The 60948-nt window shown below is 50.5% G+C and overlaps 2 protein-coding genes across 2 annotated transcripts; both read left to right on the top strand.

Annotated features, from left to right (window-relative positions):
• The first annotated feature begins 1533 nt into the window (after positions 1–1533).
• LOC141048849 (uncharacterized) lies at positions 1534–8371 on the top strand. The gene is made up of 4 exons (XM_073544923.1): positions 1534–2082; positions 2370–2502; positions 7189–7312; positions 7575–8371. The coding sequence occupies exons 1-4, from the start codon at positions 1938–1940 to the stop codon at positions 7827–7829; spliced, it is 657 nt and encodes a 218-aa protein (XP_073401024.1). The 5' UTR covers positions 1534–1937; the 3' UTR covers positions 7830–8371.
• On the top strand, positions 8186–51220 carry LOC141048877 (atrial natriuretic peptide receptor 1-like). The gene is made up of 18 exons (XM_073544966.1): positions 8186–8203; positions 8369–8471; positions 9914–10059; positions 10636–10922; positions 12413–12499; positions 12818–12958; positions 13038–13159; positions 13640–13778; positions 14260–14308; positions 15496–15597; positions 23065–23184; positions 43401–43494; positions 44746–44833; positions 45223–45362; positions 49083–49235; positions 49397–49495; positions 49634–49725; positions 50117–51220. Exons 1-18 carry the CDS (start codon positions 8186–8188, stop codon positions 50180–50182), a joined length of 2046 nt encoding a protein of 681 aa, XP_073401067.1. The 3' UTR covers positions 50183–51220.
• The last annotated feature ends 9728 nt before the right edge of the window (positions 51221–60948 follow it).

Raw genomic sequence — 60948 nt, 5'->3', positions numbered from 1 at the left:
CAAGACGCTCGTAGACAATATATTGGGGATAACGTCGGTCTGAAGGGCCTCAGCTGAAGGTACCTGTGGATCAGGTCCTTCTTGGCTTCTAGTATGATAGAAGGTTCCTCATCTCATGTGAAGGCTTCGTTTCTTCAAGAACTTGACCTGCAGCATTCATCATATGAGCTTTATTGACCTTGATCTTTTGGTTTAAGAATAAAAAGAAACCTGACATCAAGAGAAGATTCCATCTTGGGGATTGGGCACACGTTTTTCTTGAAGTTTCATTTACTGAACCTTAAAAACAAGTTTGTTCACCACCTGCAACACTGACTTGTCTTCAGGACACACTGCCACTGATTGTTTCGAGAATATTTCTTTGGCCCTCAGGCTGTTGAATAATAGACGTCTGATCCAAATGCAGATGTCTTTTTTGTTCAGCTCACACCTTCTTCTTTTCTTCCAGGTAAGTGAGGATGTCAATGGGCACAATGTGGAATGTACTTAAGCCTTGCAATCGATATTTAATTTCCCAGAGGAACATTGCAAGGCTTAAAACTTTCCTCACATTGGCATGTCAGGCTTGGCCTGTCACCCTCCACAAGGAGAGATATTACCAATTGGATCTTGTATAAAAGCCAATGACACATGGACGTACAAAAACAGACATGGATGAAATACAGGTGTGAAAAATTGACACCCAAATGACACAGTTTTTTTCTGTATGAAAAATAGATGATCCAACAGGGGATGTTCTCCAGAATTCGTACATAGACAAATAGTTCAAGGAAATCCTAAATTAAATGTGAACATATATTCCCTTTAAAAGACAATCTTTAATATTTCAATTCTTAAAAAAACACCAACCCAGTGAATTTGTTGGTAATATACCAGAAGACACAAAAATACCGTGGACTTGCCTGTCAAGACCCTACTATAGGCCTATTGTCCCCCCTACCTGGCTGTGGAGGTTGGCACCCTAAGAAACGATTTTTTGGCACCCCCACTAAACGAGGACTGTCCCTCACGCCCCTATAACAGCACTATGAAATATAGGTGGGAAAACAATATAGTAAAGGGCAGAGATGAAAAAAGATAGAGTCTTATCAAATTCTATAAAAGTTCCCTGCAGGGATCCTGCAGTGCAAGCAATAATAATATCAAATTTCATCCAACATCAAGCATATAATTTTCATAAAGTATAGCATGATTTCCTGCCCAATAGCAACTCGGCAAAAAATTCTTAAAAACTAGATATACATAGATAGAGAAGGTAACTTAGCCACGGTTCATCAGGGGGTAGTATGGATAGTCAAGATGCCGGATGCCATGATGACAGCTGACAAAATCGTCACTTATCTTCCGGTATACATTGGGTTGGTGTTTTTTTAAGAATTGATAGGATAAAAACATTAGGATAATGTGCACATATTAAAAAAGAAAAACGATAATTCTCACGTGTTTCTGGTAGAAAAACCCTTAATCATAGCTAATAAAGGGGTTTTCTACCCAAAATGCGCAAGCTTTATGGGATCCTTTTCTAATGTCTTTTTTGCACATTCCCCCAATTTCTTGTACCCTATACCTTTAAAGACTATGTTGTATCGACTTTCCTTTGATGCTGGAGAACATCTGTTGGACCATGGAGAGCTATTTGATTTTTCGTGTCCTCGTCAGATCTCAGTCTTTCTAGGGTAAATGTTCTATTTGTTGTCTCAGCCCTGTATCTAAGTACCATGGCCAAGGCAAAGTGTCTTGTTGCCGTCCAGGGCCACAGCACCTGAGTTGGGGTCTCTACCTGAACCATTCAATTGCCCATTTTGGTCAAAAGGTATTAGACAATTTCAGTCTGGAACTACTGGCTGCATAGCTGAGGGATGTCCGGTAAGATCAGGCCAATGTGGCCCCAAGTGTGAGTGTCCGCGGGCAGAGCGGTGGTGGGGAATGTCCTGTGGATGTACGATGGTCACTTGGGGGGCTGTGGGGCTGACATTTTCCATTTTCTACAGGTGGCTTCTGCGTGGCACGACCTGGATAATACGCAGTTCGACTGTTGGCCGAATGATCAGCCCAATGAGCAGAACATGATAGACTGTATGGGTAGGTACAGACGTCCTTCAAGGGCTGCTCCATCTATCCCACGTCACTATGACGGAGGGGCTCTGACCCCAGAGATCTCTGACCATCATCACCACTATGTGTCTGCGCAGTAGGAGGCTCGGAGTATCGCTGCGCAGGGGATAATGTAAAGGACGGCAGCACTTACTACATTTCTGAGCAATGCGCCATCACTACATATCATGGGAAGAGGCTGTAAGGAGCGTCCACTACAGGACAAGTGCGGTACTACATGGCCCCCAATCAGAGCTGTGCATCTTCTCCTGCAGGGCTGGAGATGGCCTGGATCGACAGACCCCCGGAGAAGGTGATTACCGGACAGGACTTCAATGTTAGCTACTCCGTGTCTGTACCCGACAGCTTTTATCATAAGGCAGTGGCACAGAGGGTTCTGAATTTCAGGTACCAGACATCACTTACTTGTTTAGATAATTAAATGATGAATTATTGATTTCTCATCTCAATTAGTGATTGCATTCACTTTATACAGTTGTGGCCAAAAGTATTGACACCCCTGCAATTCTGTCAGATAATACTCAGTTTCTTCCTGAAAATGATTGCAAACACAAATTCTTTGGTATTATTATCTTCATTTAATTTGTCTTAAATGAAAAAACACAAAAGAGAATGAAGCAAAAAGCAAAACATTGATCATTTCACACAAAACTCCTAAAATGGGCCAGACAAAAGTATTGGCACCCTCGGCCTAATGCTTGGTTGCACAACCTTTAGCCAAAATAACTGCGACCAACCGCTTCCGGTAACCATCAATGAGTTCCTTACAATGCTCTGCTGGAATTTTAGACCATTCTTCTTTGGCAAACTGCTCCAGGAACCTGATATTTGAAGGGTGCCTTCTCCAAACTGCCATTTTTAGATCTCTCCACAGGTGTTCTATGGGATTCAGGTCTGGACTCATTGCTGGCCACCTTAGAAGTCTCCAGTGCTTTCTCTCAAACCATTTTCTAGTGCTTTTTGAAGTGTATTTTGGGTCATTGTCCTGCTGGAAGACCCATGACCTCTGAGGGAGACCCAGCTTTCTCACACTGGGCCCTACATTATGCTGCAAAATTTGTTGGTAGTCTTCAGACTTCATAATGCCATGCACACGGTCAAGCAGTCCCGTGCCAGAGGCAGCAAAGCAACCCCAAAACATCAGGGAACCTCCGCCATGTTTGACTGTAGGGACCGTGTTCTTTTCTTTGAATGTCTCTTTTTTTTCTCCTGTAAACTCTATGTTGATGCCTTTGCCCAGAAAGCTCTACTTTTGTCTCATCTGACCAGAGAACATTCTTCCAAAACGTTTTAGGCTTTTTCAAGTAAGTTTTGGCAAACTCCAGCCTGGCTTTTTTAGGTCTCGGGGTAAGAAGTGGGGTCTTCCTGGGTCTCCTACCGTACAGTCCCTTTTCATTCAGACGCCGACGGATAGTACGGGTTGACACTGTTGTACCCTCGGACTGCAGGGCAGCTTGAACTTGTTTGGATGTTAGTGGAGGTTCTTTATCCAACATCCGCACAATCTTGCGTTAAAATCTCTTGTCAATTTTTCTTTTCCGTCCACATCTAGGGAGGTTAGCCACAGTGCCATGGGCTTTACACTTCTTGATGACACTGCGCACGGTAGACACAGGAACATTCAGGTCTTTGGAGATGGACTTGTAGCCTTGAGATTGCTCATGCTTCCTCACAATTTGGTTTCTCAAGTCCTCAGACAGTTCTTTGGTCTTCTTTCTTTTCTCCATGCTCAATGTGGTGCACACAAGGACACAGGACAGAGGTTGAGTCAACTTTAATCCATGTCAACTGGCTGCAAGTGTGATTTAGTTATTGCCAACACCTGTTAGGTGCCACAGGTAAGTTACAGGTGCTGTTAATTACACAAAGTAGAGAAGCATCACAGGATTTTTCGAACAGTGCCAATACTTTTGTCCACCCTCTTTTTTATGTTTGGTGTGGAATTATATCCAATTTGGCTTTAGGACAATTCTTTTTGTGTTTTTTCATTTAAGACAAATTAAATGAAGATAATAATACCAAAGAATTTGTGTTTGCAATCATTTTCAGGAAGAAACTGAGTATTATGTGACTGAATTGCAGGGGTGTCAATACTTTTGGCCTCAAGGCCCACCATTTACAGTTGTGGCCAAAAGTTGTGGCCAAAAGACCCCCGCCCAGTACCTTGTATGAAAGGGAGGAAGCGCTGAATAGAGTAATGTCCCCTTTTATTATCTACCTGCTCACTGGCGCCCCTTACCACCTGGTTGTGCATAGAACTACAGCACGGCCGCATGAAAGGAGCTAAACAGCCGATAGTGACTGGACGATTCTGAGCCAGAAGGGTAGACCCCTCACAAATATATCTCTAGGGTATGTCATTACTTTATAATTAAGTTGCATTAAATTGGGACTAATAGAAGTGAAGATATAAAGGATTACATCTCAAAATGGTGGTTATTAATGTAGGAAAGTAATATCGCTACGTGATATTGATGCAATCGATTGTAATAATTTAACCTCTTAGGGTGAGTTTCCACGGTCCGGATTACATCAGGATTAGCTGCGGATTGAACGCTGGTAAAGCCACATTGTCCAGATGTTACTTTATAGTGGAGGAGATTTTAAGAAATCCCGTCTCCACTATGTGTCCTAATACGCGGGTGAAACACCCACGAATCCAGACATGCGGCGTGTCTTTCTAGACCGCAGCATGTCTATTTATCTTGCGGAGATGCTCAGTCTCTGCACGATAAATAACACAGTCTATGGATATGATGCGGTGATTCCATATGTGTTCAATAAAAACTTGTGAAGGGGGCCGGCGCTTTGGGCGTAGCGTGCTTTCCGCTCCGTCCAAAGCGCCGGCAATCCGGACCATGGAAGCACACCCTTAGCGTTTGTCTGCAGCCACCACAAGGGGGAGCTCACTACATACAGATTATACAGCCACCACTAGGAGGAGCTCAGGATGTACAGATTATACAGCCATCACTAGAGGGAGCTCACTACATACAGATTATACAGCCACCACTAGAGGGAGCTCACTACATACAGATTTATACAGCCACCACTAGAGGGAGCTCACTGCATACAGATTTATACAGCCACCACTAGAGGGAGCTCACTACATACAGATTTATACAGTCACCACTAGAGAGAGCTCACTGCATACAGGTTATACAGCCACCACTAGAGGGAGCTCACTACATACAGATTTATACAGTCACCACTAGAGAGAGCTCACTGCATACAGAATATACAGCCACCACTAGAGGGAGGTCAATGCATACAGATTATACAGACATCACTAGAGGGAGCTCACTACATACAGATATATACAGCCATCACTAGAGGGAGGTCACTGCATACAGATTATACAGCCATCACTAGAGGGAGCTCACTACATACAGATATATACAGCCACCACTAGAGGGAGGTCACTGCATACAGATTATACAGCCATCATTAGAGGGAGCTCACTACCTACAGATATATACAGCCACCACTAGAGGGAGGTCATTGCATACAGATTTTACAGCCACCACTAAGGGGAGCTCACTACATACAGATTTATACAGCCACCACTAGGGGGAGCTCACTACATACAGATTTATACAGCCACCACTAGGGGGAGCTAACTACATACAGATTTATACAGCCACCACTAGAGAGAGCTCACTGCATACAGATTTATACAGCCACCACAAGAGGGAGCTCACTACATACAGATTTATACAGTCACCACTAGAGAGAGCTCACTGCATACAGATTATACAGCCACCACTAGAGGGAGCTCACTACATACAGATATATACAGCCACCACTAGAGAGAGCTCACTGCATACAGATTATACAGCCACCACTAGAGGGAGCTCACTACATACAGATATATACAGCCACTACTAGAGGGAGGTCACTGCATACAGATTATACAGACATCACTAGAGGGAGCTCACTACATACAGATATATACAGCCACCACTAGAGAGAGCTCACTGCATACAGATTATACAGCCACCACTAGAGGGAGCTCACTACATACAGATATATACAGCCAACACTAGAGGGAGCTCACTACATACAGATTATACAGCCACCACTAGAGAGAGCTCACTGCATACAGATTATACAGCCACCACTAGAGGGAGCTCACTACATACAGATATATACAGCCACCACTAGAGGGAGGTCACTGCATACAGATTATACAGCCATCACTAGAGGGAGCTCACTGCATACAGATATATACAGCCACCACTAGAGAGAGCTCACTGCATACAGATTTATACAGCCACCACTAGAGGGAGCTCACTACATACAGATTTATACAGCCACCACTAGCGGGAGCTCACTACATACAGATATATACAGCCACCACTAGATGGAGGTCACTGCATACAGATTATACAGCCATCACTAGATGGAGGTCACTGCATACAGATTATACAGCCACCACAAGAGGGAGCTCACTACATACAGATTATACAGCCACCACTAGAGAGAGCTCACTGCATACAGATTATACAGCCACCACTAGAGGGAGCTCACTACATACAGATATATACAACCAGCACTAGAGGGAGGTCACTGCATACAGATTATACAGCCATCACTAGAAGGAGCTCACTGCATACAGATATATACAGCCACCACTAGAGAGAGCTCACTGCATACAGATTTATACAGCCACCACTAGAGGGAGCTCACTACATACAGATTTATACAGCCACCACTAGCGGGAGCTCACTACATACAGATATATACAGCCACCACTAGATGGAGGTCACTGCATACAGATTATACAGCCATCACTAGGGGGAGCTCACTACATACAGATTTACATATCCACCACTAGGGGGAGCTACGTACTTTGCCTAGTGGCTGCACTGAGTCTGACTATACCATGAATGCTGCAGTGGCGGCCTCTGACCACAGACCTTCTTGCCCTTCTGCCTCTACATTTGCTCCTGGCCGCTGTATATGACATGGCTTTCCTCATTGTTTTGCATTTGGCCAGGTCCATGTTGCCCTGTGATATAACCTTGTAATCGCATATGATCCTGTGTGTGAATGTATTCAGTATTTTCTCAGGAACGCCAGTGAAGCTAAAAAGTTTTGTGAGGAAGTTGAATGTCCTGCAGACTGGAAATATGCGACTGCCGACAACTGCTGCATCTACCATGCGAATATCCACTCCTGCCCGCTGGCCTTCATGGTGAGAAGTTCTGGCGATGTCTTTATCATGTGTTGTTTGCGAGGGTTAACCAAGGGGGCGACTGCCCGGGGGCCACAGGCGACCAGCCCTACAGACTGGGAGCCCTGTACCAGTAATGCTCTGCAGGACATAGATTGGGGCAGTGGCTATCGCAGGATGCTGGGGGATCGGTCCTGATGGATATGATGGGGGCACTTCTGGCGATTCCTCGGTCTCCAGATCTGCGAGGCTGGGAATCATCCGTCTCTATTGTTTCGCACAGAAGCAGCGTGGGATCTGTGGACCTTGGATCCCGGATGATGGTAAAATAGTGACGCACACGGTGTCCCAGGCGGGGAAAATGACGCAACTGAACTGGACCAGTAAGGTAAGTGCATCCCCGGCCGCAGGACAGCTGCACAGCTCGGGGAGAGTGACACTCGTCTTATGTAGGAGACATATCCCGCACTCCACCGTCGGCCACGAGGGCGCATACATGACCATCGCGCAATCCAACTCCCCAACACTGCGGCCATGAAGGATTGGGGGCTTAGGACCACTTTTCGAGTGACTTTTGGCCCCCAGTGATGAGACATTTATCACCGATCCTGTAGGAATATCCCTTTAATACTCCATTATTTTACATCTTACCAAGGGCCTCAGGTAGTTGATGCCACTTTCCTGCCCGATGACTGGCAGGTGGTCGGCCGACCTCCACCAGAGCTGCCGGGATCAGAGTAAGCTCCGAGGACGGTGCCTCGTTCCTGGGGCTGTCGCTTCTGTGGTGTCGCCAGTCACCACCGCAGCATGTTGGTTTTTTAGGTCATTTATTTCTAGAGTCTATCGCAGCACGTTACACACCCATCAGGATGTTTCTGCCCTGTGTCGGGGTCCATGTCCAATCTCCTGTATGTGAGACCCCTCTACATCTGTCCTCCAGGCAGCATGTTGTGTCCTCTGCCTGATCTCATGCGAGTTCCCGGAGATAAGCAGCGCCTGATGTGTGGCCGCCGCTCGTCGCTCCTCGTCCTGTGTAGTGAAGGGTTGTGCGCTGCTCTGTGATTTGTGTAATTGCAGGTTGTTTTGGTCCACCTCGGCGTCACCTCACTGATCGCTCACATCAAAGTCGGCACCTTCCAGGCGGCACTAGAAGCGCAGTCCACCGTGCTCAGCGGCAAAGGTAATGGGGTCATTACTGGGGCGTCAGATCCAGGCTGGTCCGTACTCGCCCGCGCTCAGCCGTCACAGTCAGTATTTGGAGGGGTGCGGACACCGGCCTATGCGCACACATTCACACTGCAGCAATGTACGGCATTGGGCACCTCTGGGGGCTTGGGGGCAAAATCGCTGTAAGATGCAATCACATGAGGGCTCTGCTGCTCATCAGTTGTGGGATTTCTGCAGACGACGCCTCGTGCATCGTAAGGAATTCTACAAAAAGAAGCGGCATGAAATCCGCACCGAAGCTGAGGACAACCGGGGAAACTGGATAAGACACATGTAGGAATCAGCTGCAGACGAGCAACGGACGGAGGAGGGAGGCTCTCACAGATCAGGACGCGGCATTAGCAAAGAGGCGAAGAGGAGCCGTCAGTGGTCAGCGCAGATGTGCGGGGGCTGGCGCAATCCTCCATACGTGCACAGCGGCCATCGCACTAATCGCTCCCCGCAATACACCGACTATGACACCGGATCACTACATTAAACCTCTATCAATCGCTCCCTCGTCACGATTCACTGCGAGAGACGCAGAGTCTTCACGGGAAATGGGGTCTGTCAGTGGGGGAGCCCCCGCTACCAATGCAAGACTTTATAAATGGGTTTAGGAATCTGCAGCACCTCTTTATAGGGGATTGTGCAGGATGTAAAAGACTGGGCAGCATTATCTCCGCCGTGTGCTGTTCATATAGCGGACGGCTGCAGGATCTGCCGCTATGAAAATGCTCCGGTTTAGGCCGTAAATCGGACCAGACCATGGACAGCTGGGAGTTATTAAACTTGGACCTGAGTCCACGCTGAGGTTCACCCATGAGCACAGGATCACAGGCCGACGCTGCTCAATGCTCTGCCCGCAGACCAGACCACAAATAAGTCTGTGTAAACATGTACCTGATATCCGTGTGACCGCTGCAGCCAATCACTGGCCTTAGTCGTGACACTTGCATGTAGAGCACAAGACCTATAAGACCAGGGATCGGTTGCAGCTGTCACTTGACGGATGGGTGGACGCCATTGCTGCAGGACCTGCGGGGACCAGTGGAGCGGCGGGCAGCGATGCTTCTTTATTTTATAGCATTCCTTTTGCCCCATTTGAAAAATCCTGAAAACAAGCCAATATTCTGCCCAGGATCTTCCCAAAATTTGGGCAGGAACATGTTATTTAATGCAGATTAGCAGAACCCCTCAGGGACAGTCTTGTAACATGGGGGCTGTCGGTAGCACAGGTGGGTGCAGGTGGGAGTAATGTCGCCCGGTATTAATCCGCGGCTCGTGGGTGACATGCATGTTCCTCCGGACCCTCCGTCACACTGGCAGGTAATTGCTCCACCTGTTCTGCGCCGTCGCTGCCACCTGTCGCCGTTACACAGGGATCACGCTCAGATTTGCCGTTTCTCTCCGCAGTGTGCGGTGATGACGTCTGCAGCCAAGATGAGAGCTGCGCCCTGTGCCCGGCGGATTGTGGCCCGTGCCCGATGACAACCGCAGTGAAGATCGCCATTGCACTTCCGCTAACGCTGTTCTGCAGCGGCTTCATCCTCGCAGTGGTGGTATTTACTCTTATCTCCGTCCTCCTGGCATGGCGATTATACTGGGTTGTGCTGATCCTCTGATGTTCCACCTGGACGTGTAGGAATAAAATGACAACAAGGTTTTATCCGTCCCCTCATCAGTGGGCCACGTCCTGACTCTGACACCGTCCGGTCCATTCTCACAGGGTTATGGCAACACCCACTTGTCAGTTTAGCTATAAATTACCAGGAGGAATAACGGAGGAACGGCACAATGCAGAGCTCTGATAAAGGCACAGAGAATATGAGTACTTACTAAAATAGACAAGTGGGAGGGACAAATATAAGTGATAAATGTGGGCTGGCGGGTTAGAGAGTCCGGAACGTTTCGACACTAATTTCGCCATTTTTGGTAAATGTAACACTGATAATAATTGTGATCCAGAGATTACTACGACCAATCACCAGCGCGACGGACCGTACTCAGAAGAGACGGCTCCCAGCAGTAAGATAGAAGCCCTTCCCGCTGCTGTGGCGGACCCCCTGTGACTGCGCCCCCGAGGAGCCATCGCTGTGTCCGCCCCTCGGTGTAATGGCCGCCTCTTGTTTCCACAGTGGCTCCAGTATCAGAAGCAGAAGATGCTTTGGGATGAGAGTTGGATTCTGACGGTGAAGGACTTGCCTGGTACGTTGTGCGTCACGGCCCGTCATGGCGACGGCTGCGGCTCTGCAGAGCGTTCCTCTTGTGTCTCCGCAGGGGATGAGGTCTGGAACCAGCTGGGCAGCACCGTCAGCCTGAGACACAACAACAGCCTCCTTCCCGGGCAGCGGACGGAGCTGCTGGCGAACACGGTCTTCATCTGCGGCTGCTCCACCGAAAACTTCCTACAGACGGGGATCTAGTGAGTGACGCACGAGATGGTGGGTGGTATCGAGCGGCGGTGGATGCCGGCATCCAACTGCAAGACTCCACACTTCAGGCTAAGATTGGCGTACGACACAGTCTTAGCTATGTGCACACGTTGCGGATTCTGTTGCGGATCCGCAGCGTTTCTGGCCCTGCGGGTCTGCAGCAGTTTCTGCTGCGTTGTGCAGTACCATTGTTTTCAGTGGTAATACCAAAAACGCTGTGCACATGCTGCGGATTTTTCCGCGCGGATTTGCTGCAGGTTACAATCCGCAGCATGTCAATTCTTTGTGCGGATTCCGCTGCGGTTTCACACCTTCACCATTGTAGAGGTGTGACCGCAGGGCTAAACCGCAGGCTAATCCGCAGGTAAACTGCAGGTATTTTGACCTGCGGATTTTTCAAAATCTGGGCGGAAAAATCCGCTGGACTTCCAACTACGTGTGCACATAGCCTTAGGGGTGCGGACGCCCGTCGGTCATTTGGTTTTTATTTCAGTACATGTTTTTTGTAGATAAAAATCACTTTTGCATTTGGATTTAATCAAACATTTTCACCTAAGTCTTCTGCAGCCTCTATTGTTGGCTGCAGAATCAGTAGACTGAGTATCTGTCAGAGAGCTCTTCTCACAGAGCGCTTGTAACTCTTTTACCTGCCTTTTATTCAGCTCCTCTCAGTAGATTTATGATCAGATGAATTGATGTGATCTGTGGTCATAAATCAGCACAGAGGAGTTCACAGCAAAAGAATACAATTACGAACGAGCTCACTGGCAGATTGTCAGTTAATTCAATCTGCAGCCATCAGAAGCAGGGAAACAAAAAAGCCTGAAAAAGCCAAACGGTGCAGAAACTTTAATGAAACCCAGATGCTAATATCCATATCAGATCATCGAGATTTGACAGCCGTCACCCCCAGCCGCAGCTGATCAGTGGGGGTGGCGGTGGTCCGACAGTGATCCTCTCCTAAGCTTGGGCTATCCCTATAAACCACCATTTCATGCACCGGTCATAAGCCGGAGTCCCAGGAGTAAAGTGCAAGAAATCATCGGGCAAAAGTGACGCATTTCTAACCCACTAGCGCCCCCAAAAGCCAGATCTGCACCAGTGAGGGTGTACGCTCGCAATCTCTGGGGCCGCGGACGTTCCGGTCTCTGCCGCTAAGCTCCATCCGATTTTCTGCGCTGTGAGCGGCAAAATTGTGAATAAAGTCAGAAAGTTTCTGTGTTCAGCAGCCGCGCGCCACACTTGCAGCTTTGTGCTATCTGTACACTGGCTCATTGCTCACTTTTCTGGGCAATGTAAAACAATTTTCATATAAACTGAACTTAAAAAAGACACAAATAATTTTTGCAAGAAATATATCATCACTTTGTGTCCCGCCGACCACGGGCGGCCATATTGTCTTCATGGGAGGAAAGGCGCTAATCAGAGACGAGACCTGAGGCCGCTCCTGTAACACAAACTCTCTTCTGTTGCCTTCTAGCGATGGACGAATTGTTTCTGTCAAGAGGATTTATAAGAAAAATTTCACCATCACGAAAACCGTAAGGAAGGAGGTGCAGCTCGTCCGGTATGTGCCGCCCGCGAGGATCGGAGCTGCTTTCTGCTATGTGCGATGAAGATTTTCTTTTTTTGTCTGTCAAATTAACCTTTAATTCTGACATATGCGATATTAAATCATGAAAAGCTGAAACCCTGCCCCCTAATAATAATAATAATGAGATGACTCTGCGGATTCTGCCACAGTCTGCACAGTGAAGCTGACAAGTCAGCTGCGGAGGACAGGGAATGTCAGCCTACTCTCTGCACAAAGCGGAGCAGTATGACCAGTGACAGACGGGGAGGGGAATAGTGGATTGATCTTCACATCATGTGATTGAATCCGTAGGAAGCTGGATCACCAGAATATCTGCAAGTTCGTAGGGGGGACGGTGGAAGGAAACATCTTCATCGTCACAGAATACTGTCCAAAGGGAAGTCTGGCCGAGGTCCTGCTGAACGATGACGTTCCTCTCAACTGGGGGTTCAGGTGGGTGACGACAAGAAAAAAGAAGTAGCTAGAATCGTGAACTTCACACGCTGTAACTCTGCTTTCCCGCCATTTGCAGACTTTCCTTTGCCATGGACGTGGCGCGTGGAATGGCTTATCTGCACCACCATAAAATGTACCACGGGCGACTGACGTCACGTAACTGCGTCATAGACGATCGATGGGTCTGCAAGATCTCAGGTGACAAATATGGAGGAAACTGTGATGATCGTAAGGAGGAGTAAGGGTTACAAGGATTTAAAGCGGCTGCACAGAGAAATATGGCTGCTTCCAGAAACAGCGCCATCCCTGTCCACAGGTTGTGTCTAGTATTGCAGCTGTATAGTAAAGAGGCTGAGCTGTAATACCACTTACAACCTGTGCACAGTGGTGGCGCTGTTTTTGGAAGAAAGCATCCATGTTTTTCGACCTTGGCCAAAGGCCGCTAGGCGGCATTACACCTTTACCCTCCATAGAAAACTGCAGTGTATAACACTTCCCGATGTAGAAAGGCAAAGACCAAACGTGCGGCGCCCAATGCAGAAGTTACTGGCCAATGTATACAGCCAATAAGGAGTCTCAATACTCCGCAGGCAGGAATGAGGCCAAGTCATGGACTGAGACCACGGAGGACGGGTGTCCGGCAGGGAAATGTCTGAATATATGGATTGTTTCATGCAGATTACGGTCTGATGGTTTATAGACGGGATGAGTATAAAGAACTGATAGAGAAGAAGCCCCCACATATCTACTGTGCTCCCGAGGTGATCCACAGCCCCCACAATTGTGTCCTGCCGACCCCCGCCGCCGACGTGTACAGGTGACATACACTCACTGCTTCATATATATGTCAATGGCCCCTGATGGGCTCGATCATTGTGGTAGTAATGTTCTTCTTTACAGGCACCATGTGCTGGTACATACAGATGCATGTCTATATGACAGTACTTTATGGGTGTAAAAATGGAATAGTTGAGAGTTTTCTCCCAAAAACGTACCAACAAATAAAAAAAAACATTTTTTAATAATCACATTTTACACATATATGTCACAGGGACAGTAACACCTCGACGCGTTTAGTATCTGTAACAACTTGCACCGCGCCGGGAACATATTATTTATGGTGATAAGTAAATGGTGAGAACACAAATGGTGCAACTGTCCTTCCTGCACTTAAGTCACACAGTGCTGCCCTGCATCTTATGGACGGGGCCGTGGTCGGCAGTGTGAATGTAGGTGCACTATAGGGCACCCTATATGATGAGTTCACCCCGTCATTTCTTCTGTCGCTCTTTTCTCAGTTACGCCATGGTGTTAGTAGAAATCGCCAGCCGCTGTGACACCTTCCCGGTGAGTTTTATGTTTTTTGACACATTTGGTGCATGATTATATTTGTGACGTATATCGCACCGGCGCCGCGGGTTACTGTGCTGTAGTCACTGTGCGTGCAGATACAGATGTAGCAGAGCCGAGTCTGCCAGGAGTAGCAGTGTGATGAGTCCACCTTATTACAGCTAAGGTCTAATCTCCCACATCTGAAAGCATCTACATGACAGGAGATCATGTGATATGGGGGTCTGACAGCTGCGACCCCTATCAGTCACAGAAGTGGAGACCCCAGCCTTATGGGGTCAGGCTCCTATGTTCTCTGTCCCAATTACACATCCTGAAAATGGGCAAGTGAAAAGACGCCGCCATCAGCCTTGTCCTACGGCGCTGGCGCAGATGAGTCTTCGGTTGTGTTACTACCAATCTTTTCAGCGCTGTTCACACGGACATTTTCAGGATTTGTTAGTGGGTGCGTAAAGAAGAACAGGAATAAAGCGTTCATTTACAGGGATCATTCCTCTGAATGGGTTTTTAGGTTACCTACAAGGCATAGGTGCAAAAAAATGGAGTCTGCACAACTCAACTGTCCATCCAAACATAGGCCGTCAGAGCAGCGATACCTACGGGAGCGGATCATACGGGAGCGGATCATACGGGAGCGATGTCTGTCATGGCGTCATTTCATGGCAGAACACAGCGGTGACACAGACATCGCCGGGAAACGCGGAGCCGGAACAAACAGGGCTAGAAGCCGAGTGTCCGTCTCTCCGCAGATCTGTTGGATCGGTCCATTTGGCGTCATCTTGGTATCAGTTTGGTAGTTTTTTTCTTATGTGCCAACTGGAACCATTAAAAACAGCCATGTGAACAGGGACTTATCCCACCCGCCTCCCCTATCCGCCGCCAGCCCCCAGAAATATGAGAACCTCATAGACATTAATAAATCATCGCCGTGTACACTGGATTGTTAGAATGTGAGGAAGGTTTCGTCTCTGTCCATTGGTTACATCTGGTATTGGAGCTCGGCCCCATTTACAGCTGTAATCCTAAATATATCCTGCAGACTAGAGGGGCGCCGTTTCTGGAGTAGAACAAGCAGACCTATGTGTTAATCCCAGGTCGCTGTGTTTGTATATGAGGCGTTACAGATGTACATCAGTGATTTCAGGCTTGCCGTATCCCAGCCCTAACGCTGCGCTCTTCCCCAGGGGGGCGCTTACCTGAAAGACGTGACATGGAGACCGGAGATACCAGACCTGAGTGCGGGAAAAAGTGACCACGACTGCCCCAACCAGGCGGATTACTCCGAGGTCAGTTTAATGGGGGCTTTATTGTGGCTGCGGGGGGCCCCAACCAGGCGGATTACTCCGAGGTCAGTTTAATGGGGGCTTTATTGTGGCTGCGGGGGGCCCCAACCAGGCGGATTACTCCGGGGTCAGTCTAATGGGGGCTTTATTGTGGCTGCGGGGGGCCCCAACCAGGCGGATTACTCCGAGGTCAGTTTAATGGGGGCTTTATTGTGGCTGCGGGGGGCCCCAACCAGGCGGATTACTCCGAGGTCAGTTTAATGGGGGCTTTATTGTGGCTGCGGGGGGCCCCAACCAGGCGGATTACTCCGGGGTCAGTCTAATGGGGGCTTTATTGTGGCTGCGGGGGCCCCAACCAGGTGGATTACTCCGGGGCCAGTCTAATGGGGGCTTTATTGTGGCTGCGGGGGGCCCCAGCCAGGCAGATTACTCCGGGGTCAGTCTAATGGGGGCTTTATTGTGGCTGCGGGGGCCCCAGCCAGGCAGATTACTCCGAGGTCAGTCTAATGGGGGCTTTATTGTGGCGGCAGGGGGCCTCAACCAGGCAGATTACTCCGGGGTCAGTCTAATGGGGGCTTTATTGTGGCTGCGGGGGCGCCAACCAGGCGGATTACTCCGAGGTCAGTCTAATGGGGGCTTTATTGTGGCGGCGGGGGGCCCCAGCCAGGCGGATTACTCCGGGGTCAGTCTAATGGGGGCTTTATTGTGGCTGCGGGGGCCCCAACCAGGCGGATTACTCCGGGGTCAGTCTAATGGGGGCTTTATTGTGGCTGCGGGGGCTCCCGCCGCCACAAAAGTCCTGTGGTTTTGCCCTGCAGTTTCACACCTCATAATGGATAAGGTGTGAAACCGCAGCGGAATCCGCACAAAGAATTGACATACAGCGGATTGTAACCTGCAGCAAATCCGCGCGGAAAAATCTGCAGCATGTGCACAGCGTTTTTCAGTTTACTATTGAAAACAATTATACTGTACAACGCACCTAAATCTGCTGCGGATCCGCAGCAGAATCTGCACCATGTGCACATAACCTTAGGGGATTCACCAGGACTTAACCTTTAGTAGTGGCCAACAAAAACAGCACCCCCAAGGATCAACTGATTGAGGGGGCTGCAAAACTCTGGGGGCTCTGAATTCCCCCTCCATTGCTTACACTTGGCAGTGACTGTGCCTGCTATTACTGCTCAGTAAATTCATCTGAAAGACTCAGACATAGAACAATGTGCGGAGCTGGAAACAATGAGGGGGTGCAGATCATGACGGCACTGGGGTCCGGCGATCTGAACAACCTTATACCAATGTCAGAGGAATGACCCCATCATGTCCTCCCCTATGTGGCGGCACAACTGGCCTTAGGGTGGGTGGTGGCCAGTGCATTACCACCACCATACAGGGCCCAAATAACAGTGCCATATGGTGCCCACATAACACCGCACAAATAAAGTAGCCTGGTTTGGCCCCAAGTATGATCTCAGGGGACCCCAAGCTCTGGATGTGTGGTGCCACTTTGTGACCAAAGAACCTGCACATCCCTCCCTAAAGTGGCACTATATGGGGGGTGGCTTACACACCCATACGGCTGCCATGGACCCTTGGGGTCTTGCTCGTCCCATCACGTATGCTACTTGGAGGTGAAACGTGTCCATGGTCCAAAAACCAGAGTATTACTGTCAATGGAGGGGTGAAGAAAGGTGTGTTATGGGGCAGCCAGATCTCGGGCCCTTCCGTCCCGCGTGGCCCCATGTGGAGCCTCCTTGCATGTCACTGCTGTGACCGCAGCTCCTCGTTCTGACGTCCTCGCACGAGATGTTTATTTGCAGCAGCTTCATTCATTCCCCTGAAGTCATCGCCCGTCCTGAGTCACCGGCGCCGTGTTTACTGGAGATGAGCGCTGACATCACCGAACACGGGCGATTCCGATAACGGGCGACCTGCATGTCCCACTACAGATGAAGCAGTTTACCCAGGAGCCGGAAGAACAAACATCAGGACGGAGGAATCTCAGGATCTGCAGGAAGGGAATTTACCTCCAAAACTCCAGAATATTATCAGCTGCATCAGTCACGGCACAGAATACCCCAGATGGTCACACCGTGCAGATGAAACATGAAAAACTGCACTGTGTGAACCAAGCCTAATGCATAATGTAGGACTGTGTGCACAGAGCCGTATGGTGGACGTGGAGGCTCCACGATCCCATAATATGAAGCTGCAGAGGCTCCCGTATAACAGCTCGGTGCACCATTTCATCAAGAAAAGATTAAAGGGGATTTATAAATTATCCATAAATTATTATTTATCCACTGCAGCAATGATGATTATTGGATCTACCGCTGGGAGCCACCAATTGTCATAATGGAGGACTGTACGGGACCCTCTCCATAAGACCACCAGAGAGCTGGACGGAGCGGCTGATAGCTGGTGCCCTGCTCTGTCTAAGGCTATGGCCCTGATGCCGACTTACACAAGAGCCTTGGGACGCAGGAGCACGACTGGGAACAGAGCAGCAGGGCGCAGGTGCACGACTGAGAACACAGCAGCAGGGCACAGGAGCACGACTGGGAACAGAGCAGCAGGGCGCTGGAGCACGACTGGGAACAGAGCAGCAGGGCGCAGGAGCACGACTGGAAACAGAGCAGCAGGGCGCAGGAGCACGACTGGGAACAGAGCAGCAGGGCGCAGGAGCACGACTGGAAACAGAGCAGCAGGGCGCAGGAGCACGACTGAGAACAGAGCAGCGAAGTGCAGGTGCACGACTGAGAACAGAGCAGCAGGACGCAGGAGCATGAATGGGAACAGAGCAGCGAAGTGCAGGTGCACGACTGAGAACAGAGCAGCAGGGCACAGGAGCATGACTGGAAACAGAGCAGCGAAGTGCAGGTGCACGACTGAGAACAGAGCAGCAGGACGCAGGAGCACGAATGGCAACAGAGCAGCGAAGTGCAGGTGCACGACTGAGAACAGAGCAGCTGGGCGCAGGAGCACGACTGGGAACAGAGCAGCAGGGCGCAGGAGCACGACTGGAAACAGAGCAGCAAAGTGCAGGTGCACAACTGAGAACAGAGCAGCAGGAGCAGGACTGAGAACAGAGCAGCCGGGCGCAGGTGCACGACTGAGAACAGAGCAGCAGGCCGCAGGCGCACGACTGAGAACAGAGCAGCAGGACGCAGGTGCACGACTGAGAACTGAGCAGCAGGGCGCAGGTGCATGACTGAGAACAGAGCAGCAGGGCGCAGGAGCACGACTGAGAACAGAGCAGCAGGGTGCAGGAGCACGACTGAGAACAGAGCAGCAGGGTGCAGGTGCACGACTGAGAACAGAGCAGCAGGGCTCAGGTGCACGACTGAGAACAGAGCAGCAGGGCTCAGGTGCACGACTGAGAACAGAGCAGCAGGGCTCAGGTGCACAACTGAGAACAGAGCAGCAGGGCTCAGGTGCACGACTGAGAACAGAGCAGCAGGGTGCAGGTGCACGACTGAGAACAGAGCAGCAGGGCTCTGGTGCACAACTGAAAACAGCAGCAGGGTGCAGGTGCACGACTGAGAACAGAGCAGCAGGGCTCAGGTGCACAACTGAGAACAGAGCAGCAGGGCGCAGGTGCACGACTGAAAACAGAGCAGCAGGCCGCAGGTGCGCGACTGAGAACAGAGCAGCAGGGCGCAGGTGCACGACTGAGAACGGAGCAGCAGGGCGCAGGTGCACGACTGAGAACAGAGCAGCAGGGCGGAGGTGCACGACTGAGAACAGAGCAGCAGGACGCAGGTGCACGACTGAGAACAGAGCAGCAGGTGCACGACTGGGAACAGAGCAGCAGGACACAGGTGCATGACTGGGAACAGAGCAGCAGGACGCAGGTGCACGACTGGGAACAGAGCAGCCGGACGCAGGTGCACGACTGGGAACAGAGCAGCAGGGCACAGGTGCACGACTGAGAACAGAGCAGCAGGTGCACGACTGGGAACAGAGCAGCAGGACGCAGGTGCATGACTGAGAACAGAGCAGCAGGACGCAGGTGCACGACTGGGAAGAGCAGCCGGACGCAGGTGCACGACTGGGAACAGAGCAGCAGGGCACAGGTGCACGACTGGGAACAGAGCAGCAGGACGCAGGTGCACAACTGAGAACAGAGCAGCAGGACGCGGGTGCACGACTGAGAACAGAGCAGCAGGGCGCAGGTGCACGACTGAGAACAGAGCAGCAGGGCGCAGGTGCACGACTGAGAACAGAGCAGCAGGACGCAGGTGCACGACTGAGAACAGAGCAGCAGGTGCACGACTGGGAACAGAGCAGCAGGACACAGGTGCACTACTGGGAACAGAGCAGCAGGGCGCAGGTGCACGACTGGGAACAGAGCAGCAGGGCACAGGTGCACGACTGAGAACAGAGCAGCAGGACGCAGGTGCACAACTGAGAACAGAGCAGCAGGACGCAGGTGCACGACTGAGAACAGAGCAGCAGGGCGCAGGTGCACGACTGAGAAGAAGAGCAGCAGGGCGCAGGTGCACGACTGAGAACAGAGCAGCAGGACGCAGGTGCACGACTGGGAACAGAGCAGCAGGACGCAGGTGCACGACTGGGAACAGAGCAGCAGGACGCAGGTGCACGACTGGGAACAGAGCAGCAGGACGCAGGTGCACGACTGGGAACAGAGCAGCAGGGCGCAGGTGCACGACTGAGAACAGAGCAGCAGGGCGCAGATGCACGACTGAGAACAGAGCAGCAGGGCGCAGGTGCACGACTGAGAACAGAGCAGCAGGGCGCAGGTGCACGACTGAGAACAGAGCAGCAGGGCGCAGGTGCACGACTGAGAACAGAGCAGCAGGGCGCAGGTGCACGACTGAGAACAGAGCAGCGGGGCGCAGGTGCACAACTGAGAACAGAGCAGCGGGGTGCAGGTGCACGACTGAGAACAGAGCAGCAGGGTGCAGGTGCACGACTGAGAACAGAGCAGCAGGGCTCAGGTGCACAACTGAGAACAGAGCAGCAGGGCGCAGGTGCACGACTGGGAACAGAGCAGCAGGACGCAGGTGCACGACTGGGAACAGAGCAGCAGGGCGCAGGTGCACGACTGGGAACAGAGCAGCAGGGCGCAGGTGCACGACTGGGAACAGAGCAGCAGGGCGCAGGTGCACGACTGGGAACAGAGCAGCAGGGCGCAGGTGCACGACAGAACAGAGCAGCAGGGCGCAGGTGCACGACTGAGAACAGAGCAGCAGGACGCAGGTGCACGACTGGGAACAGAGCAGCAGGACGCAGGTGCACGACTGGGAACAGAGCAGCAGGGCGCAGGTGCACGACTGGGAACAGAGCAGCAGGGCGCAGGTGCACGACTGGGAACAGAGCAGCAGGACGCAGGTGCACGACTGAGAACAGAGCAGCAGGGCGCAGGTGCACGACTGAGAACAGAGCAGCAGGGCGCAGGTGCACGACTGGGAACAGAGCAGCAGGACGCAGGTGCACGACTGGGAACAGAGCAGCAGGGCGCAGGTGCACGACTGGGAACAGAGCAGCAGGGCGCAGGTGCACGACTGGGAACAGAGCAGCAGGACGCAGGTGCACGACTGAGAACAGAGCAGCAGGGCGCAGGTGCACGACTGAGAACAGAGCAGCAGGACGCAGGTGCACGACTGGGAACAGAGCAGCAGGACGCAGGTGCACGACTGGGAACAGAGCAGCAGGGCGCAGGTGCACGACTGGGAACAGAGCAGCAGGGCGCAGGTGCACGACTGAGAACAGAGCAGCAGGGCGCAGGTGCACGACTGGGAACAGAGCAGCAGGGCGCAGGTGCACGAATGGGAACAGAGCAGCAGGACGCAGGTGCACGACTGGGAACAGAGCAGCAGGACGCAGGTGCACGACTGGGAACAGAGCAGCAGGACGCAGGTGCACGACTGGGAACAGAGCAGCAGGACGCAGGTGCACGACTGGGAACAGAGCAGCAGGACGCAGGTGCACGACTGGGAACAGAGCAGCAGGGCGCAGGTGCACGACTGAGAACAGAGCAGCAGGGCGCAGATGCACGACTGAGAACAGAGCAGCAGGGCGCAGGTGCACGACTGAGAACAGAGCAGCAGGGCGCAGGTGCACGACTGAGAACAGAGCAGCAGGGCGCAGGTGCACGACTGAGAACAGAGCAGCAGGGCGCAGGTGCACGACTGAGAACAGAGCAGCGGGGCGCAGGTGCACGACTGAGAACAGAGCAGCGGGGCGCAGGTGCACGACTGAGAACAGAGCAGCAGGGCGCAGGTGCACGACTGAGAACAGAGCAGCAGGGCTCAGGTGCACAACTGAGAACAGAGCAGCAGGGCGCAGGTGCACGACTGGGAACAGAGCAGCAGGACGCAGGTGCACGACTGGGAACAGAGCAGCAGGGCGCAGGTGCACGACTGGGAACAGAGCAGCAGGGCGCAGGTGCACGACTGGGAACAGAGCAGCAGGGCGCAGGTGCACGACTGGGAACAGAGCAGCAGGGCGCAGGTGCACGACTGAGAACAGAGCAGCAGGGCACAGGTGCACGACTGAGAACAGAGCAGCAGGGCGCAGGTGCACGACTGGGAACAGAGCAGCAGGACGCAGGTGCACGACTGGGAACAGAGCAGCAGGGCGCAGGTGCACGACTGAGAACAGAGCAGCAGGACGCAGGTGCACGACTGGGAACAGAGCAGCAGGGCGCAGGTGCACGACTGAGAACAGAGCAGCAGGGCACAGGTGCACGACTGAGAACAGAGCAGCAGGACGCAGGTGCACGACTGGGAACAGAGCAGCAGGACGCAGGTGCACGACTGGGAACAGAGCAGCAGGACGCAGGTGCACGACTGGGAACAGAGCAGCAGGACGCAGGTGCACGACTGGGAACAGAGCAGCAGGGCGCAGGTGCACGACTGGGAACAGAGCAGCAGGACGCAGGTGCACGACTGAGAACAGAGCAGCAGGGCGCAGGTGCACGACTGAGAACAGCGCAGCAGGACGCCGGTGCACGACTGGGAACAGAGCAGCAGGACGCAGGTGCACGACTGGGAACAGAGCAGCAGGGCGCAGGTGCACGACTGGGAACAGAGCAGCAGGGCGCAGGTGCACGACTGAGAACAGAGCAGCAGGGCGCAGGTGCCACCAGCAGCAACATTCAGCAGTGGTCATACAAGAGAGATCTGTAGTAATGTAACATTTCCACACGCAAAGATATTGTCTGAGGCCACAGTACAATCATGTGGATGAAGTTTCCCAAAACTGTGGCCAGACGGAAACAGTTTATCAATAGTCTGGTGGATTGTTGAGACAATGTTGTAGAAATTGTCACAAAACTGTAAAGTGCTAAATGCTCTGGTGGTGAAGGATGGAGGGAACCTATCATCACCTGGCAGGAACCCGCAGGGTCTCCCATGGAAGGTACAGGGTGCAGCCTCGCATTTATCAGATCACACATGTGAGAAATGACGTCTTCACTCAATCAGTCTTCTCTCTTTTCTGCAGCTGATACAGAAGTGCTGGACTCACAATCCGATGCTGCGGCCGCCGTTCGAGCAGGTTAAGAAGAGTCTGGAGAAGATGAATCCAAACAGAGTCAGCCCGGTGGATATGATGATGAACCTGGTACGTGAGCTATCTCTCAGGCCTCATTACTGGATGTCGTGGGTGCAGGTTAAGGGATTAGGCTTTTGGTATATTCTGCGTATCTGCTTAAGCTCTTTATTTCTTTCTCGTCTATCTGACGTTGCTTATTTGCTCATAAACATAGATGGAAAAATGTCACCTTGTTTGTATTGATCCCATGTACCTGTCATGAGAAATCTGACATAGAAGCCACATGCAAATCAGGATGGAAGTGCACGTGGGCGTGTCAATGCACTAGTAGCCATTCTTCCAAGTTCACTGACACGCCCTCAGTGCACAGACTGATTTGCATATGGCTTCAATGTCAGATTTCTCAACAATGGCACATGGTATCTCTACAAAAGTAGTATAATTTTTTACATTTGTACAAGGTCCCATCCAATATTTCCATAAGTAAAAACATGTTCACTATAGAGTTACAGAGACTATACCATTTAATTATCAGCTCCTCGACACCCCCCATGAACAGCCAATATCCCCTGGTGAATCATTGTTCCCCCGGCCATGAACAGCCGATATCCCCTGGTGATGCGTAGTTCCCCTGGCCATGAACAGCTGATATCCCCTGGTGATGTGTAGTTCCCCTGGCCATGAACAGCCGATATCCTCTAGTGTAGTTCCCGTGGCCATGAACAGCCGATATCCCCTGGTGATGCGTAGTTCCCCTGGCCATGAACAGCTGATATCCCCTGGTGATGTGTAGTTCCCCTGGCCATGAACAGCCGATATCCTCTAGTGTAGTTCCCGTGGCCATGAACAGCCGATATCCCCTGGTGATGTCGGGGTCGTAAACGACAATAAATCCTCATCCACCAGTCATTCCAAATCATTGTGCGAGCGCAAAACATCTGGTACCAATTAAGAATGACTCAGACACGCAGCTGATTCAGTCTTAGCTAATGTCCCGCATCCACACCTGTCAGGAGCAGTACAACAACTGGCTTTATTTACAAATACACAATACTATATTGAGTGTTAGGGGAAGGCGTGCATTAGGCGGGGTTTATGCAGTATACATCTAGTGTCCAGTCTCTCTCTGATTCGTCAAAACGTCTCCCGATGGTTACTTCTTCTTCACATTCCTGAGTTATCTTTTTTTAGGAGAAATGAAACTTAACTTAACTCTTTAGACACTGAATTTAAGTGAAAGTGAACACTGGCAGCCATCTTTAATACAGTTACATTTGCATTAGCAAGCAATTAGGAAAAACTTATTGTTTCACAGTATAAAAGTATAAAAGTTATATAAGAAAATATATTTTCACCTTGACAATCCCCCCTAAACACCAAGTTTTTCCCTTAATGAAAGATCCTTCGAGACTGTCCATGCGATGGGAAAAGGGGAGGTGGATTTCTTCATCCAGACACCTCAGAAGCTCTCCCCTAGCGAGAGGCCTCCAGGCAGCTGAACCCTTCACTAACCTCACATGGAGTTCTCCCGCTGTCCCTAAACTGTCTCTTAACATCATCTGAGAATGGGGGGTTTTGTCTACTCTCTTGAGGGGAATATACTTAGGGATCTCCCCTAGATCAGTACCATCGTACTCTGGTGGGTCTACTTCTTGATTGAGGAAGGTGCCAGTCGGAGTTGCTTTGGCAATAACCTTTTTATACAAGGGAATAACACAACAAAGAGTTATCGATCCAATTACAAGGAGGGCAATCAGTACTATACAAGCTTGTTGAAGGAATCCCTTGAGTCCACCCAACCAGCCGGAAAAGAAAGATGTGTCTACTCCAGCATTAGTTTTCAATTCTGCTGCTAACCCAGTTATCTTTTTAAGGGCTATCATGGTTTTTCCATTCACTCCAGAGTTCTGAGGGATATAGGTACAACACTCCTCTCCCACCATCCCACAAACTCCTCCTTTCTCAGCTAATATCATATCAAGGGCTAGTCGATTTTGGACTGTCATTCTAGTGTTAGGGCCCAATTCTTCAACTATACCTTGGAAGGCATCTTGGCTGAAATTGACAAACCTTTGTTCACTGTAATATATGTAATTGATCCATTCAACATTTTTATTAATCTGCACCTGTGGGATTATAGAAGCAAAGCCAGCATAGATCTGGTTCTGGGCTTTAAATTGGTCAGGCACCCCCCTTGGCACTCCAATAGCATCAATATATTAGTGGATCTTCTTCATAACTCATATGGAGCTGATCGAGGCTTCTCCTTTTCCTGGTAGGTTCATCAGGTATCTTTGGATCCCAGGGTAGAATCTTGAACTGCATAGCTAGTTTAACAAGGGTGCATTGGCCTGTCCAGGCATTTGGCAACCTAGGGCGGAGCTTACCATCTCCACATAACCAATAAATGTCATACATATATTGTGTATGTTTGATTAACAAGTCAGTATCTAGAGAACTATTCTCTTTGCAGAAACCTGTCTCGAAGATCCCTACTGGTGTACCTGTGGTGTCGTGGGAATTATAGCAGGTGTAATTGTCAGCTAATACAGTTACTTCTCCTGGGACCTTTAGTTTGGGTTCCTTATGAATTAGTGGGACGTAATCTGGGCAATCAGTGGGCTTCAAACCTTTCAACAAATTCATGACACAGGCAGTGGTGTTGTCACCAGGGAAAAGCAATGCATGTGTGTATAGGTGTGTATTCGCAGCAGCACAAGCAATACATCCTACAGAGATATTCTGGACTTTTACATTGTACCTCACCCATTCTAACCACAAATTTTTCCTTGGGGCTGTTTGTGTTTCTATGGAGAAAACCTCTTGCCAACTGAGACCTGGAATGGGGATCACTTCATTAACTACATTTTGCAAACGCTCACCTGGGCCTATTTTAGGTGTACTGGTATCGGGGGCCTTGGTTGGTCTGAAGCTAATATCCTGAAGCCGTATATGGCCTAAATACGCATAAGGTCCAGCACCAAATACATAATTATAATGCCTTCCTAGTACGAACGTCTGCAGATCAGCAGATTGAGGGCTTTCAAGATTTAGGAGAAGGGGGTGACAGCTTCTACCCCATTTACAGCCCCTAAATGGTTGCAGAAGGGCTGTTAGATGCATTCTCTCACGAAGACTCCTACCCGTCCCATCCTTGGGGAACATGGCTTCGCTAGGTTTATATCCCCAATCATTCCCCGTACTCCAGGCAGCATCTGTCCAATAATGACAATTATTGTTGTCTTGTCTGGTAACACACATATAGAACTGGATGATCCCCTCTACCACCCGTTCAGTCTCAAGGCACTTGACTACATCACAGAAATCAAATCGCCAGATATTCACCGGGGCTGTCAGGTTTACCCAGAGAATAAAGGGACCAGAATTCTTATTTACAATAGGGGCCGAAGAGGTAGGGGCGAGGATGGCCCCCAGTCCCAAGGTCAAAAACAACAGCAACATTTCCCTTCAGTCACTACTGTGACTAAACACTGGTTCGGTCTCTTTTACAGTGTGAAGCATGAATCCAGGTGCTCTTTCCTTCAAGTTTTACTGCAGTGGGGGTGACCAGGATCACCGTGTGGGGTCCTTCAAATCTCGGCTGGAGACAATCTCTGCGCACAAACTTTTTCACATACACCAGGTCTCCTGGCACAAAGTCATGGACCACGTGACCTGTGGATTCTGGAAGAGAAGCAGAAACTGTAGAGTGGGTGTTAGACAGTTCCTTAGACAATGCAATCACAAATTGTACAACTTTATCATTTGTCTCAGACAACTCTTGTGGCCTAATGTCTCCTATTTTAGGTGGAGCACCAAAAAGAATCTCAAAGGGAGTCAGGCCGTGTTTTCCCTGTGGGGTGTGTCTGATATGGTATAGGACCACGGGGAGCAAATCTGGCCATGGGAGTGGGTGGTCCTGGCTCATTTTAAGCAACTGGGTCTTAATTGTGGAGTTCATTCTCTCAACTTTGGCTGAACTGGAGGGGTGAAAGGGGGTGTGCAGACCCAAATCTGTCCCTAACATGTGCCACAATTCCTCGTAGACATCGGCAGTGAAGGCTGGGCCTTGATCTGATTCAACAACTTCGGGAATTCCAAATCTGCACGAAATTTCAGTGATGAGCTTCTTAGCTGTAGTTTTGGCAGTCATGTTGGTCACTGAGTAGGCTTCGGGCCATCCTGAGAACATATCCATATGAGTAGGACGTACTCATACTTTCCTGACTTGGGCATCTGAATATGATCAACCTGGATTCTCTGCCAAGGGTAGTCTGGTTTGGCAAGATGCTGAAGTGGAACCTTGGCGGTGGCTGTTGGGTTACAGATGGCACAGACTGGGCAGGCTCTTGAGTAGGCTGTGACAGTGGTAGAGATTCCTGGGGCCCAGTAGAGCTTCTTGATACAGGCCAGAGCTTGGTTCTTTCCTCGATGAGTTGATCCATGAGCCCATGCTGCAACGGCTGGATACATTCTTTTGGGTAGACAGGGTTTCCCATCCACCTTATAGAGTCTAGGAAATTGGTATTGTCCGGCAGAACTACGATTCCCATGAATGGCTCCTGCAGCTTCCCACTGCTTCTTTTCTTCTTTAGAGGTCAACTTTTGTTCTTCCCACAATCTCTCTTCAGGTGGTCGGGCTGGCTTCCAGACAGATCCGGTGGCAGGGTATTCCATTTCCATGTCTTCTATCAACTCCCTCTTCTTTCTTCGGGCTTCGGACTTCTCAAAGTCTCGTTCTTCTTCGGCTTGGGTAGCTTCTTTGGTTGCCTGTTCTCTTGTTTGTGCTCTGGTAAGCACAGGCATCACAGGTGTATCAGTGCCCTCCCAACAGGGTTTTTCTGGTGCTGTTTCTTCTTCTTCCCACCTTGCTGAGACACTCTTTATGGCAGCAGCTTTGGCAGCTTGATCTGCTAAATGGTTTCCTCTAGTCTCCTTCGAATTGACTTTCCCGTGAGCTTTGACCTTGATTACCGCAATTTGTACAGGTAGCTCCAATGCCTTCATCAGGGCTTTAATCCTTAGTGCATGTTTAACAGGGGTTCCTGTAGCCGTAATGAACCCTCGGGACTTCCACAGGAATCCAAAATCGTGACAGATTCCATAGCTGTATCTTGAGTCAGTGTAGACATTGGCCGTCTTCCCTTCTGCTAGATAACATGCTTGTTGTAGGGCCACAAGTTCGGCTTCTTGAGCCGAAAGGTGAGGTGGCAAGGCTTCAGCCAGAAGGACTTCTGTTTCAATGGTGACCGCATATCCAGTGTGGAACTTGCCATAAGAGTCTGCAAATCGAGATCCATCAGTCCATAGTTGCAAATCAGGGTTGAGAAGTTCTTGAGTTACCACATTTTGTGGTGCAGAGGCTTCTTGTTCCAGTGCTTTTACACAGTCATGCGGGTCATCAGGTGACCTCCCGTCTGGTAAATCCTTATACCCGTCAGGGAACTCCCCCCTAGAATGTGGAAGCAAAGTGGCTGGGCTGATGGTAGTACATTTCTGGAAGGTGATGTTGGAGGGCAGAAGTAGAGAGCACTGAAGTCTGAGATGTCTTTGGCTCGTTAGATGCTTAGGAGATGTTTGTTGGAGGACAGCAGAGAGACCATGTCCAGCTTGAATGACCAAGTCATGACCAAGTGCTATGTCAGCAGACTTATCCAGAAGAACATGGGCTGCATGCACAGCCTTGAGGCAGGAAGGAGCAGTTCTGGCAACAGGGTCTAGCCTGGCTGAGTAGTAGGCCAGAGGATGGAAACGATCAGCATGTTTCTGTGCCAGCACACCAGAGGCATGTCCTTCAGATTCTGAAACAAAGAGATGAAACGGCTGAGTGTAGTCAGGGAGACCCAGAGCAGGGGCGCTGACAACAGCTTCCTTGAGAGCCAGGAAACAGTCCTTTTGCTGAGCATAGATATACGGATTTTCAGCATGATCCCAGTCCGGTCCTCCAGTCTTGAGGCAATCATACAAAGGTTGCATGAGTCTTGAAGCATCCGGAATCCACTGTCTGCAGTAGGTAATGAGTCCTAAGAAAGACTGCATAGCAGAGTATGTCTTTGGATAAGGGATATCCTCGATTGCATGTTTTCTGTCCTCGTTGAGGTGTCTCGAGCCTTGAGAGATGCAGTGTCCGAGGAAGACGACTTTCTCTTTGCACCACTGGACCTTGGCCTTTGAGACTTTGCAGTTGGCAGAATGAAGAAAAAGGAGCAAGGACTCAGAAGCAGCAAACAGATTCTCTTCAGTTCCACAGAGGAGTAGGTCATCAACATACTGGAGAAGCGTGACATGAAGATTCTGTAACACCCACGGATCCAGGGTCATCTTCATAGCATGAGTGAACTGGTTAGGGGAGTTCTGGGCACCCTGTGGTGTCCTGGTCCAGGTCAGCTGAGATCCTTGAAACGTGAAGGCAAATAAAAACTGTGAGTCTTCATGAAGCGGAACACTGAAGAAAGCATTAGCCAGGTCAATAACGGTGAAGAGTGTTGCTGAAGTAGGCACTTGAGAAAGCAAGGTGTTTGGGTTGGGTACCACAGGAGTTTCCAAGATGGTGGCTGAATTGACTGCTCTGAGGTCCTGTACAAGTCTGTACTTCGGAGGGTCTCCAGGAGCTGTCTTCTTCTTCACTGGAAACAGGGGTGTGTTACAGGGTGAAACACATCTGATTAGCACTCCAGAATGTAAGAGGGAGGTAATCTGAACTCCAAGGCTCCGCTCTTGGGCAGCCTTAAGCGGATACTGAGGTAGTCTGGGGTATGGGTGCCCAGGTTTGAGGTGGACTTTTACTGGAGGCACTTTGAGCAGACCCACATCCTCAGGTCCAGTTGACCACAGAGTGGTAGGTAGATTGGGCAAATCCGGGGAAGGTGTCGTTTGCAGAGTCATCATCATCAGAGGGAAAGCCTTAAGGACACAACGATCTTCAGTGCCTTGTTGTGAGGCAGGATCTTGTAATTGCAATTCCATCCCTTGATCACCGAAGATGATGGTAGCGTGAAGCCTTTGAAGGAGGTCAGCTCCTAGAAGGTTAACGGGGCAGGTTTCAGACACCAGAAATTTGGCAAAGACACCAGAGAATGGGCCAGCTGGGACGGGAACAGTGAGTGGTGATGAGGTTTGTTGACCTTCAACTCCAATACATGTGAGGAAATCTGAAGACAGGGAGACTGTAGGAGGCAGCTGAGATGACGAGATAACAGAGGTGGCCGCCCCAGTGTCCACTAAGAACTTGAGAGGTTGATTGTCCACTTCCAGGGTCACTGTACCACAAGACGAGGAAGTACAGGTGGCGGGAAAAGTGGGCACCGGTTGGCCTGAACTTCATGAGTGTGGAGGAGGAAGAGGTCTCTGAGGGTGCCCCCTGCGAGGACAACTTCTTCTCATATGACCAGGGCTGGCACACTCCCAACACAGAGGTCTCCCTTGGTCATCACGAACTGGTCTGTCCCTGTAGTTTTGGCCCTGGGACCCTCTCGGCCTCAAGCGTGGTGATCCATACCGATCCCGAGCCTGATACACCATAACAGGTACTTCTGAGGCTTCTGCCATATACATGGCTGGTTTCTTCTTGCCTTTGTCCTTCTGTGCTTCCTTCTCTGCTTCTTTTTCTTCCCTTTGAAGCATTTTCTGATAACTCTTCACAACAGTGAGGGCCTGTTTTAGGGGACCATCAGGTAATTCGGGACGAAGCTTCATGACCTTATCCTTCAGTGGATCTTCCAGACCATCAATAAAAGCATGGACCAACAAGGCTGCCTGCGTCTTCACATGAGTTGAATAACCCAAGTCTTCAAACTGCATAGTCAGTCTGGCAGCGTATTTCTCCACAGCTTCACCAGATTCTTGTTGTATATCCTGTATTGATCCTGCTTCGTCACAGAGACGATCCTGGGCCCACTTTGTGAGTTGAGCGATAAACTCCTTTCGGAGGCTTTGATTGAGGTGATGCCTGATAGATCAGACCATGTAGCCCCGTAGATGCTCCTAGTCTGTTCCAGTTTCCTTACATACTGCATGGGAAATTTGTCCGGGTCAGGTAACTCGTTAACAATAGCATCAATTTGTACCGGAGTGAAGGGTTTGTATTTCAGCTTCGGCCCTTCTTCTTCTTTGTCATGTGTCACTGCCTCATCCTTCGGGGCAGTTGGGGGTATTACCTCATCCAGGGGCTTTATACCTGTGTGCATCAGTGGTATCATGTATTCAGCTACCAAGGGCATGATGCCCTCTAATCCGGATTCATGGTAACAGACGATCCTAACTTCTTGTAAATCGAGATCTGGGGTTGATTGGAGACAATTCTTGATGACTTCAACGTGTTCCTTCATACAGGGGCCCAGTGGGTATCCAAAGAGTCCTGAATGTTAGGCGTCGGATTCCTGGCACTGCACTGCAGGAATCCAGAGCCAGACATCCTGCGGTCTCCCATTCTCCTCCGACCGCTTGGACTCCTGCTCAGCAATCTCGGCGAACCAGGCATTCCCCGCAGACTCGTTCTGTGAGCCTGGATGTTGCTGCCACCTCTGGTGCAGCAATGATAACGCAACCTGCTTTGCAGGGAACTGCTCTAGAGGCTAAGTCCTCGCGCCGTGCGACTGGGCATGCCCGCAACTTGTCCTCTCAGTGGAGAGCAGGGGTCACATGTGAAGGTCCTATGTCGGATCTGATTGGTCCTTCCTATAGTACTGGAAGGTCCCGGAAGCGCATGGCTATAAAAAGCCTGCATGGCGGCTCGGCCATGCGCTAGTGTAGCATATTATGCTGTGTGTGTATGGTGATGGATGCATGGACTGGTGTCTGACTTATTATGAAACCCCTTCCCTCGGATATTACGAATGGTGACAGTATGTTGGGTTAGTCAGCTCCAGATTGTGGCAGGCTACACGCCACTGAGCCTTCCTCACCTACACTAGCGTCCGTCGGTGCCCGGCTCCTCCGGCATCGTCGCTTAGCGGCTTCAGTTACGGCCGCGCTGCAGTAGTAGCAGCTTTTGGTGTTCGCAGCTGCGACGCCACACGCCGGCTGACCTGTGCAGCTAACAGGTTCAGCCTTTACGTCTAGTTCATACTTTGGCGTCTCTGTGACTAAACAGAGTCCGCTCTCAGGCTCTCGGGTGACGTTAACCCGAGCGCTGTTTCGCACTTCTAGCGTATCTGCCATTGTCCAGCAGCGGTCTTGTCATCTACCGCACGGTGGACCCCGGGCGGCGAACGCGCCTTCCATTATTTATATCTGGTGCGTTCCGCCGACCCTAACATTACACTAGCGCCAGGGTCTGGCTGGCAATGGCAGACGTGCAGCAGCTGCAGCGCTACATTCGGCAGCTGGAGAGCAGGTTGGCGGCTATTGAGAGCACCAACTCAGCTGCGAATGCTGCGCTAGCTGCTGCTCAGACAGTCGCTGAGGCTGTCTCACGTGCGCCCACACTTTTGCCCCTGCCGACAATGTCTCGCCTCCCGCTCCCCGATAAGTTTTCGGGTGATAGTGCCTCCTGTAGGGGATTCGTTAGTCAGTGCTCCATCCAGCTGGAGTTGCTGGCTGCACGGTTCCCTACGGAGCGTGCTAAGGTGGGATTTATTGTCTCTCTGTTGTCTGGCCGGGCATTACAGTGGGCCACGCCATTGTGGGAACGTGGTGATCCCGTGGTACAGGGGGCTGCTCAGTTCCTCGCGGCTCTGAAGCAAGTCTTCTTGGGACCACGGGTCACCCACGATACGGCTCTCCAACTGTTATCTTTAACACAAGGGTCACTTTCGGTTAGCCATCATGCTGTCCAGTTTCGGACACTGGCTTCCGAGTTAGAGTGGCCGGACAAAGTGTTGGTCCCGGTGTTTTGGAGAGGCCTGGCTGAGCACGTAAAAGATGCTCTAGCTACTAGGGAGATTCCCACCAGTTTGGAGGAGTTGATCGCCGTTTCCACCCGCATTGATCTCCGCTACACGGAGCGCGGGTTGGAACGAGCGCAATCCAAACGTAGGGTTAATTTGGCTCCCACCTTTTCTGAGCCACTGAAATTTCCCGCACAGGAGCACCTCTCCTCTGAGCCTATGGAGGTGTCTCGCACCGGCACTAAGTTGCGTCCGATGCGAACCTCTGTGCGCTGTTATCAGTGCCGACAGTTGGGCCACTCGGCTGGCACATGCCCTCAGCGGCCGAAAAGACGACCACGTTCAGTGGCCGTAGGTGGTGGGCAATCCAAGGTGGGACCCTTTTCACCCAAACCGGTGTTCCGGGGTACATTAGATAGTGGGTCCTCCTCCTGGGAGGCAGAGGTCACCCTGGATTCCGGGGCCGAGGGGAACTTTATGTCCTCGACTTTTGCCCAGAGACACGCTATCCCTCTGGTGATACTCCCCCAACCTCTGACCATCAGGGTGGTAAATGGGGCACCGTTACCATCTCAGTTGACCCATCAGACAGCCCCACTCGGACTCTCTATTTCACCCTCACATCGGGAGACTCTGTCCCTGCTAATTATGCCCAATGGCATCGATCAGGTGCTCCTCGGAGTTCCCTGGCTTCGTTGCCACTCCCCGCATATTGACTGGGCTTCAGGGAGGATACTGGGCTGGGGCAAGGACTGTGAGGGAAGGTGCCTGAGGGGCAGCATTCAGGTGGCTTCCACAGAAGTGCCTGCGGATCTCTCCTCGCTCCCCAAACCCTACCACCATTACGCGGACGTCTTCTCTAAGAAGTCTGCGGAGACGCTCCCACCGCACCGTTCCTATGATTGCCCGATTGATCTCCTGCCAGGCACAGAGCCTCCCCGAGGCTGTGTTTACCCTTTATCACTCCCTGAGACGGAGGCTATGTCCCAGTATATCCGGGAGAACCTGGCTAGGGGTTTCATCAGAAAATCGGTGTCACCGGCTGGTGCCGGGTTCTTCTTCGTACAGAAGAAGAACGGAGAGCTACGCCCCTGCATCGACTACCTAAGTCTCAATGCTATCACGGTTAAAAACAAATACCCCCTACCGTTGATCTCGGAGTTATTTGACAGGTTGCGGGGGGCCCGGATCTTTACTAAACTAGATCTGCGGGGTGCATACAACCTGATCCGCATTCGCGAAGGAGACGAATGGAAGACAGCTTTTAATACCAGGGATGGCCATTACGAATACCTGGTTATGCCCTTTGGCCTTTGTAATGCCCCAGCTGTCTTCCAAGATTTTGTCAACGACGTCTTCCGCGACATGCTCTCTACCTCGGTGGTGGTCTATCTGGATGACATACTCATCTTTTCGCCAGATTTGACCACCCACCGGAGAGACGTCTGCAGTGTCTTTGACCGTCTGCGGGCGAACTCGTTATTTGCCAAGCTGGAGAAGTGCCAGTTTGAGCAGGAGTCCTTGCCGTTCCTGGGCTATATCATCTCGGCCCAGGGGCTGGCCATGGATCCGGCCAAACTACAAGCGGTTATGGACTGGCAGGAACCCCATTCCCTCAAAGCGGTGCAGCGCTTTTTGGGGTTCGTGAATTACTACCGCCAGTTCATACCACACTTTTCCACACTGGTGGCTCCTTTGGTTGCTCTCACCAAGAAAGGAGCTAACCCCAATGCTTGGTCAGAACACGTCTCCAAGGCCTTCTCGGCTATAAAATCACATTTTGCTGGCGCTCCCATATTACACCGTCCCGATGTGGATAAGCCGTTTATCCTTGAGGTAGACGCTTCTTCCGTCGGTGCAGGAGCAGTCCTTTATCAAAAGGATGCTCAAGGTCGGAAGCACCCCTGCTTCTTCTATTCCAAGACCTTCTCACCGGCGGAGAAAAATTACTCCATCGGCGACAGGGAGCTGCTAGCCATGAAGTTGGCTTTTTCTGAATGGAGACATCTCCTGGAGGGAGCCCGGTTTCCCTTTCTGGTATATACGGACCATAAAAACCTGGTCTATCTACAGACGGCCCAACGCCTGAATTCCCGTCAGGCCAGGTGGTCGCTCTTCTTCTCACGATTCCGCTTCACCCTCCACTACCTCTCTGGAGAGAAGAACGTCCGTGCGGATGCTCTCTCACGTTCAGTGGTCTCAGCGGAGGAAGGAGAAGCTGAGCCTCGGTTAATTCTCCCGCCGGAGAGTTTTACGACCGTGGCTCCAGTTGCGCTCGAGTCGGTACCACCGGGCAAGACCTTGGTGCCTCCTCAGCTACGGCCGGAGGTCCTCGCCTGGGCACATGCCTCCAGAGTGGGTGGCCATTTTGGTAAAAAACGGACCGCCGAACTCCTGGCAAGGTCATATTGGTGGCCACATATGGCTCGAGATGTCAAGGAGTACGTGCAGGCATGTGTTTCGTGTGCTCGGAACAGACCCTCTAGACAGAGGCCGGCGGGGCTGTTGTTTCCCCTGCCAGTGGCGGATAGACCATGGGAGATGGTTGGCATGGACTTCATAGTTGGCCTGCCCAAGTCTGGTGGCAGTACGGTCATCTGGGTGGTCACCGACCATTTTTCCAAAATGGTGCATCTGGTGCCACTCGCACGCCTGCCTTCCGCTCGAGGTCTGGCCACCTTGTTCATTAAACACGTATTCCGTCTACATGGCATGCCGGACAAAATCGTGAGTGACCGTGGTCCCCAGTTTGCGTCTCGGTTTTGGAGGGAGCTCTGCAGTTTACTCAGCATCGAGCTAAATCTATCCTCCGCTTACCATCCCGAGACGAATGGCTTGGTCGAGAGAGCCAATCAGACCTTGGTCACCTATTTACGACATTTTGTCTCTGCCAGGCAGGATGACTGGGCATCCTTGCTACCTTGGGCAGAATTTGCCCTAAACAATGCGGTGGCTGATTCCACTGGTCAGACGCCCTTTCTCCTAAACTATGGCCAACATCCACGTGTCCCTGTCCCGATGCCAGTGTCCTCCACTGACTCCAGGGTGGCAGACTGGGCAGTGGAGGCCCGGGACATTTGGGATCGCACTCAGGATGCTATCCGGGCATCTAAAGAAAGGATGAGGGCGTCCGCCGACATGCATCGGCGGCCTGCGCCAAGCTTCTCCCCTGGCGACATGGTATGGCTCTCCACCCGAAACATTAAACTGCGGGTTGAGTCTCCCAAGTTCGCACCGCGATACATTGGACCATTCAAGGTCCTCGAGCGACTTAGCTCGGTGGTCTACCGCCTGGCTCTACCTCCACATTTGGCCATTTCGGACGTGTTCCATGTGTCCCTCCTCAAACCAGTTCACATGGTCCGGTTTTCTGAGTCATCTGCCGGGTCATCAGACTTATCGTCTGATGAGTTTGAGGTTAACGCCATCGTGGGGCGCAGGTTTGTCCGTGGCAAAAAATTTTATTTGGTGGACTGGAAGGGTCATGGGCCCGAGGCTCGGACCTGGGAGCCGGTGGAAAATATTCACGCACCGCTCCTGATCGCGGCCTTTGAGCGCAGTGAGGCTCAGCAGGGGGGGGCCCTGGGAGGGGGGGTAATGTTAGGCGTCGGATTCCTGGCACTGCACTGCAGGAATCCAGAGCCAGACATCCTGCGGTCTCCCATTCTCCTCCGACCGCTCGGACTCCTGCTCAGCAATCTCGGCGAACCAGGCATTCCCTGCAGACTCGTTCTGTGAGCCTGGATGTTGCTGCCACCTCTGGTGCAGCAATGATAACGCAACCTGCTTTGCAGGGAACTGCTCTAGAGGCTAAGTCCTCGCGCCGTGCGACTGGGCATGCCCGCAACTTGTCCTCTCAGTGGAGAGCAGGGGTCACATGTGAAGGTCCTATGTCGGATCTGATTGGTCCTTCCTATAGTACTGGAAGGTCCCGGAAGCGCATGGCTATAAAAAGCCTGCATGGCGGCTCGGCCATGCGCTAGTGTAGCATATTATGCTGTGTGTGTATGGTGATGGATGCATGGACTGGTGTCTGACTTATTATGAAACCCCTTCCCTCGGATATTACGAATGGTGACAGTATGTTGGGTTAGTCAGCTCCAGATTGTGGCAGGCTACACGCCACTGAGCCTTCCTCACCTACACTAGCGTCCGTCGGTGCCCGGCTCCTCCGGCATCGTCGCTTAGCGGCTTCAGTTACGGCCGCGCTGCAGTAGTAGCAGCTTTTGGTGTTCGCAGCTGCGACGCCACACGCCGGCTGACCTGTGCAGCTAACAGGTTCAGCCTTTACGTCTAGTTCATACTTTGGCGTCTCTGTGACTAAACAGAGTCCGCTCTCAGGCTCTCGGGTGACGTTAACCCGAGCGCTGTTTCGCACTTCTAGCGTATCTGCCATTGTCCAGCAGCGGTCTTGTCATCTACCGCACGGTGGACCCCGGGCGGCGAACGCGCCTTCCATTATTTATATCTGGTGCGTTCCGCCGACCCTAACACTGAAGATATCAATGGTATAGCCAAAGTTCTACGAGGAAGTGTATCTCTCCCTAGCCGTCCTGCAAAGATAAGCACTGTCTGTAAGGCGGTCTGCAATATTGTACGGCAATGCTCGGGTGTCCTGTAATCATATATAGGGCCTGCAGTGTGTAACACTATATCACAGGGCAAATTCCCTCCCTGGGTGGACATAGCGTCTCCTGGATGCAAGGGGCCATAATTGGTAAGGTAGGCCTGACACTCTTGGGTTATGGCTGGGCCTCCCTTTTTAGCTATCTGTTGGGCCAAACCACCTCTATGCGACAGGGTAGAGTTAGCTGGGTTCACTATGGCTCCTACCTGGTGGGTAACTATGTCCCCATACCCCACTGAGAAAAGAACCTGGGAGCCCTGAGGTGTGATGTAATAGCGTGAATGACAGGGGAACCAGATTTCAGGGTCATGGGGCAACCCAGAGGATTTGTTGAGAGGGGTAGGTAGTGGGCTCCTTCCGGGCCGGGGGGATTCGAACGGACCTAATAGCAGTGGCGGGGCAGGGGGAATTGTAGCAACCTGATTGTCAGAATCTTCTGATCCCTCATCATCTCCGATAGCTTGGCGCCTCATACGCATTACGGACCGGAAAGCCGTACTGCCGGTCAGGGCATCAAGAGTGAAGGGACCTTGACCAGGTGTATTTACAAATATCACAGTGGGTTGCACCGGGAGACTAGGCCCAGAGGCCGGAACAGAAACAGGAACATTAGAGGTGGGAACAGCATCGGTCGGTGCCGGAGGTTTCTCAGGAAGTGGTGGTCCCTGATAGTACTCGCCGGAAAGTGTTACCAGCGGACATAGTGGCTGGGGAGGAATTCCGGGTGCACCAAGATGGCTGCCGGTGGAGGCGTGGCATGCCCCACTTCCGTCCATGGTCTGGGCGGAACCCCAAGGACGGCCCGCCCCACACACACGGCAGGTTTCCACCCAGGTTGGATTCTGCACGCCACAAACAGGACACACCCACGCTTCTGGAGAGCTCGTCTTGTCGCCATTATAGGGCGGTGGTTGGGACTGCATTTTCATCATCAGTGGCACGGCGGCCATTTTACAATCTATAAGATCACAGTTCAAAGGCATTTTATAACCAAACACAGGTTCCGCATTGTCTGATCCTCCTTCCCCATCAATCTCTTTCCATCCTTCATTCTTCAAGCCTCGCGCAACTCGCAGATGAGCTTGTGCTTGTTCTAACAATCCTTTATCTTTCAACATGCCTCGTTTGTTCTCTATGAGATTATGCCACATAGCCGGCTGTAATCTCCCTGACGAGGGCAATCCTACATGCTTATACAATCTCTCAACATTCTTGACTGCCTTCTTGCCTTCCCGTGACGCTACTATTGCCTTGACCTCCACAGCATCCTCATCTAACTTGTGGGGCACAGACTTCTTCTGCTTTAAGATACGCAGCATGACTCTTACAGAATACTATGGTTCTCTGCAGAAAAACCACTGGTAGCGATATCAACACTGATGTTCCACAGTACGGAGCCTCACGTTCGACGTACTAGGAAAAGAGCCTCGCGCTCAATATTTCCTTTCCCTAACCTTGAACAGCAGTGATTAACAGATTATCCTGCCACGATATTCCAACAGTCGGGAGGCGGTCTCCTAGTGAGAGCCCTCCACAGAAATACAGGTGGTCCCTTCTCGGGACGTCTTAATTACCTAGTTGGTACAATATCACAGAGGCTGCGTCTCCTATCCCTTCCTCTAAGTTGCCCCACAATCTGCAACTAGCTCAATTTATCACTCCACTTCACTACTAGACAATAGTCACGGGTAGGGTGGTTAAATGGAGTACAATGACCGGTGGAGGAGGTGTGGTGTACACGAGGACGCGCAGAATGCGACGTCTCTCAGTTGCTGGTTCAGAGCGTGGCACAGGATCGCACTCGGTCTCACCACTCGACCGGTCACCCCTCAGACCCAAGGAGACCACAGACAAACCAATAACGGCTGAGACACTAGCAAGTGTGACACATACAGTGTATATGATCTCACTTACCGTGTTTTGGAGGGTGATCAGTCCTCGAGGTCAGCCACTACAGGTATCATCCACAGACATCCAGGCATGGGTCCAGAGGAGCCTCGGATCACTGTCCACGCCCCCCGTTGGGCTCCAAATTGTCGGGGTCGTAAACGACAATAAATCCTCATCCACCAGTCATTCCAAATCATTGTGCGAGCGCAAAACATCTGGTACCAATTAAGAATGACTCAGACACGCAGCTGATTCAGTCTTAGCTAATGTCCCGCATCCACACCTGTCAGGAGCAGTACAACAACTGGCTTTATTTACAAATACACAATACTATATTGAGTGTTAGGGGAAGGCGTTCATTAGGCGGGGTTTATGCAGTATACATCTAGTGTCCAGTCTCTCTCTGATTTGTCAAAAAGTCTCCCGATGGTTACTTCTTCTTCACATTCCTGAGTTATCTTTTTTTAGGAGAAATGAAACTTAACTTAACTCTTTAGACACTGAATTTAAGTGAAAGTGAACACTGGCAGCCATCTTTAATACAGTTACATTTGCATTAGCAAGCAATTAGGAAAAACTTATTGTTTCACAGTATAAAAGTATAAAAGTTATATAAGAAAATATATTTTCACCTTGACAGTGATGCGTAGTTCCTCTGGCCATGAACAGCCAATATCCCCTGGTGATGCGTAGTTCCCCTGGCCATGAACAGCCAATATCCCCTGGTGAATCATTGTTCCCCTGGCCATGAACAGCCGATATCCCCTGGTGATGTGTAGTTCCCCTGGCCATGAACAGCCAATATCCCCTGGTGAAGCCTCGTTCCCCAGGCCATGAACAGCCGATATCCCCTGGTGATGCGTAGTTCCTCTGGCCATGAACAGCCAATATCCCCTGGTGATGCGTAGTTCCCCTGGCCATGAACAGCCAATATCCCCTGGTGAAGCCTCGTTCCCCAGGCCATGAACAGGCGATATCCCCTGGAGATGCGTAGTTCCCCTGGCCATGAACAGCCGATATCCCCTGGTGATGCGTAGTTCCCCTGGCCATGAACAGCCGATATCCCCTGGAGATGCGTAGTTCCCCTGGCCATGAACAGCCGATATCCCCTGGAGATGCGTAGTTCCCCTGGCCATGAACAGCCGATATCCCCTGGTGATGCGTAGTTCCCCTGGCCATGAACAGCCGATATCCCCTGGAGATGCGTAGTTCCCCTGGCCATGAACAGCCGATATCCCCTGGTGATGCGTAGTTCCCCTGGCCATGAACAGCCGATATCCCCTGGTGATGCGTAGTTCCCCTGGCCATGAACAGCCGATATCCCCTGGTGATGTGTAGTTCCCCTGGCCATGAACAGCCGATATCCTCTAGTGATGTGTAGTTCCCGTGGCCATGAACAGCTGATATCCCCTGGTGATGCGTAGTTCCCCTGGCCATGAACAGCCGATATCCCCTGGTGATGCGTAGTTCCTCTGGCCATGAACAGCCAATATCCCCTGGTGATGCGTAGTTCCCCTGGCCATGAACAGCCAATATCCCCTGGTGAATCATTGTTCCCCTGGCCATGAACAGCCGATATCCCCTGGTGATGTGTAGTTCCCCTGGCCATGAACAGCCAATATCCCCTGGTGAAGCCTCGTTCCCCAGGCCATGAACAGCCGATATCCCCTGGTGATGCGTAGTTCCCCTGGCCATGAACAGCCGATATCCCCTGGTGATGCGTAGTTCCCCTGGCCATGAACAGCCAATATCCCCTGGTGAAGCCTCGTTCCCCAGGCCATGAACAGCCGATATCCCCTGGAGATGCGTAGTTCCCCTGGCCATGAACAGCCGATATCCCCTGGTGATGCGTAGTTCCCCTGGCCATGAACAGCCGATATCCCCTGGAGATGCGTAGTTCCCCTGGCCATGAACAGCCGATATCCCCTGGAGATGCGTAGTTCCCCTGGCCATGAACAGCCGATATCCCCTGGTGATGCGTAGTTCCCCTGGCCATGAACAGCCGATATCCCCTGGAGATGCGTAGTTCCCCTGGCCATGAACAGCCAATATCCCCTGGTGATGCGTAGTTCCCCTGGCCATGAACAGCCGATATCCCCATGGTGATGCGTAGTTCCCCTGGCCATGAACAGCCGATATCCCCTGGAGATGCGTAGTTCCCCTGGCCATGAACAGCCGATATCCCCTGGTGAATCCTTGTTCCCCTGGCCATGAACAGCTGATATCACCTGGTGATGCGTAGTTCCCCTGGCCATGAACAGCCGATATCCCCTGGTGATGCGTAGTTCCCCTGGCCATGAACAGCCGATATCCCCTGGAGATGCGTAGTTCCCCTGGCCATGAACAGCCAATATCCCCTGGTGATGCGTAGTTCCCCTGGCCATGAACAGCCAATATCCCCTGGTGATGCGTAGTTCCCCTGGCCATGAACAGCCGATATCCCCTGGAGATGCGTAGTTCCCCTGTCCATGAACAGCCGATATCCCCTGGTGAATCCTTGTTCCCCTGGCCATGAACAGCTGATATCACCTGGTGATGCGTAGTTCCCCTGGCCATGAACAGCCGATATCCCCTGGTGATGCGTAGTTCCCCTGGCCATGAACAGCCGATATCCCCTGGAGATGCGTAGTTCCCCTGGCCATGAACAGCCAATATCCCCTGGTGATGCGTAGTTCCCCTGGCCATGAACAGCCGATATCCCCATGGTGATGCGTAGTTCCCCTGGCCATGAACAGCCGATATCCCCTGGAGATGCGTAGTTCCCCTGGCCATGAACAGCCGATATCCCCTGGTGAATCCTTGTTCCCCTGGCCATGAACAGCTGATATCACCTGGTGATGCGTAGTTCCCCTGGCCATGAACAGCCGATATCCCCTGGTGATGCGTAGTTCCCCTGGCCATGAACAGCCGATATCCCCTGGAGATGCGTAGTTCCCCTGGCCATGAACAGCCAATATCCCCTGGTGATGCGTAGTTCCCCTGGCCATGAACAGCCAATATCCCCTGGTGATGCGTAGTTCCCCTGGCCATGAACAGCCGATATCCCCTGGAGATGCGTAGTTCCCCTGGCCATGAACAGCCGATATCCCCTGGTGAATCCTTGTTCCCCTGGCCATGAACAGCTGATATCACCTGGTGATGCGTAGTTCCCCTGGCCATGAACAGCCGATATCCCCTGGTGATGCGTAGTTCCCCTGGCCATGAACAGCCGATATCCCCTGGAGATGCGTAGTTCCCCTGGCCATGAACAGCCAATATCCCCTGGTGATGCGTAGTTCCCCTGGCCATGAACAGCCGATATCCCCATGGTGATGCGTAGTTCCCCTGGCCATGAACAGCCGATATCCCCTGGAGATGCGTAGTTCCCCTGGCCATGAACAGCCGATATCCCCTGGTGAATCCTTGTTCCCCTGGCCATGAACAGCTGATATCCCGTAGTGAAGCCTCGTTCCCCTTGTCGATTATTTCCCAGCTTTGGCAGGGAACTTGACTTTATATGGCACCTGTTTAGAAACATAGTTGTTTCTGTAATCCAGTGTTCCCCAACTCCAGTCCTCAAGAGCCTCCAACAGGTCTTGTGTTCAGGACTTCCCTTATAATTGCACAGGCGAGATCTGCTAACCTGCACAGGCAATAATTCCACCACCTGGGTGACACTAAGGAAATCCTTAAACCCCGACCTGTTGGTGGCTCTTGAGGACTGGAGATGGGGAACACTGATGTAACACATAGATATTTTGCGTTTCGCACAGCCGCGCCTGCACTCATAGCGCCCACTCTGACATCCAGCCCCTTTAAGGTGAAGCAGATTTGTCCCAGATTTGTGGTGTAAATTCCTTCACATTACATGTAGATGGGGTGATGGACACCATGATTGCACCGTGCGGCGCTCCTGTTACTAATCATATTCGGCCCCTTTAAACGTTGCCATTTTTTGGTAGATGGAGAAGTACAGTAAGCACCTGGAGGCCATTGTAGCTGAGAGGACTCAAGATCTCTTACAAGAAAAGCAAAAGACAGACCGTCTGCTTTACAGTAAGTAGGAGCCGGAGAGATGCAGTGACCTTGTCAGTGCCGCACGGCGGCTGTGGATTCTGTTCCTTAAGGTTATGTGCCCACGTAGCGTTTTTCATGCAGAATATTCCTGAGCGGAAACGCACAATCATGTCCCGGGAAAACGCATGTGTTTTATGAAGCGCTTTTGTAAGCGTTTTTGATGCTTTTGTTAAGCCTTTTAGCATGCGTTTTCCTATGCGTTTTTGCAATACAATTGTATGTATGCGTAAACGCGTGCGTTTCCGCAAAATTAATGAACATGCTGCGTTTTTTTCTGCTTAGCGTTTCCGCAGCGGAAAAAAACGCACCATTAGCACAACATGTGCGGATTCCATTATGATTACATTGGATGCTTTTCTTTAGCGGTTCCGCGGCAGAAACGCTTGTCTAAAAGCGCTGCGGAAACGCTTAAAAAACGCAACGTGGGCACACAGCCGAAATGCTGCAGATTCCCTCAGTACATTGTGAAAATCCGCAGCATGAATTGCCAAGCGTCACACTCCTGATCCACACGGCAATTGTTTTGTAAAACGCCGCAGATTTTCCGCACACAAACCCGCACGGACAATGCATCATCACTAACTGGTGACAATCACAAGGTGCTACACGTCTACAAACACGATTTTTGCCGCTGAGGATTTTGTTGCCGAAATCTCTGGACTTGGTTCCATTTCCCTTCAGGGGGTGCGCGAGATGAATGGGAAACTTCCAGAACTTTCTGTAATGAAATCTGTGTGGGGATGACTCAAGACTTTCTAAAAAGTTGTCAAAGTCAGTGTGGAAACATCAACGCTCCAATTCATCATTCTTTTTGAGCCTTTTTTTTTAGTTCAAGGCATTTTATTTTGCACCACGTTCCTTACTCTTTGCACCATTTCAGTCCATCAGTTCTTTCAGTCGTTGTCATTTTTCGGTTTGCTCAGCGATCTGCTTGGTTTTTATCATGTTTTTGCAACTTTTCTAGGGCGGTTTTTGGCAATAATTGTTTGCGTCCTCCAGTCCGTTTTTTCTGGCCTCCCATATTTTGACCTCGTGCAGCGCAGTCACAGACAGGACCCCCGGCTCTGTCCGTCCTCTACCTCCTGAGTCACGAGTGGAATGGCAGAGCCGCAGTGGACACTGACACTCCCTACATTGCTGTCAGTTCTCCTCTCTGTGCTGTATCTTGATTTTTCTGCATTAATTCATGTGCAGCTCTATCCTCATATTGCAATATCTGCGTATTTCCAGGTATGCTTCCCAAACCCGTGGCGGATGATCTGCGCCAAGGCCTGACCTGTGAGGCTCAGAGTTACGCTAATGCCACCGTCTATTTCAGGCAGGTTTTCTGGATCTTGTGCACTCGATTGTGTGTGTCCTCATGAGTAAGTCCTGCAATGACACGATACGCATTTCACAGGCATTTCTGCATTTTAGTCGCATGCGGCCACACACTTTCTGCATTTGCCTCTCAGGAGAGTCTCGATTGTGAATAGAAATCCATAAATAATGACTGCAGCGACCACATCTGGGCCAATACCTGGTCACACATGGTGCCAGATCTGCTATGATCACATAAAGGTATCAGGCGTGCACAGTTACTAGATGCCATTCTGGGCTCTTGGAAAGCTGAGTGACAACCACTATGGGAAATCCAGGAATCCTGCCCCGTGTACTGATGAAGAGATGTGCGCTCACCACTGACAATGACACTTTTCTCTGCTTTAGTGATATTGTGGGCTTCACATCACTGTCTGGGGGAAGCACTCCACACCAAGTGGTCAATTTCCTAAATAAGTTGTACACCAAGTTTGATGACATCATTGACAATTATGACGTGTACAAGGTGGAAACCATCGGAGATGCATGTGAGTACGAGCTTTATTATAAAATTAGCATCTGTACCCGGAGGCGTTCAAGCTGGTTTCTGATGCTGGATGATTGCTGCATGTGACGCTGCAGGCTCTGGGATCAGTGGGTGTTCCTGCGACACTGTTCTCTGTTGTATGATTGCTGCATGTGACGCTGCAGGCTCTGGGATCAGTGGGTGTTCCTGCGACACTGTTCTCTGTTGTATGATTGCTGCATGTGACGCTGCAGGCTCTGGGATCAGTGAGTTTTCCTGCGACACTGTTCTCTGTTGTATGATTGCTGCATGTGACGCTGCAGGCTCTGGGATCAGTGGGTGTTCCTGCGACACTGCTCTCTGTTGTATGATTGCTGCATGTGACGCTGCAGGCTCTGGAATCAGTGGGTGTTCCTGCGACACTGCTCTCTGTTGTATGATTGCTGTATGTGACGCTGCAGGCTCTGGGATCAGTGGGTGTTCCTGCGACACTGTTCTCTGTTGTATGATTGCTGCATGTGACGCTGCAGGCTCTGGGATCAGTGGGTGTTCCTGCGACACTGCTCTCTGTTGTATGATTGCTGCATGTGACGCTGCAGGCTCTGGGATCAGTGGGTTTTCCTGCGACACTGCTCTCTGTTGTACGATTGCTGCATGTGACGCTGCAGGCTCTGGGATCAATGGGTGTTCCTGCGACACTGCTCTCTTTTGTACGATTGCTGCATGTGACGCTGCAGGCTCTGGGATCAATGGGTGTTCCTGCGACACTGTTCTCTGTTGTACGATTGCTGCATGTGACGCTGCAGGCTCTGGGATCAGTGGGTGTTCCTGCGACACTGCTCTCTGTTGTATGATTGCTGCATGTGACGCTGCAGGCTCTGGGATCAGTGGGTTTTCCTGCGACACTGCTCTCTGTTGTACGATTGCTGCATGTGACGCTGCAGGCTCTGGGATCAATGGGTGTTCCTGCGACACTGTTCTCTTTTGTACGATTGCTGCATGTGACGCTGCAGGCTCTGGGATCAATGGGTGTTCCTGCGACACTGTTCTCTGTTGTACGATTGCTGCATGTGACGCTGCAGGCTCTGGGATCAATGGGTGTTCCTGCGACACTGCTCTCTGTTGTATGATTGCTGCATGTGACACTGCAGGCTCTGGAATCAATGGGTGTTCCTGCGACACTGTTCTCTGTTGTATGATTGCTGCATGTGACGCTGCAGGCTCTGGGATCATTGGGTGTTCCTGAGACACTGTTCTCTGTTGTATGATTGCTGCATGTGATGCTGCAGGCTCTGGGATCATTGGGTGTTCCTGCGACACTGTTCTCTGTGGTATGATGGCTGCATTGCTTCTTTTATTTTAAAGACCCATTTTCTCAGGCATTCTTACATGTGACGCTGCAGGCTGTGGGATCAGTGGGTGTTCCAGTAACACTCTGTTGTATGATGTTGAATGATTGCTTCTTTTATTTTCAAGACGTGTCTCTCTGGCATGCTTGCATGTGAAGCTGCAGGCTCTGGGCTCAGTTGGTGTTGTCTGTGATACTTTTCTTTGATGTACAGTATGATAGCTAAGTTGCTTCTTATATTTTCAAGACGTGTTTCTCAGGTAGGCATGGAAGTGAAGCCACAGGCCCTGAGGTTAGTGGTTGTTCCCTCTAGCACTGTTCTCTGTTATGTGATATTGAATGATTCCTGCAATATTTTATTTATGCTTCCATGTGAAGCTGCAGGCTCTGGGCACAGTGGGCATCTGGTGTGAAACTGTTTTCTGTTGTATAGATTTGGATGACTTCTGAGTAGTTTTCTTTATTTTCACGCTGTGTTTCTCTGGCCTGCTCGCATAGTTGGGGTTCTCTGTGAAGCTGTTCTCTATTTCACCATTTTAGAAGACTGCTGCATCAGTTCTTGGCATTTTCAAGACATGTATCTCAGGCATCCTTCACCGACAGTTGCAGGTTTTGGACACAGTGTGTGTCCCCCATAACAGTGTTTTCTGGTGTATGATGGTGAATGGTTGCTGCATTGATTCATTTATTTTGAAACCCTTTTTCAGGCTTGTGTGCATGTGAAGCTGCAGGCCCTGGGCTCAGTGGATGTTCCCTGTACCACTATTCTTTTTATGATTGTTCATTGCTGTTTGCATTTTCAGGAACTGTTCTCCTATGCATGTTTGTGTGTGAAGCTGCAGGCTCTGGGCTCAGTGGGTTTTCCCCGTAACACTGCTCTCTATTGTGTGAAGCTAGCAGTATGCCTTATGTGAGGCTTCAAATAGAAGCATTGTAATCAGGAGTGTAACTAAAATAGGTTTAATACCAACACCTGGGCCTTGGACGTCTGCCACGTAACAGGACAGTAGTCAACAGAGCCACATCTTTATGCGAGCAGATGTAGCTGTGGCGCCCCTGAGGGTTCAGTCGCTACAGAGGTACTGCACCTCCTCCTGAGGTGTGGTGCCTCACTATCCAGGTAAGGTGGAGACACCTGACCACGCTCCAACACCTGCATCCCACACAACACAGTAGTGTAGCAAAGCACCCTTTGGTGGCTCCCTGCTTGGAACACGAAGCGTGCTGGGAGGCGGGTGGAGTTTAGTTTGCACTAAAAGAGCGATAAGAGTGTAGGATTGGGTCAGTTTGTCACAGGAGTCTGACGAGGTCAGTCTGTGAAAGGAGATCCCCTGAGTGGGATGGATGAAGGAAGTGCTGCAGCCGACCTCAGTGACCTGGGTCCGCTGGCACAGGAAAGAGACATTGATGGGAAGCCTGACTCTCCATAAGAAAGAAAGGATTAGTACAGAGCGTGAGGAGAATACGAGAACAAGGACCAGGGTTAGAGGAGAACCCTTCCCAAGTTCTAAGCGCAAGGCCGGGGTCTGGTCCCCGAGGTTGTATGGATACTAATGGTCCTGCAGCAGACACCGGAGGAATAGAAGTAGTGACCACTTTATTCCCACACAAGACTTGAGGGCACAACAGCAACGTGTGTGGTGAGCCGGGACTAGGTAGAAGGAGTCCCCGAAGCAGGCTACAGCTGTCTGCCATACAAGTAGAGTTCATAGGAACATCTGACAGGAGGAACTCCAGTGTAACTCAGTACTGTGAGTACTTCACTCAAAGGCGCCAAGAGGGAGACGTTCAGAAAAGGCACATATGTTGGCGGAGTGTTGGAAAGAAGTACTTCATCTTGCCTGGAAGTTGGCTGAGCTCCTGACCCGGAGGACACGGCACGTATGTGGGCACCTGTACCACAACAGACTGTGAGTAAAGCATTGGAACTACATGCCCTGGTGTCCTCCTCTTATTCCTGCGCCAGCCTGCCCAACACCGCTACATCCCTCCTGCGCCCGAAACTACACCATCTACGTGTCACATCACCTACACTGCCCTGGGACTACAGCCCTGCCTGTGGAGGGCCACACCATCATTGCTGCACAACACCATCTGTCCCAGAGGATCTGTCTGCAGCGTCGGCTTAACATTTGCCGAACACCAGAGGTGGTGTCACAAATCACTTATAAACTTTCACCACCATAAGCACACTGAAACAACCCCTTTTACAATGGAGCCCCAGGGCCATGGACCGGGTCACTGCTGCCGTGACAACTCCCGTTGAGAAGATCAACCGGCCCGGTACAGAGTACCCCACGGCCCTGGCGAGTGAGGGCGCTCCATAGCTCTCCGTTATTTTTCTAGAATGTGCTGATCCTGTTAATGCCATAATGCCAGTCTTCTGCCCTGCAGATATGGTGGTGTCCGGTGTTCCAAAGAAAAATGGCATAAGCCACGTGACAGAGATTGCAAGCATGGCCCTGGATCTCATTGCTGTCTGCCACTCCTTTAAGATCCCACATCTTCCAGATATGAAGCTGAAGATCCGAGCTGGAGTGCATTCAGGTAGGTGACAGTTTACTACACACTTAGTTAGTGCACCAGTCCGTCATTTTCTGAGCAGCTGACGGGACCAGACTGGGTATAATGTGCCAACACCAAACTGTGCACCCCACATGAGCTATAAAAGCATTCGTGGATTACTATTTCTATTCCTCGTATCGAAGGTCCGGTCGTGGCCGGAGTCGTCGGGACTAAAATGCCGCGTTACTGTTTATTCGGAGACACTGTGAACACGGCATCAAGGATGGAGTCTACCAGCGAAGGTAAAGTCCGCAGCTCCATAAAGAGTAGTATGGGAGTCGTGCAATATGTCTGACACAGGTGCACAGATAGCAGTAGGGTCATCTATTTCTAGGTAAATTAGATATCATTTTTACATCTACTTTTCTTTTTTTCATTAGCTTTGAAGATTCAGTGCAGCTCCAGCGCCGCGGACCTGCTGAAGAAAATTGGTGGCTACACTCTCGCATGCCGCGGCACGCTGGAAGTGAAGGTAAGAATATGACTCTGTAAATGACTCGTCTGACTCGGAAATAAATAAGCTTTGTAAAATAAACGTAGAGATTTACCTACTATGTGTAATTCTTCTTATAGTGAAGAGAAATGCGATATCCGGAGACATAGATAACAAGAGCAGTGCGTCCTGCATCCATTATGTGCCTGCAACCGCCACTAGGGGGAGCTCACAGCATCTGTATACACGTAGGTGACAAGAGGTCCCTCTAGTGGTGGCAAGCAGAGAGCAAGGTGTGAGAAACGTGTCGTTCTCTATCCACGCTCTCTTACCTGACAGCCGATGCAACCTCTAATGACTGCAGCTTACAGCAACTGTGCTCTCTGATATAAAGAAATATTGTAATCGTATTTCTATTATGTATTCCCAGGGAAAAGGAGCAATGACGACGTGGTGGCTGGAGGGAAAAGAGAAGTCGGGAAGCTGGAACATTTAACATCCTAGAATCCCTCTTATAAATTATATTCTTACCGTAAACCTCTACATGGTGAAATCAGAGTGATATACCGAGCCTAAAAAAGACCGAGACCCGAGTAACGCCGCCTGCCTCTTATACTGAACGGCTCTGTGGGGAGTTTGTCTGAATCCCATTTTTCTGGGATCTAGATGGAAACCCCAGATGCATTGCTCAGCCCTGGATAATCTGAACCCAACCTTAAAGGGGTTCTTCATTTATGTAAAAAAAAAGTTTCATCACTGTCTAAAAAGTTCTACAACTTTCTCATAGACTTTGTGTTTAGTTTATCACTGTTTTCAAGATACAAGGTGCCGTCAGTGAATGAGAACGCTCTCCATTACATTTAGCGGCATTAACCCTGTACATACCTAGTCCTGTATCCAGTCTAGACAATGCTCTGTGAGCTCAACTCATCAACAGCAGCTGCACAGACCTCTCTGCTGGTTTGTTACAGTGTATCAGTCCAGGGGTACAATTGTATCTACTTATCAGCAGACAGCAGGGCCAGACATGTACAGGATCTGCCTCTGACACAAACACTAAAGGGTTTTCTAACCACTATGGGCCAGAATTATGCAGAACTTTACTCCTGGGACACGAGCCTTGCTCCACATTTATTAAAATGGCCGTCTGAGACAATTCATGATCGATCCGTAGGTTAGGTAATCACAGCCCTGCTATAAACCGTGGGGTGTCTGTGTCTCTTTGTAAACCTTGTAAACTTTTCTTGAGGTTCCCTCTTGTTTCGGCGACGCGCCCGGCCTCGTCCCCTGACTGAGGTGGCTAGTCATAACCTGCTGCTGCTTCATAGTGACCCCACAGTAGTGATCTGCGCCGTGCTCGTGTGACACGCCTTGTCCGTCCGCAGGATCACAGAGGAATAGGAACGATAGTGATGCAACACTTTATATTAAATGTTAATCATTTCAGTGCAGTAGACCCCCCATCCCTGATTTGTGGTTTTGTGACCTTATCGCTGCTCTCCTGCATAATAATAAATAGTCGCATCAGTGTGAATCCGTCCGCAATCGGCTGCTTTTGTTATTTTGATGCCTGAGGTTTGAAAAGTTGACACAGTTCAATTCACATGTATTAGGCGATGTTCACATGTTGCGTTTTTGCAGCATTTTTTTCTGCATTTTTTCTGTAAATTAAAAGATGCTGTTTGCAGTACCAGCTAAAGCAATGAGATTTCAGAAATCTCCTGCACACAATTATCATTCTTTTATCAGACTGAAGTGGAAAACTGTTGCGTTTGTGAAAATTGCAGCAGTCACTTCTTTCAGTGTTTTTGCATCGTTTCTTCACCATAGAAAGCAATAAGAAAGTGCAAAAACGCTACAAACACAACCATGTGGTTTCCTGTTTTTTTGGCGAATAAAAGTAACTTTATTAAACATCTACTAGAGAAATGCCAAATAAAATCTGCACAAGAATAGACAAAAACGCTCTAAAAAAGGAATAAAAAATGCGGCAAAACCTGCTGTATGTAAGCAGCTTCTTTACTGCAAAGACAACTGGTTTGCCTGCAGAAAAAAAACGTAGAAAAGACACAACGCATGAACATAACCTTAAAGGTGCTATCAAAACCCCCGAGTGGTAGAAAATGTAAAAACTATATAAAAAATTCATTTTTACCTTGTGCTTCACCTTGAAGTGTGGCCCCTTCCACTGCAGATGGTCACTGGGCTCCTGTCACCACATCCCGATTTCAGAAAAAACAAAGATCCGTTTATTCTATTCAGAAACGTTCTACGATCTTCTAATCTACTTTCTGGGCGATGGGTGTACGATCTCTGCTCGCTGTCATTCATTAGGACCCTGCACATTTCACTGCAGTTGGACAAGTCGCCCACGTGGTGGATAATGGCCGCGCGCTGTCATCCCGGAGACATGGAGGAGATCTGTCATCAAGGATAAACCAACAAAAACTGTCCTGAAAAAAATCAATTACTGGCACCTCACATCAAAGAAACAGCAAAGCCCGGACTTCAGTCCATCCAAGATAAAGACGAGATCCATAAATAAAATGTATAGATTTACTTCAATATATTAAAATTAGAACATATATAAGTAAAAAAGCAAGATGTCTCAACAAAAGGCGAGACGCCACCAACACAAGTGATCCGTAGGGTGGACGCCAAGATCCATCATTACCATTATCAGGCTCAACACTAAATTCACAAATATAACAGACTAGCTGAAGAGCCCAGCGCTGCCCAGTCATAGTAACTAACTACGCTTAGTTATAACAAATCATAATGATTATATCTATAAATATGTATATAAAGCTGAGTGTATAGCCCCGCCCACTCCGTATATATCCACATTCACTATAATATCCCGCATCATCCCGTCAGCCAGAGCCACCGGACTACTACCACTAATATCCCACATCATCCCGTCACCCAGAGCCACCGGAATACTACCCCTAATATCCTACATCATCCCGTCAGCCAGGGCCACCGGACTACTACCCCTAATATCCCACATCGTCCCGTCAGCCAGAGCCACCGGACTACTACCCCTAATATCCCACATCCTCCCGTCACCCAGAGCCACCGGAATACTACCCCTAATATCCTACATCATCCCGTCAGCCAGGGCCACCGGACTACTACCCCTAATATCCCACATCATCCCGTCAGCCAGAGCCACCGGACTACTACCCCTAATATCCCACATCATCCCATCAGCCAGAGCCACCGGACTACTACCCCTAATATCCCACATCATCCCATCAGCCAGAGCCACCGGACTACTACCCCTAATATCCCACATCATCCCATCAGCCAGAGCCACCGGACTACTACCACTAATATCCCACATCCTCCCGTCACCCAGAGCCACCGGAATACTACCCCTAATATCCTACATCATCCCGTCAGCCAGGGCCACCGGACTACTACCCCTAATATCCCACATCATCCCGTCAGCCAGAGACACCGGACTACTACCACTAATATCCCACATCGTCCCGTCAGCCAGAGCCACCGGACTACTACCCCTAATATCCCACATCATCCCATCAGCCAGAGCCACCGGACTACTACCCCTAATATCCCACATCATCCCATCAGCCAGAGCCACCGGACTACTACCCCTAATATCCCACATCATCCCGTCAGCCAGAGCCACCGGACTACTACCCCTAATATCCCACATCATCCCGTCAGCCAGAGACACCGGACTACTACCCCTAATATCCCACATCGTCCCGTCAGCCAGATCCACCGGACTACTACCACTAATATCCCACATCATCCCATCAGCCAGAGCCACCGGACTACTACCCCTAATATCCCACATCATCCCGTCAGCCAGAGACACCGGACTACTACCCCTAATATCCCACATCGTCCCGTCAGCCAGATCCACCGGACTACTACCCCTAATATCCCACATCATCCCATCAGCCAGAGCCACCGGACTACTACCACTAATATCCCACATCATCCCATCAGCCAGAGCCACCGGACTACTACCCCTAATATCCCACATCATCCCGTCAGCCAGAGCCACCGGACTACTACCACTAATATCCCACATCATCCCATCAGCCAGAGCCACCGGACTACTACCACTAATATCCCACATCATCCCATCAGCCAGAGCCACCGGACTACTACCCCTAATATCCCACATCATCCCATCAGCCAGAGCCACCGGACTACCACACCTAATTTCTCACATCATCCCGTCAGCCAGAGCCACCGGACTACTACCCCTAATATTCCACATCATCCCATCAGCCAGAGCCACCGGACTACTACCCCTAATATCCCACATCATCCCGTCAGCCAGAGCCACCGGACTACTACCCCTAATATCCCACATCATCCCGTCAGCCAGAGCCACCGGACTACTACCCCTAATATCCCACATCATCCCTTCAGCCAGAGCCACCGGACTACTACCCCTAATATCCCACATCATCCCGTCAGCCAGAGCCACCGGACTACTACCCCTAATATCCCACATCATCCCATCAGCCAGAGCCACCGGACTACTACCCCTAATATCCCACATCATCCTGTCAGCCAGAGCCACCGGACTACTACCCCTAATATCCCACATCATCCCGTCAGCCAGAGCCACCGGACTACTACCCCTAATATCCCACATCATCCCGTCAGCCAGAGCCACTGGACTACTACCACTAATATCCCACATCATCCCATCAGCCAGAGCCACCGGACTACTACCCCTAATATCCCACCACATCATCCCATCAGCCAGAGCCACCGGACTACTACCCCTAATATCCCACATCATCCCATCTGCCAGAGCCACCGGACTACTACCCCTAATATCCCACATCATCCCATCAGCCAGAGCCACCGGACTACTACCCCTAATATCCCACATCATCCCATCAGCCAGAGCCACCGGACTACTACACCTAATTTCTCACATCATCCCGTCAGCCAGAGCCACCGGACTACTACCACTAATATCCCACATCATCCCGTCAGCCAGAGCCACCGGACTACTACCACTAATATCCCACATCATCCCGTCAGCGAGAGCCACCGGACTACTACCCCTAATATCCCACATCATCCTGTCAGCCAGAGCCACCGGACTACTACCCCTAATATCCCACATCATCCCGTCAGCCAGAGCCACCGGACTACTACCACTAATATCCCACATCATCCCGTCAGCCAGAGCCACCGGACTACTACCCCTAATATCCCACATCATCCCATCAGCCAGAGCCACCGGACTACTACTCCTAATATCCCACATCATCCCATCAGCCAGAGCCACCGGACTACTACCCCTAATATCCCACATCATCCCATCAGCCAGAGCCACCGGACTCCTACTCCTAATATCCCACATAATCCCATCAGCCAGAGCCACCGGACTACTACACCTAATTTCTCACATCATCCCGTCAGCCAGAGCCACCGGACTACTACCACTAATATCCCACATCATCCCGTCAGCCAGAGCCACCGGACTACTACCCCTAATATCCCACATCATCCCGTCAACCAGAGCCACCGGACTACTACCACTAATATCCCACATCATCCCGTCAGCCAGAGCCACCGGACTACTACCACTAATATCACACATCATCCCATCAGCCAGAGCCACCGGACTACTACCACTAATATCACACATCATCCCATCAGCCTGGGGTCAGAACCAGAGCATTTGAAGGCAATTGCCCTGACTTCCATACCGCAGATCCCTTTAAGAAAGGCCTGTGGTCAGTACCAAAACACTGAGTGGATTTGTCCTAACTTGCATGCCACATGTGCTCTGTGCTCCTTTCTGGGGGACAGATGATGGCTGGGAGCTTATGTTCCCGGGGATGCTAGATTTCTCAAACTGTGTCAGTGTCTGCTGAGGTGTTGTCAAGTGGGAAAACTTGCTCATAGCAACCAATCACAGCTCAGCTTCTTTTAACCAGCTCTGGTGAAATGAGAGATGCTTAGTGATTGGTTGCAAGGAAAACTGTTGCTCATAGCAACCAATCACAGCTCAACTTCCTTTATACAGCTCTGGTGAAATGAAAGATGCTTCGTGATTGGTTGGTGATACACACATACATACATTCAGTTTTATATGTTTTATATATAGAGATTATTATTAAAGATTTCTGACAGTCACCAGTTATAACGGAATTTACCGTACTCACTATCAAAAGGATAGAAGTAACCTAAATATCCAAATACCCATGTGATAATAAAGTGCATAGCGCTGTTCACGTAATGTCAATCTACTGATTATCACAGGGAAAAGCCGAACACTAGAGAGCTCCATGTTATCTCCTCTACGGTCACAATAGTGACTGCAAAGCATGAAAACATCCTTAACACAAACAATCACACTGTGCATTGAGTCAATCACTATATGACCATATGGAGTCCACAAAAGGAGCAAGAAGGCGTGAGGAACTCAATACATAATAATACCATCTTCGGTCTTGCATAGCCCAAACTGTATGTAGGGTTATAATGGCAGTGACATGAGCCTGCGCTCAATCCCTGCACTGTATGTAGGGTTATAATGGCAGTGACATGAGCCTGCGCTCCAATCCTGCACTGTATCTAGGGTTATAATGGCAGTGACATGAGCCTGCGCTCCATCCCTGCACTGTATGTAGGGTTATAATGGCAGTGACATGAGCCTGCGCTCCATCCCTGCACTGTATGTAGGGTTATAATGGCAGTGACATGAGCCTGCGCTCCATCCCTGCACTGTATGTAGGATAATAATGGCAGTGACATGAGCCTGCGCTCCATCCCTGCACTGTATCTAGGGTTATAATGGCAGTGACATGAGCCTGCGCTCCATCCCTGCACTGTATCTAGGGTTATAATGGCAGTGATATGAGCCTGCGCTCCATCCCTGCACTGTATCTAGGGTTATAATGGCAGTGACATGAGCCTGCGCTCCATCCCTGCACTGTATCTAGGATTATAATGGCAGTGACATGAGCCCGCGCTCCATCCCTGCACTGTATGTAGGGTTATAATGGCAGTGACATGAGCCTGCGCTCCATCCTGCACTGTATGTAGGGTTATAATGGCAGTGACATGAGCCTGCGCTCCATCCCTGCACTGTATGTAGGGTTATAATGGCAGTGACATGAGCCTGCGCTCCATCCCTGCACTGTATGTAGGGTTATAATGGCAGTGACATGAGCCCGCGCTCCATCCCTGCACTGTATGTAGGGTTATAATGGCAGTGACATGAGCCTGCGCTCCATCCTGCACTGTATGTAGGGTTATAATGGCAGTGACATGAGCCTGCGCTCCATCCTGCACTGTATGTAGGGTTATAATGGCAGTGACATGAGCCTGCGCTCCATCCCTGCACTGTATGTAGGGTTATAATGGCAGTGATATGAGCCTGCGCTCCATCCCTGCACTGTATGTAGGGTTATAATGGCAGTGACATGAGCCCGCGCTCCATCCCTGCACTGTATGTAGGGTTATAATGGCAGTGACATGAGCCTGCGCTCCATCCTGCACTGTATGTAGGGTTATAATGGCAGTGACATGAGCCTGCGCTCCATCCCTGCACTGTAAGTAGGGTTATAATGGCAGTGACATGAGCCTGCGCTCCATCCTGCACTGTAAGTAGGGTTATAATGGCAGTGACATGAGCCCGCGCTCCATCCCTGCACTGTATGTAGGGTTATAATGGCAGTGACATGAGCCTGCGCTCCATCCCTGCACTGTATGTAGGGTTATAATGGCAGTGACATGAGCCTGCGCTCCATCCCTGCACTGTAAGTAGGGTTATAATGGCAGTGACATGAGCCCGCGCTCCATCCCTGCACTGTTTGTAGGGTTATAATGGCAGTGACATGAGCCTGCGCTCCATCCTGCACTGTATGTAGGGTTATAATGGCAGTGACATGAGCCTGCGCTCCATCCTGCACTGTTTGTAGGGTTATAATGGCAGTGACATGAGCCCGCGCTCCATCCCTGCACTGTATGTAGGGTTATAATGGCAGTGACATGAGCCCGCGCTCCATCCCTGCACTGTAAGTAGGGTTATAATGGCAGTGACATGAGCCCGCGCTCCATCCCTGCACTGTATGTAGGGTTATAATGGCAGTGACATGAGCCTGCGCTCCATCCTACACTGTATGTAGGGTTATAATGGCAGTGACATGAGCCTGCGCTCCATCCCTGCACTGTAAGTAGGGTTATAATGGCAGTGACATGAGCCTGCGCTCCATCCTGCACTGTATGTAGGGTTATAATGGCAGTGACATGAGCCTGCGCTCCATCCTGCACTGTATGTAGGGTTATAATGGCAGTGACATGAGCCTGCGCTCCATCCCTGCACTGTATGTAGGGTTATAATGGCAGTGACATGAGCCCGCGCTCCATCCCTGCACTCTAAGTAGGGTTATAATGGCAGTGACATGAGCCCGCGCTCCATCCCTGCACTGTATGTAGGGTTATAATGGCAGTGACATGAGCCTGCGCTCCATCCCTGCACTGTATGTAGGGTTATAATGGCAGTGACATGAGCCCGCGCTCCATCCCTGCACTGTAAGTAGGGTTATAATGGCAGTGACATGAGCCCGCGCTCCATCCCTGCACTGTATGTAGGGTTATAATGGCAGTGACATGAGCCCACGCTCCATCCCTGCACTGTATGTAGGGTTATAATGGCAGTGACATGAGCCCGCGCTCCATCACTGCACTGTATGTAGGGTTATAATGGCAGTGACATGAGCCTGCGCTCCATCCTTGCACTGTATGTAGGGTTATAATGGCAGTGACATGAGCCTGCGCTCCATCCCTGCACTGTATGTAGGGTTATAATGGCAGTGACATGAGCCCGCACTCCATCCCTGCACTATATGTAGGGTTATAATGGCAGTGACATGAGCCTGCGCTCCATCCCTGCACTGTATGTAGGGTTATAATGGCAGTGACATGAGCCTGCGCTCCATCCCTGCACTGTATGTAGGGTTATAATGGCAGTGACATGAGCCTGCGCTCCATCCTGCACTGTATGTAGGGTTATAATGGCAGTGACATGAGCCCGCGCTCCATCCCTGCACTGTATGTAGGGTTATAATGGCAGTGATATGAGGCCGCGCTCCATCCCTGCACTGTAGGTAGGGTTATAATGGCAGTGACATGAGCCTGCGCTCCATCCCTGCACTGTATGTAGGGTTATAATGGCAGTGACAAGAGCCTGCGCTCCATCCCTGCACTGTAAGTAGGGTTACAATGGCAGTGACATGAGCCCGCGCTCCATCCCTGCACTGTATGTAGGGTTATAAAAAGTAGTGACATGACCCCTCACTCTTTTCTGCACTGTATATAGGGTTATAATGGCAGTGATATGAGGCCGCGCTCCATCCCTGCACTGTATGTAGGGTTATAATGGCAGTGATATGAGGCCGCGCTCCATCCCTGCACTGTATGTAGGGTTATAAAAAGCAGTGACATGACCCCTCGCTCTTTTCTGCACTGTATATAGAGGTTATAAGCAGTGACATGATCCCTCACTCTGTTCTGCACTGTATATAGAGGTTAAAAGCAGTGATATGATCTCTCGCTCTGTCCTGCACTGTACATAGAGGTTATAAGCAGTGATATGACCCCTCACTCTGTTCTGCACTGTATATAGGTTATAAGCAGTGACATGACGCCTCACTCTGTCCTGCACTGTATATACAGGTTATAAGCAGTAATATGATCCCTCACTCTGTCCTGCACTGTATACAGAGGTTATAAGCATTAACATGATCCCTCGCTCTGTCCTGCACTGTATATAGAAGTTATAAGCAGTGACATGACCCCTCACTCTGTTCTGCACTGTATATGGAGGTTATAAGCAGTGACATGATCCTTCGCTCTGTCCTGCACTGTATATAGAGGTTATAAGCAGTGACATGACGCCTCGCTCTGTCCTGCACTGTATATAGAGGTTATAAGCAGTGATATGATCCCTCGCTCTGTCCTGCACTGTATATGGAGGTTATAAGCATTGACATGATCCCTCGCTCTGTCCTGCACTGTATATAGAAGTTATAAGCAGTGACATGACCCCTCGCTCTGTCCTGCACTGTATGGAGGTTATAAGCAGTGACATGATCCTTCGCTCTGTCCTGCACTGTATATAGAGATTATAAGCAGTGACACGATCCCTCGCTCTGTCCTGCACTGTATATGGAGGATATAAGCAGTGCTATGACCCCTCACTTTGTTCTGCACTGTATATGGAGGTTATAAGCAGTGATATGATCCCTCGCTCTCTCCTGCACTGTATATAGAGGTTATAAGCAGTGATATGATATCTCACTCTGTCCTGCAGTGTATATAGAGGTTATAAGCAGTGATATGATCCCTCGCTCTGCCCTGCACTGTATATGGAGGTTATAAGCAGTGATATGACCCCTCGCTCTGTCCTGCACTGTATATGGAGGTTATAAGCAGTGATATGATCCCTCGCTCTGTCTGCACTGTATATAGAGGTTATAAGCAGTGATATGATCCCTCGCTCTGTCCTGCACTGTATATAGAGGTTATATATATATATATATATATATATATATAGTATATATATATATATATATATATATATATATATATATATACTGCAACAAGCTTTCCTACATCCATGATCTTTTTGTTACTACCAAACTCTCCTTCCTCGCCATCACCGAAACCTGGCTCACCCCTTCTGACACAGCCTCTCCTGCTGCACTTTCGTATGGCGGCTTCCACCTTTCTCACACCCCCCGCCCCAGCAGCAAACATGGTGGAGGAGTTGGTTTTCTCCTGTCAGATACCTGCTCCTTCACCCCAATCCCACTGCCACCCTCTGTTACCCTCCCTTCCTTTGAGGTGCACTCTGTGCGCATCTACTCCCCCTCCAACCTCCAACTGGCTGTCATCTACCGCCCCCCAGGGCCAGCCACCACCTTCTTTGACCACTTCACCACCTGGTTACTTCATTTCCTTTCTGTGGACATCCCTACTATCATCATGGGCGACTTCAACATCCCCATTGACACTTCCCTCTCAGCTGCCACTAAACTTCTATCTCTCACTTCCTCCTTCGGCCTCACTCAATGGTCTTCTACAGCCACCCACAAAGATGGTCACACACTGGACCTCATCTTCACCCGCCTCTGCTCCCTATCTAACCTCTCTAACTCACCTCTTCCTCTCTCTGACCACAACCTGCTCACATTCTCTTCCCTCTTCACTCCATGTCTACAATCCCCACCCCACAAACTTTCACAC

The sequence above is a fragment of the Dendrobates tinctorius genome, unplaced genomic scaffold (assembly GCF_039654945.1).
Source record: "Dendrobates tinctorius isolate UK_male_01 unplaced genomic scaffold, ASM3965494v1 ptg000138l, whole genome shotgun sequence".
In the NCBI taxonomy this organism is placed as follows: domain Eukaryota; kingdom Metazoa; phylum Chordata; class Amphibia; order Anura; family Dendrobatidae; genus Dendrobates; species Dendrobates tinctorius.
Note: the sequence above shows the minus strand (reverse complement) of the source record. Positions and strands in the feature narration are given on the sequence as shown.

Excerpts from the sequence above, each read along its gene's own strand:
- LOC141048849 (XM_073544923.1), top strand. The coding sequence starts at position 1,938 with ATGTACGATGGTCACTTGGGGGGCTGTGGGGCTGACATTTTCCATTTT. Across the intron at positions 2,083-2,369 it reads GAACATGATAGACTGTATGG|GGCTGGAGATGGCCTGGATC; the intron begins GTAGGTACAGAC and ends CTTCTCCTGCAG. Across the intron at positions 7,313-7,574 it reads CCTGCCCGCTGGCCTTCATG|AAGCAGCGTGGGATCTGTGG; the intron begins GTGAGAAGTTCT and ends TGTTTCGCACAG.
- LOC141048877 (XM_073544966.1), top strand. Across the intron at positions 23,185-43,400 it reads TGGATATGATGATGAACCTG|ATGGAGAAGTACAGTAAGCA; the intron begins GTACGTGAGCTA and ends ATTTTTTGGTAG. Across the intron at positions 49,726-50,116 it reads GCGGCACGCTGGAAGTGAAG|GGAAAAGGAGCAATGACGAC; the intron begins GTAAGAATATGA and ends ATGTATTCCCAG.